This window comes from Perognathus longimembris, chromosome 13, assembly GCF_023159225.1.
Source record: "Perognathus longimembris pacificus isolate PPM17 chromosome 13, ASM2315922v1, whole genome shotgun sequence".
NCBI lineage: Eukaryota > Metazoa > Chordata > Mammalia > Rodentia > Heteromyidae > Perognathus > Perognathus longimembris.
In genome coordinates, this window is record NC_063173.1 from 49,519,410 (window position 1) to 49,571,840 (window position 52,431).

Genomic DNA, 52,431 nt, shown 5'->3' on the forward strand with positions numbered 1-52,431 from the left:
GTTTATGCCATATTAAATATATGCCCCAAGAGCAGGTAAACCTTAAATATATAGTATTCTTTCTTTTGGGACTATTTGAGTACTGCCAAAATGATTGGTGTTTTATCTCTGGATGTATCAATGATTAATTTCTGAACCTAAGTTTATTCTATGAAGTAAAACTATGATAATTATCTAAATAAGGAAAGCAACATTTATCCAAAGTCTTCATGCCATTTGCAGAGTTTCCCTCATTAATATCCTTTATCTTGGTAGAAAATGCTAACCAGGTTGTCATCATCTTGAATGTATATAATGCTTCAATGTTCCTTCATCTTGACATGCACATTTGAAAAGTGAAGGACAACGTTTTTGCAGACTGTTCAAGTCGGATTTCCCGTGTGTCTGTGAATTTGGTAGGAATGCCACTGTACTGAGGTATTGCTGCATGCTTCTCAGGTGTGTGATATCAGGTGCCACATGGCATGGTTTGAGCTCATTCCTCATGAGGTTCACTAGGACAATTATATAAGGGGGACAGAAAGTTACATTTCCCTTCATCCTTATTGACCTTTCACATCAAGGAATGCTGAGATCTGAGGATTGTGGTTCAAACCAGGCAGGGCAGGAAAGGCCATGGAACACATCTCTAATTAACCACCAGAAAACCAGAAGTGGCTATGTGGCTCCTGTGGTAGAGTCCTAGCCTTGAGTTGAGTTGCTCAGGGGCAATGCCTAGACCTCACGACAAACAACAATAAAGGATGGATTTAAAATACATAAATACTATAGATAATAAAACAGTTGGAAACCAGTAATCATACACAGATTTGATATACACTTACAGTATGACTCCTTGAAATAAATGGTTAATGTTTATGACTCTACTGCTTGTGTTCAAATACAATGTTACTTTGGGATCTCAGCATATGCATTTATCTGGTAGTATTTATATCATATTTTTGTAGTTTAGAGAAGATATATATAAGCTCAACATTAAGTTATAATGGATAATCACTGGGTTTCTCCCAGCCTGATAATTCAACTCTAAATGCAAATAATAATATTGTATACCAAAGTACATTTTCTTTTTGTTTGTTTGTTTTTTTAAAAATTTTTATTGTCAAACCTGATGTACAATACTGGTATTAGAATTAGGAAATTGAAAGGGAATACCAAAATTAAGAGAAAAAGGGTAAAATAAGAGAAACAACAACAAAAGCAATACTTGCAAAACTGTTTGGTGTAAGTGAACTGAACACCTCGGGGGGGAAAGGAGGAGGGGGGAGAGAGGTATGAGGGACAAGGTAACAAACAGTACAAGAAATGTATCCAATGCCTAACATATGAAACTGTAACCTCTCTGTACATCAGTTTTATAATAAAAACTAAAAAAAACAAACCCCAAAAACCTGATGTACAGAGATGTTACCTAACGTATGAAACTGTAACCTCTATGTACATCAGTTTTATAATAAAAACTAAAAAAAACCCCCCAAAAAACAAAAAAAAAAACCCTGATGTACAGAGAGGTTACAGTTTCATAGGTTAGGCATTGGATACATTTCTTGTACTGTTTGTTACCTCCTCCCTCATTCCCCCCTCCCCTTCTTCTACATTTTCTTTTTGTTTGTGTCACTCCTGGAGCTTGAACTCAGGGCCTGGGCTGTTGCTAAGCTTCTGTTTTTTTTTTGTTTTGTTTTTTGTTTTGTCAATTATGGGGCTTTAACTCTGGGCCTGGGCACTGTTCCTGAGATCTTCAGCTCAAGGCTTGTGCTCCACCATTAAGCCACAGTGCTACTTGCAGTTTTCTGGTGGAAGAGTCTCACAGACTTTCCTTCCCTGGCTGGTCTTGAACCGCGATCCTCAGACCTCAGTCTTCTGAGCAGCTAAGATTACAGGCGTGAGCCACCAGCACTCACTCCTGAGCTTCTTTTGCTCAAGGCCAGCACTCTACCACTTGAGCCACAGTGCCAGTTCAGGCTTTTTCTGTTTATGCGGTACTCCAAAGAGGAATCCAGGGCTTTCTGCATGCTAGGCAAGCACTCTACCACTAAGCCACATTCTCAACCCCCGGAGTCCAAGTAATCCTGAAGTAGAGAATATTAGTATGAGAAGGAATTTGGAGAATGATCTAGCCTTGCCCTGTTGTTTATGTCTTGTAGAACTGCCAACTATTCTGAAAACCCTTTCTTTTCTTGTCCCTTCAGTCCATATTTCTATGGTAACTTATAGACTAGATGGCAAAGAGCTAGCTCTTTTAATCGGATGGCTTACCTTCCTTCTCTCAGACCATATATGCTAGATATTTAGAATTTCTCAAAGGTCTCTAACAGGATTAATTGAAACACATTTTGGATCTTCCCCCAACTCATGTTTTTGGCCATGGTTTTCACTGGAGAGGAAACTTCAAGGGGAATTTGGGCTCCTGTGGGACACATGGCCCCATTTATTTTAAATGGTTCAAGCATCTCCGTATTGGACAACAATCCTTGCTGTTCTTGTGGGAGGCCTTTCTATACTAGAAAGCCAGAACAACAACAATAACAAAACCTTAATTGGTTACTGTTTCCTGTAGTTATTTTAGCTTGGCCAAGGAGCTGATTTCCAAGATCCTTCCCTTTGTGATTTATCTGCATCACCATAAGCTATTCACCTTATAAAGGATCGCAAGACCCAGGTATTTTTATTGTGTGGAAGGAAGCAAGATTTAACTTATTCCCTGGCAATAAAAGTCTCAAAATTCAAGCCAGTGGTACCTGATCCTAGCGTGGTAAAAATCGCACTGATTGGTGTCTGGGCTTCTTTTTTTTTTTGGCCAGTCCTGGGCCTTGGACTCAGGGCCTAAGCACTGTCCCTGGCTTCTTCCCGCTCAAGGCTAGCACTCTGCCACTTGAGCTACAGCGCTGCTTCTGGCCGTTTTCTGTATATGTGGTGCTGGGGAATCAACCTAGGGCCTCGGGTATACCGAGGCAGGCACTCTTGTCACTAGGCTATATCCCCAGCCCCTGTCTGGGCTTCTTGATAAGCTTCAGAAATAAGTTGTGTGAGTTTGAGAAGTCAAATGAACTCTCAAGTCTTTGGGTGCATCCTCTGTCAGCCAAAGAGGTCAGGTAAGGGGCTATGCGTTCCTTTCTATGCTAACATCTCTTGGATTTCAGCTGGTGCTCTAGCTGAGCAGGAATGCTTTGGTTGTCCAGGTGCTGCCTTTGAGGCAGATGTGGGGGCTCAGCCCTGATTCGCTTCTGTGTGGTGAGCAGAGAAGAACCTCCATGTTGAACTCTGTAAGAGTGTGCATTCTGTAAGAGGGCCCCTTATCTTGGTGATTTCTCAGGTGACTAAGGTTGGTTTAGGGGCTACAAATTGCTCTGTGATCTTGGCTTCTCCCTCCAGTAGCTCAGGTTTTGACTTTGAATAAACGAGAAGCTTGGACAAAGCAAAGCACATTCTATGGTACGTGGAGGCAGGGAGGCCTTTGTGTGGAGCTTGAGCTCTGTCACTCAGTGTTTTGTTCTTGTCAGATGTCTATAAGCATGGGGCTTGTTGTGATAGGCTAACATTGTACACAGCCAGTGTCTATACCATCTTTTATCTTGTAAGGCTTGTACCTGTAATCCAGAGATTACCTTGTAATTCATGGCCCTTGGAAGCTGAGGTGTTTTGTTATCAATGAACTTTCTTTCTCTTAAGGGAGAAAGAGAAAGAAGAGAGAAATGCAAACAGATGTGAGGCAGGTGGAGTTGACTGCACCCCCCCCCCCCCACCTGTAATCCCAGCTGCTCTGGAAGCTGAGGCAAAAGGATGATAACTTTCAAATGACCCTATGTTAAAGTTAGGAAGACCTTATCTCAAAATAAGCCAGACAAAAATCAAAGGGTTGGAGGTGTGGCTCAAGTGGTAAGGCACTAGTCCATCATCCATGAAATTTGTATTTGTGATTCAGATTTTTTTCCCCCTGAAATTACGAAGTCTACACCAATACTGAGTGCTATTTATAGACAGCTTTATATTGTTTAGACAATCTTGTGAGGTGCTTTTTATATCTGACATCACATGTACCCTTCATCTTAGCTAAAGACTGAGAAGCAATCTCTCACATCTAATTTTTGTATCAACTATGTCAAATATATTTTGTTACCATATTAAAAAATCATTGCCTAAGGCTGCATGCCCAAAGAGTGGTAGAACTAAGATGGTGGCCAACTGCAATGATGGCCTTGTGAACCACTTTGAACAAATTCTGACAAAAGGGAAATGTAGCTCACCAGATCCTTGGTTTCTTTAATGCTGTGGAAATCTGTGAACCTGGGACTATTTTATCTAGCTAAAGATAAGACTTATCCTCATAGGAACCATTATCTCTTTCTTCTTGCAGTGGTCCCTTGAAATCATCTAGAGTTTTTGTATTATTTCCCCTAAGTCATTTTCTCAAAGCATCTTTACTCTATGATGGCAACGTTATCAACATGAGCACTGAGAAATAATGTAATATGAGGGTAAGAGGTTTGGTATTCTACATGAGAATTGACAGGGGCTGCAAAATCCTCTGGAGTTATCTCCAGGAGGGATGGAGACATTTGGGGTTGTTGGGTGGACTGCAGGAAGGGTTTGGTCACTGAGATGGAGGAGGCTGAGGTGGAATTTCTAACTTCAGGGTACAGCCCAGATTGGGGGTGAAGAGGGCAGACACCTGGGGACACAGGCAGCAGATTTCCTGCAGTGATTCTTGCACAGGGGCTCACTTGCTGCCTGTGGAGAGCAGCTGCAGGAAGGCAGAGGAAGGAGCAGGGGGAAATGGGTAGGCCATGACATGGTGCAGGTGTGAGTTGCAGAGAAGAGGCAAGAGTTAGGGCTGACTTCAGGGTATCAGGTTGAGGAAGGGAGACAATGGCCTTGTGCTCTGGGCCTGTTGAGGAAAGCCCAGTCAGGGAGCTAATGATCAATTCCACAGCTCTGTTTCCAGCATCTGCACCTGGGATTCCTGTCCACATTTCTGCCAAGGCAGAGAGAGGGGAAGAAGACACTGCGGAGATTCCCATGGGTTTCTTGGTCTCTGAGGATTCTGAGATGGTGGGGCCAGAATATTCCCCATAACTTGGGAATTTTATCTTCTTTTCCCATGATCCACAGACAGGAAATATTGAAATGATTTGCCTTAGCCATGTGTCTGTCTGCCATTTTTCCAAAATAGTGGAGCCATGGTTACTTCCTTTCTCCATTACTCGAGGAGTGGCCACTCCCCTCAGTAAACCCTAGCTAAAGGGACATTCAGCATTGGCTCAAGCCTTGGTTTCTTTGGGAAAGATGGTCCTTCTGTTGGAAGCTCAATTTCCTCATGTGCCAGTTAATAAAGTGTAAGAGATAGGGCATATGAGGTGCTGAGATGACGGTGTTTGCCACAATCTCCCACACAGCCGGACTGAGGGCAGCAGCAACTCTGGTTGTTCCATTCCTGAGGATGCCCATGGTCCCAGTGATTCCATCAAGGAAACATGTTCTGGTTCCTTCATGCAGCAGAGTCTCTTGAGACCTTGGAGTCTGTTGAATGTGGTTCCATTCCCCTGCTCCAGGAAGCCAGCCCCACCCTGCCCCCTCTCCCATTTCCTGAACCTCCTTGTACCCCAAAGCAGTCCCCTGTTCCTTCCTTTGTTTCACCTGGACCTGGACTGAGGATTCCTTAGTAGACCTTCTTTCACTATGAGAGGAACTGGTCCATCTGTTTATAAGATGGGAGCACAAGTGGAAGAAGGAAAAACAAGAAGAACAAGAGATGCCCCCAAGAAATTTGTCTTTGCACTGTTGAGGGTAGAAGGCAAGGCTTGGCACACATAGGCAAGACCTGAGCTGAGCTAAACCCGACCTTATTTCAAAGGCTCCTCCTGACAATAAGGTTTGGTAGTGAGAGGGGTGCAAAGAAAGATGTAAACCAGCAAAGTCTGAAATTAGCCAAGTAATAAAACTCCGTGTATTATATTAATATGTAATCGACTGTTGACTGTTATATTATTTATAGTTAACATAAAATGGGTAATATATATGAAGTATATAATATACTACATAATATATGGCATATATTATATATATAACATACATTATAGTACCATGTAAGAATGTCATGTATAAAAAAATAGGAAATGGTCTCTTAAGCAAGGGTACCAAGTTTAATGAGATTTATTTATCTGGGGGATTGAGACAGGGAAACCATTTTCATGAGAAAAGCCTTTTAAGACAAAGGCTTCATGAGAACACATGGAGAAAGAGAATTATTAGTAGGTCATTAAATGGTTACTAATGAAGAAATGACCATTGTTTTTGGTGTCATTTATTTGAAATGAAGTTTTTTTCCTTTTCCACAATTCAAATTTATTTATTTTAATTGTCAAGATGATGTACAGAGGGGTTACAGTTACATACATTAGGTAGTGAGTACATTTCTTGTCCAACTTGTTAACCCCTCCCTCATTTTTCTCCCACCTTCCCAATACCCATCTTGCTCGTAGTTACTCTCCACATGTATTTTATAGTTATTTTTGTGACCTACTATCCAGTTGACATTTCAAGTTCTTCTGTTCAAGTCTCTTGACCCATTTTTAGAAATGAAGTTTTAAAAACAAGAACCAGTATAAATTCTATAAATGGCTTGGTTCTAATTCTAGGTGGTTGGTTAATTCACAGGTTCTGTGAGCTTTCCTTTCCTCATTTGCACCTCGTTTTCATGAGGTTTCCTGATCATTATCTCCCATGAAATGGGATAGCACACACCAAATAAATAAAATACTTGATATATGAGCCTGTCAATAAACTAATCAGATAACATGCACTAAAGAGTAAATGGTAAATAAAAATGAAGCATTGGTGTTGCCTGTTTGATTTGTCTCAGGGCTGTTCGAGAGACCCATCTTCTGCACATGGAATCCAGAGCCACTGTAAACAACGTCACGGAGTTCATTTTCACTGGCCTCTTCCAGGATCCAGAGGTGCAGAGGGTGTGCTTTGTGTTCTTCCTCTGTGTGTACCTGGCCACAGTGGTGGGCAATGGGCTCATTGTCCTGACGGTCAGCTTCAGCAAGCATCTCTCCTCCCCGATGTACTTCTTCCTCAGCTCCCTGTCCATGGTGGAGATCTGCTACTCCTCTTCTGTTGTCCCTAAATTTATCAGTGACTTCCTTGCCAAGATCAAAACCATCTCGATGAAGGGCTGTCTGGCTCAGATATTCTTCTTCCACTTCTTCGCTGTGGCAGAGATCCTGTTGCTTGTGGTGATGGCCTATGACCGCTATGTGGCCATCTGCAAACCTCTCCATTACATGAACATCATGAGTCGTCACGTGTGCCACACGCTGGTGGCTGGTTCTTTTGTGGGAGGCTTTCTCCACTCTATCATTCAGGTACTGATCACCCTTCCACTGCCCTTCTGTGGTCCCAATGTGATCGACCACTACTTCTGTGACCTTCATCCTTTATTCAAGCTGGCCTGCACTGACACCCATGTGGAGGGAATTGTTATAATGGCTAACAGTGGGTTATTCTGTGTCATTTCCCTCCTCATCCTGGTGTCCTCCTATGTGGTCATCTTGTTCAGCCTGAGGAAGCATTCTGCAGAGGGGAGGCGCAAGGCCCTCTCCACCTGTGCCTCGCACATTACAGTGGTTGCCTTGTTCTTTATGCCTGCTACCTTCACCTACATTAGGCCCGCCTCCACCTTCACTGGGGACAAACTGGTTTCTGTATTCTACACAGTCATCACCCCCTTGCTGAACCCTATCATCTACACACTCAGAAACAAGGAGGTGCTTAATGCTATTGGGAAGTTCTGGTGCAAAATATGATGTCAAAGGAGATCTGACAATTCTGTGTTCTTTGCCCTTTTGTGGGACTTGCAGCAATAATAGAAACAAATGTAAGGACTTGAACACACTATGGCTAAGATCTGAGGGTCATGGTTTGCAGCTAGCATGGGTAGAAATGTCTGTGAGACCTTTATCTACAATTAAACACCAGAAAACTGGAAGTGGCACTGTGGCTCAAGTGGTATGGAGTACTAGCCTTGCGCTGAAGAGTCCAGGGACAGTGCCCAGGCCCAGAGTTCAAGCTTCGCGAGTGAAAAAATTTTTTTTGATAGGTTTCATTGTTCTGTTTTCACATACGTAAATAAAGTCAAGTGTATCTACCTCTCCTCTGCCTGCTGATATCTGTCTCTTCACAGTGCCTGTTTTATTTTCTGTCACTTTTTTTTTTAGCGTCCATTAGTTGTACTAAGGAGTTTCACTGTGGTGTTTTGCATATGTGTATATATTATATCTTAATCAGAATATTGCAATCCATTGCTTTCTCTTTCTTCAACATGACCCTGAAGAGCAGAGAGAGGGAGGTCCAGGGAGAAGATAAATCCTTCCCTCACTATAGCTATGCCTTCTCTCCAACCTGTTCTCCCCTATTACTTTCCATCCTCCCCCCCAATAACGCCACCAAGTTACAGATCCATCATCAGATGAATTCCGGATACATTAGAACTTTTATGATCTAATTATTACTCTATGATCCTGTGTCCAAACTTTTTATACATGAATTTCCTTCAATCTTTCTCTCCTTCTTTCTTTCTCTCCCTCCCTCCCAACCTCCCTCCCTCCCAACCTCCCTCCCAACCTCCCTCCCTCCCTTCCTTCCTTCCTCCCTCCCTCCCTCCCTCTCTCCCTCCCTCCCTCTCTCCCTCCCTCCCTCTCTCCCTCCCTCCTCTCCTTCCCTCCCCCCCCTCTCGCTCCTCCTTTCCTTTATTGCCAGTGCTGGGGCTTTTACTCAGGGCCTGGGCTCTATCCTTGAGCCTCACTGTGCTTAAGACTACTGCTCTACCACTTGAGCCACAGTACCACTTCTGGGCTGGCTTTGAACCATGATCCCCAGATCTCAGCCTACTGAGGAACTAGGATTACAGGTGTGAGCCACTGGCACCCAGCCCTATATATAAATTTTATTTTGGGTGATATTGCAGCATCTAAGCATTAAGATTTGATACTTCATTTTATATATTTTGGTGTTGGCTATTATCTCTATATAACTTATTAAAGTAGTTATTGTTACTATGAATATTATCATTATCATGGAGATAGGATCTCACTATGTAGCTTATATTGGGCTGGAATTGGCCAGCTTCCTGCCTGCCTCAGCCTACTGAGTGCTATGATTAGAGCCATGTTTGTACCACCATGTTCAACATAGTTATTATTTTAAATTATTTTATTTTTAGCTTTCATACTTTAGGCATATATAGCCTATTTTCCATATCTATAATATTTGGACATTCCCAATTTATCTGTGTAATTACTCTCCAGTGAGTTTTATATCTTCCTATGTTTTCTTTTTACCCAGGGCTATCTTCTTCTCTCAGCTTGAGGAACAGCTATTTGTATTTTTTGTGGGACAGGTCTGGTAGGCATATATTGCTTTTCTTGTCTGGTAAAGGGCTTCTATGTAATAGGTTAAAATAAATGAGAATATGTGCCTTATATATGTATTTGATTAAAAAAACTCACAAAGAAACAGGAATCTAATAAAAGTGAAATGAATAAGGAGAAGAAAGGAAGTAGGAAAATAGATTATTCATTTCATTTGTGTATCTTTCCATTTTATTTTTAAACTGGGTATATTATCTATACATACAATTGAAAATTAAAACTTATTTTTCAAAGACATCATGTACTTAACTAGTGGTATAAGGTAATTTAAACACCAAAGCAATGGAATAGACCAATAGAAAAAAAACCATTGTAGAAACATAAAGCTTGAAAACATGAGAGGAATTTATTTGCTTACTGTGGAAGTATGGAATCAAACGAAAAATTTAATCATAACCAAGATTATTAGGAAAGAAAGCACCTTGCTGTGTATCAGTGGCTCACTCCTGAAATCCTAGCCACTCAGGAGGCTGAGATCTGAATTGAGGTTTGAAGCCAGCCCAGGCAGAAAGGCTGTGAGACTTTTTTTTTTTTTTTTTTTTTTGGCCAGTCCTGGGCCTTGGACTCAGGGCCTGAGCACTGTCCCTGGCTTCTTTTTTGCTCAAGGCTAGCACTCTGCCACTTGAGCCACAGCGCCGCTTCTGGCCGTTTTCTGTATATGTGGTGCTGGGGAATCGAACCTAGGGCCTCGTGTATCCGAGGCAGGCACTCTTGCCACTAGGCTATATCCCCAGCCCTACTGGCTGTGAGACTTTTATCTCCAATTAAGCACCAAAAGCCCAGCAGTAGAAGTGTGGCCCAAGTAGTAGAGCACCAGTCTTGGGCAACAAAAGGACAGTGCCCTGGCCCTGAGTTCAATCCCCAGTACTGACACACACATACACAAAAGAAAGCACCTTTCTCCCCCCAAAATTGGCAAAATGATAAAATATCCAACTTGATAGACATTTTAAACTGTTCATTATAAAATACGTTGACTTACAAAATGTTGCACAATGAACAAAGATTACTTACTGTTTCTCTCAATCAAAATTCCCCACGTAAATGTATTTTAAAATTTTTGTTATTGATTTTCTCAGTAAATAGGCCTACAGACAAAAAGATGTCTAGAATTTTTCTCATAATGGATATAGGGAGAAAGGTCAAAGGATGCAAACTTGTAGTGTTACAGCATGACTCAGTCTAAGGATCTAATGTACAGTATGGTAAGTATAGTTAAAATATATTGCATACTGAAAAGTTGCTATGAAAGTGTGTTTTAGGTACTCATTACAAAAATCTAAGCACAGATAAATAGGCTAGTGGTTTCATTATACAAATTTTTAGTTTATGCCATATTAAATATATGCCCCAAGAGCAGGTAAACCTTAAATATATAGTATTCTTTCTTTTGGGACTATTTGAGTACTGCCAAAATGATTGGTGTTTTATCTCTGGATGTATCAATGATTAATTTCTGAACCTAAGTTTATTCTATGAAGTAAAACTATGATAATTATCTAAATAAGGAAAGCAACATTTATCCAAAGTCTTCATGCCATTTGCAGAGTTTCCCTCACTAATATCCTTTATCTTGGTAGAAAATGCTAAGCAGGTTGTCATCATCTTGAATGTATATAATGCTTCAATGTTCCTTCGTCTTGACATGCACATTTGAAAAGTGAAGGACAACGTTTTTGCAGACTGTTCAAGTCGGATTTCCCGTGTGTCTGTGAATTTGGTAGGAATGCCACTGTACTGAGGTATTGCTGCATGCTTCTCAGGTGTGTGATATCAGGTGCCACATGGCATGGTTTGAGCTCATTCCTCATGAGGTTCACTAGGACAATTATATAAGGGGGGATAGAAAGTTACATTTCCTTTCATCCTTATGGACCCTTTCACATTATAGAATGGGGAACTGTCGGCCACAAAATCTGTGCCCGCTTCTCCTATCTGCTTGCCTTGCAGGGAAGAAAATGATCCTGAACATTGGTGAGGGAAAAGCTTGGTGGAGGAAGTTACAATCTAGAGTGAAATTTAAGCTGGCTCCAATTTACTGCATGCTGTAACATGTATTTAACCAGAGTGCTCCCCCATATGTTTTGGTTCAAATGATTTGAATTATTGGAATGTATTTGTGTTTTCAAATATGATAATGAAAAGTTTTAAAACCTAGAAAAAATATTTAATCCCAGCCTTGCATGTCTCACAAGACATGTGAGTCAGTTTTACAGTGTGAGTCAAAGGCCTTGCTCGATGCTGGTAGCTCATGCCTGGTAATCTTTGCTATTTAGGAGGCTTAGATCAAGAGGATTGCAATTCAAGGCCTGCTCAGGAAAACAAAAAAGTTCTTGACATCCTATCTCAACCAATATGCAGGGATGAGGTGAGTGCCTGTCATCTAAGGTGTGGGAGTTTGAGATTAAATTTGTGGTTCCAGGCTAGTGTGGGTAGGAGAATGGGCTGGCTTCCATCTGAGTGGAAAAGTTGAAAATGATGCATGGGGCTGATGACCCCAGATATGGTATGGAAGTGGAAAACAGGAGGATTGGGGTTTTAGGTGCAGATGCTGGCAGAAAGTGAGATGCCGTATCAAAAACAAGGAGTGTAATGAGGGTTTGGAGGTGTGGCTCAGTGGTAAGGTACCTGCCTACCATCCCAGGCCACCCCCCCCAAACATCTCCATAGTGTTTTTGTTCTTTTTTCTGGTCCTGGGGATTGAACTCAGGGCCTGGTCACTGTCCCTGAGCTTTTGCTCAAGAGTAGCGCTCTACCACTTGAGTCACTGTGCCACACGCCTAGTTTATTAGAGATAAGAATCTCCTACGGGGCAGACTGCAAACTACCATTCTCAGAGCAATTTCACGCCCCCCCGCCCTTAAAATTTTTTTTTTATTGGCAAGCTGATGTACAGAGGTGTTACAGTTACATATGTAACGCAGTGAGTATATTTCTTGTCAAACTTTTTACCTCCTCCCTCATTTTTCTCCCACCTTCCCTCCTCTCCAATCCCTATCCCCAAGTTATACAGTTAGTTTACAACATATTGTGTTGTAAGTATTGCTATTGCATTGGTTTGCCTTTAGCCCTTTGTCTCACGAGGAACTCCTCTTGAGTAGCTAGGATTACAGATGTGAGCCACTGGTGCTTGGCTCCTCTCTACTCTTTAGCAAAGTAAATTCACTGCAGTGAATCTGAAAGAACATCAGGAATATAATTGCTTATCACGGGTTATCCCTAGAGTGTTATTTGTAGGAGTGGAAGTTAGAAAGAATTAAAAATGGTTAGGCATATTATAATATATCCAGAAGAAAAAATATTTTACAAGGTTAAAATGACAATTTTGAAAATGGACACTAGGTCAAATAATTCTATAATAATTCCTTCTGCTTCTTCTACTCAGAGTGAACAATATGAAGAAATGGCCAGACTGAGCCTCTAGTTTTCATTTCGTTTTGTTGTGCGGATCCACAGCTTTTTCACCGCCTTCTTCACTTCCGAGTTCCTCAGGGAATAGATGACAGGGTTGAGGAGGGGAGTTATCACCGTGTAGAACACGGCTACCAATTTGTCTATGGGCAGCGTGGCAGAAGGCCTCATATAGATGAAGACACAGGGTGCGAAGAACAGGATAACCACAGTGACGTGGGAGCCACAGGTGGAGAGGGCTTTGCGCCTCCCCTCAGCGCTCTGAGTCCTCAGGTGACACAGAATGACCACATAGGATGCTAAGAGGACCACAAAACTGATCACAGACAGGGTGCCCCCATTGGCAACGATCAGCAGCCCAATGAGGAAGGTGTTTGCACAGGCGAGTTTAAGCAGGGGAAGAATGTCACAGAAATAGTGGTCAATGACATTGGGGCCACAGAAGGGCAGTTGGAAGATGAGAAGGATCTGGGCCAAGGAATGCACGAAGCCTCCCAGCCACGCTACTCCCACGAGGACTGTACACACCTTCCGGTTCATGATGCTGGTGTAGTGCAGGGGCTTGCAGATGGCCACGTAGCGGTCATAGGCCATCACTGTGAGCAGGAACATTTCAATGCCACCAAAGAAGTGGAGGAAGAAAAGCTGTGCCATGCAGCCCCACAGAGCTATGGCTTTCCTTTCAGCCAGCAGGTCTGAGATGAGTTTGGGAGCTGTTGAGGAGGAGTAGCAGATCTCCACGAAAGACAGAGAGCTGAGGAAGAAATACATAGGGGAACCAAGACTCCTGCTGGTGGCCACGGTGAGCACTATGAGGAGATTCCCCAGGATGATCGCTGTGTACAAGAGCAGAAATATCACAAAGCAAACTCGCTCTACCTCCCGGTTAGAAGAAAGTCCCAAAAATAGGAACTCAGTCAAGTTGTGGATGTTAGCCATGTGGTCACCATGAAGAGGCAGCCATTTTGTGGTGATATGATCTGAAATAATACACAACAAAGGGTTCTTCATGGAAGGGGCAGATGAAATCATAGCTGCTGCATCTCTGAGATTCCTGTGAGCTAGCTGTTGAGAGATGAGGAGTCATGTGGACAAGGGAAGAGCACACCAGAAAGCAGAGGGCAGGTGTGAAAGCATCGTCCGTGGTTGGATTAAAGAAGAGACATAAAGCCCTAGCTAGTCTACTACCAGTTCATGAAGGCCTGTTATGGTCTTTGGTGTCTTTCCTGAAATCAATGTGGAATTATCAAGAATGTTTGTCAACTAGAGAGTAAATCACTGTGTGCAGAGGGTATAAGAGTACAAAAAGGCCAAAGGTTGGAGACCATTTTTTTTTACATAGCTATTGGACCTTTTTTTTTTTTTTTTAAATGTGGGGCAGGCAGGATGGTGCAACTGTGTCTGTGGAAGGTATCTTTGTATTTTCTTGAAGGTTATTGTAAGTTTTTCACCTGCATCTATCATGCATTGTCCTTCTTGCCACCACCCCCTTTCTTTTCTTAGTTTGAAGAAAAGGGTGCTCAATTACATCAGCATCTTTAGAGGAGATGTCCCTGGCATTTTGACATTTAACATTCCCTAAGAGGAGTAGAAAGATGACCTCTGGTCTTATTTCTGCTCCTCCTCCTAACTCCTCCTAACTCAACATGGTGAATACATGCCCACTAAGTAGCCCAGTCCATTCAAAACTCTTCACTTTGGGGGCTCTTTCATTTCCTCCAATCATACATTCCATGGACCAACAAAGCTCCTATAGCTACCCACAGTTCCCATTCATGTTCTAACCCATTTTTTCCCCCTGACAGTCTAGCCTGCTAATACTCCTGGATATTATTGAGACTGTTTGTGGACAGATTTTTTTTTTTTTGGCCATTCCTGGGGCTTGGACTCAAGGCCTGAGCACTGTCCCTGGCTTCTTTTTGCTCAAGGCTAGCACTCTGCCACTTGAGCCACAGCGCCACTTCTGGCCATTTTCTATATATGTGGTACTGGGGAATTGAACCCAGGGCTTCATGTATACGAGGCAAGTGCTCTTGCCACTAGGCCATATCCCCAGCCCCTTGTGGACAGATTTTTCAGACCGTCCCCGTCCATCTGCACTTTGTCCAAGGCATGTCATATAATGAGGCTCCTATTGTGACCAAGATGCATAATTTCCATTAATACCACAAATCTCTCTTCCTTCAGTCACCTGACAGGACAAGGTGCTTAGACCACCACTGAGGAACTCACTGAATAACTTAGAATTACAGAAACAGAGGGAGTAGAGATGTTCCTAAGTACTCAGTTACTAGAGAATTCTTCCATTCATGGAAGAAGGCAACATGAACAACCCAGATACTTGTGTTTACACTCAAGTCATAGGTATATGATATCTAAAATGTCTTTGAACTGTATGTAGTTCAGTAACAGTAACACACAGTTTATACGGACCTCACTCTTAAATTCCTGTCTATTCCCAGGATAAGTTACATTCCAGGCCTGTCTTTGGGTGGGTTCTACTCAGAAGTAAAAAGTTGATCTTATCACCCCCCACAGCTCCTTTTCTCTAAGCACAATTTGGAATCACAGAACTTACTGCACTGAATTATAATAGTTACACGTGGTCATCTGGTCCACTAAGAGTGAGCGTGAGATTCCTGAGAGGAGAGATTATTGTGCCAGTTTTCTCCTGAGCACTTCATAAAACAACATCCAGTGAATGTCAGAAGGATAAACGAAGAGTGATGAAATTAACATCGCCAGCCTTCTTACCATGCTATTTGATACAATGTAGGAGCTTACAAAATACCCAAAGACCAAAGGTTCTAAGGTTCTGATATCACACCTCATCTATCGCTGGTGTTTGAGTCATGTGTGTGTACTTTGTGAAATGCCACATGTCTCATGGTACCATCCCTTTGCTTCCAAGTCACTACATGCAGAGGAAGCTCAGAGTAAAAAAACCAAAGCCACATTAGTGTTTCTCTGCTGGTCTTACCATGGTGATCTTTTGTGTTGTGAACTGAACACAAGAGACAGAAACCACCCCTGGTCTCATGTAAGTTTCCTTATTAACCAGTAGAAAAGGATGTGGCCAATCTACAGATCACAGCCTTCAATGGCATGGCAAGATGGAGTACCCATTCCCCTTATTGATGTAGACTTGGAAGTAAGGAGAATGAGACATTTGGGGGTCTCAAATTGGCTTGCTACATGAACAAAAGCAAAGCAGACTTACCTCCCAGATGTTCCACAGAGAACTGAGAACTCAGACAATTCAGCTTTATGTTCATGCTGCTTACATACTAGCAGGAAAGAAGGTCTAATCGGGAGGAGAAGTAGGTCTCTAGGGATCTGCACCTTCACCTATCCTAATCAAGTACAACATCTCATGGGAGTCCTTGTAGGAAACAACTTCAGAAAGTAATGAATGAGGGTGAACAAATTCAAGTCACCAGTGTTCATAGAGAAACTACCTATCTGGAGCAGTACAGAGACTGATCAGATCGCATATGCTCATGATGAACTTCATCTTTTGGCTTTATTTAAAAAAATGACACCTTGCAAAAGGTGGTGCAAGGCTGGGAATATGGCCTAGTGGCAAGAGTGCTTGCCTCTGATACATGAAGCCCTGGGTTCAATTCCCCAACACCACATATATAGAAAATGGCCAGAAGTGGCGCTGTGGCTCAAGTGGCAGAGAGCAAAAGCCAGGGACAGTGCTCAGGCCCAGAGTCCAAGCCCCAGGACTGGCCAAAAAAAAAAAAAAAAAGTGGTGCAAGAATGAGAGATGACACAGGTGTCAGAAATGCAATCAGCACGCTTCCCTGTCTGTGGCATGAAGTACAGATAGATGGTTATCAGTTATGGGTGTTCCCCCCCGGAGAATTTAGTTGATGTCTGGAGGCATTTTCAAGGACAAGGACCACTGACATGAGGAGGTACAAACCAGAGATGCTGTGAAATGTCCCACAGGGGAAAGGAGAGCCTGACATTGCAGTCATCTGATATAGTCTCTAGAGCTGATGTTATGATACCACGGTAAAGATGGGAGGTGATTAACAAGAAAACTATAATGAGACTTTTAGCAGGTGATATGTAATTTATAAAATGGTTGTTTCAATGATCTAACCACCCTATAATGAGACATTAAGATTAAAATGGTTTAACACAATAGCTTTTAAACAGGCAAACACCAAATTAACTATTATCCTTTCATATACAAAAATCTAGATTATTTTTGGAAAAGATATAAAAGTAGAAGCATAGCTACTTAGGGGAGTGGGATGTGTAGAAGCATGAAGGGACATAATAGAGGCTAGTGGGAGATGACTATGATCAGTCATTGTATGTATGTATGAAAATGTTATTACAGCACCCATTTTTTTATTGTCAAACTGATATACAGAGTGGTTACAGTTTCATACTATAGGCACTGGATACATTTCTTGTACTGTTTGTTACCTCATCCCTCATTCCACCCTCCCCCCTCCCCTTTTCCTTTTCCCCCCATGAGTTGTTCAGTAGATTTACACTAACCAGTTTTGCAAGTATTGCTTTTGTAATTGTTTGTCTTTTTTACCCTGTGTCTCTCGATTTTGGTATTCCCTTACAGTTTCCTAGTTCTAATACCTGTATACATGGTTTCCAATGTACTCAGATAAGATACAGAGATAGTGAAGATACGACCACAGGAAGGGCATACAAGAGGATCATCAATAATAGAAGCTACGGTCTCACATCGCATGTTGAAAGTAATTACAACAGTGATATAACAGTTGTTTCCATAACATGGAGTTCATTTCACTTAGCATCATCTTTTGTGTTCATAAGGGTATAGCTATTGGGCTCTTGTGATCCTCTGCTGTGACTGCCTAAACCTGTGCTAATTATTCCGTATGAGGGAGACCATAGAGTCCATGTTTCTTTGGGTCTGTCTCACTTCACTCAGTATAATTTTTTCCAAGTCTTTCCATTTCCTTATGAATGGGGCAATGTCATTCTTTCTGATAGAGGCATAAAATTCCATTGTGTATATGTACCACATTTTCCTGATCCATTTGTCTACTGAGGGGCATCTGGGTTGGATCCAAATTCTAGCTATGACAAATTGTGCTGCGATGAACATTGTTGTGCTGGTAGCTTTAGTGTGCAGTCCCAAAAGTGGGGCTGCTGGTTCATAGGGGAGCTCTATGCTTAGCCTTCTGAGGAATCTCCATACCGCTTGCCAGAGTGGCTGAACCAGTTTACATTCCCACCAACAATGAAGTAGGGTTCCCTTTTGGCCACATCCCCTCCAACATTTGTCATTGTTTTCTTGATATAGGGCATTCTTATTGGGGTGAGATGGAATCTCAATGTTGTTTTGATTTGCATTTCTTTTATGGCCAGTGATGTAGAGCACTTTTTTATATGTCTCTTGGCCATTCTCATTTCCTCATCAGAGAAGTCTCTTTGTAAGTCTTTAGCCCACTTTTTGCAGAACCCATTATTTTGTATTTGAGAGTGAGCATAAAGTATTTGCTTCTGAGTAAGTCTTATTTCACTTAACATGATGATGGTCTCCAATTCCATTCAGTTTCTTGTAGATGACATTATTTCATTTGTCTTTGTAACTAAGTAATACTCACTTCTGTATATATAACACACTGTTTCCATTTTTGTTAACATATGTTACTTGTACAAAGGAGTTTTACTGTGCAATTTCCATATATGCACACTATCTGTCCCTGAGCTAGCTTTGAACCACACTCCTTATATCTGAACCTCCCGAATATGTAAGGTTATAGGCATGAGCCACTGGCTCTGGCTATTTTCCTTTATACACTTATGTGAATGTTTTAACTTTAAACTCTGACATTTGTTTTGTCTGCAGCTCGATCCAGTTTATTGCCGAGGCTTTCAACTTAATTTTTTGATTTGGCTTACTTTTCCTTCCCAGAATTTTAATTTGATTTTTTTTTCAGTTTTTCTCTATCTTTATTGAATTCTTCGTTCAAATGTCTCTCTTATTAAATTCAACCTTTTATTTGTTGTCTTTTGGAATTTACGTAGGTATCTATCCCAATCACTTATCAGATAAAGAAAAACTACCTGGTGTGTTTTGTAGAGGCGTTAGTTCTGCTTCTGCACTGTTGTCATGATTGGAACTTCCCTTCTTTGTATACTGGAAGCCATTGCTGGATTCGGGTCTTTCTTGTTTGTGGACGGAACAGGTTTCCACTTGCTTCATTGGCCCTCTCTCTAATTTATGACCTCTATAGCAGTATGTATCCAACTTTGGGGTGTCACCTGAGAGAGGGCATGACATAAAGTAATACTAGCAGGGAACAAATTGAGGAACTGAAACACTTCCTGTTGGTTTTCAGTGCTCCTAGCCTGCACCCAGAATTTCATCTACTGATGAGTGAAGAAGGCTATGTAAATCATGTGCTACGAAGGGGTTGAGCTCTTCATCCCATCTGGCAGCAAATACACAGTGGGACCTGAAGTGCATTCTGCACTCTCCTCAGCATGGATGTCTCCCCATGCCTGCCCAGCCAAGTCATATCTAGTAATCACTGGTGGTGGTCCTGTGAAGATTTTGACAGGCTTAGAGCACTCCTGCCCTGGCTGTGCCTGCCTCAAGTCACTCAGTTCTAGAAGACTCAGGACTATGTATACTTCCAAGATTAGAGTGGTGTTTAGAGTAGGCCTGTCATGGCAGAGTTGCAGCCGAGACTTCAAGTGTGCAGTAAGTTAAGACACATGTCTATGATTCTTACTCCAAGGTTAAAAGCATCAGAGTTGTGTTTGGTGGCCACAGGTTTGCACTGAGGCAGCATTGGTGTCTCCCCCTTCCATGTCTCAGAAACTGTTGTGGCCCTCCAGAGAGCAGACTTGGATGGCCTTTGGTCTGTGTGGATTTTATGACTGGGAAAAGGTTTGAACATAAGGACCAACTGTGAATTTTAGACTGTACTTGCAAGAAATTGTTACAGGACCAAGCCTTCTAAACTCTTTTTTAAAAAAGTTGTCACCCTGCTTAAACCAGTAGGGCACCAGCCTGCAAAAGCCAGTGTACTCAGAGTAAGTAACCAGGGAATACTGGGAGATTTCAAATGTCTTTAACCAGTCTGTGTAGAAATTTGCAGACAACCCAGCAGGAGGTGAGACAATCCATCCAAGGGACTCTGAGAGATGCCACTACAGCCTTGACCAGATCCAACCCATCTCTCCTGCCTGGCTCCATCACACATGCCTAAGCCTGCTGATTCAGGATGGAAGACACAAGCCACTAACAATCCACTAAAGCTGAGACTTCTACATTGTCCTGACTCTTTGCCTTCTTGACTGTTATTTATTTGTGTTCTCTTCTAACTGCTGATAATGTTAATCCCAACAAGTTAGACAACAAGGGGGTATATAGGCAAAGAAATTATATGATTTGGTTTTTATGACATTTTGTAGTTAGATGCATTTTGGTAAATAGCAAAAAGTTGCCAAGTTTGTATTCTTGGCACAATGCTAGTGGTTATAATTTTTGAATTAAGAAAATGTTCTTTGAGTTCAAAGGTTTTCTGAGAGTTAATTCAGATCACAGAAAATAGCTCAAGGAACTCTAAAGTGCTAATCAGTTGCTGTTTGAAACCTCTTATCATATCTACCGAGTTTTGTCATTGCAGAACTCTGGCAAGTATTTGTTGGTCAATTCTCAACAAGTTACAGGTAAGCTCTATTCCTATTGGTCTCTTTGTTGCTTTAATTGGAAATAAAAAGTGCTTTTATGGCCAAGACACCTTTGATTTCAGTTCAAAGCCAGCCAGGGCAGAAAAATCCCTCTAAAACTCTATCTCCCAACTAACCAGCAAAGAGCCAGACTGCAAGCATGGCTCAAGAGACTCATATCATAGTAACCAGCCAAATGCTGGTAGCGGCACCGTGGCTCAAGTGATTGAGCGCTAGCCTTGAGCAGAAGTGCTCAGGGACAGTGCCCAGGCCTTGAGTTCAAGCCCCATGAATGCCAACTGGGACAAGCTATTCAAGCAATGAGCACATAGACCTTGAGAATGAAGTCAGTCCTGACAATGAGAAACCATGGAGAGGAGTAAAAGGAGATGAAGTCACCTCCTAAATGGAGCCACTTTAAACTTGCCTTTTTAAAATTAATCAGAGCTGGGAATAGTTGCTTGCCCACTAATGTCCATAGTTCTCCACATTTCAACTGGACAGGATCAAGAGGAATACTGTCCATACCTGTCCATTTTCGATCTGGACAGGAACTTGCATTCTTGCCTTTGTTACTTGCTATTTGTGTGTGTGTGTGTGTGTGTGTGTGTGTGTGTGTGTGTGTGTGTGTGCCTCTGACTGGTTACTCCCAACCAGTCCACTACCCGCCCCAAATACCCCTAAACACTCCCTTCCTGCCCCCAGTCCAGTTATTCCTCCTTCCTTGTAATGGGCCACAATTGGGATTATGCTCCAAATGGGACTTTTCTGGCTTGTGGCCAGGGTATGTTCTCCCATGTCGTTCATGTTAACTGGTCCTGAGAACTTGTCAGCCTTTTGCCTGACCTTTTCAGAAGTCTTTTAACAGGATAATATCCCTCACCCAGGACGCCACCTGGGAACTTGTGGTTCAAGGCCATCCTGTTACTACAGGCAACTGGAGGCTTCAATTATACTGCTCTGCCCAGTGCAGATCTGGATCCTGAAGACCCCTGCCCCAGTGACTTCTTGATGTGCCCAAGCTGCAGGAGGTAGCCAGAGGAGACCATGACACCCGTTGGCTCTGATAACTGTTCTCCTGGAAATGATGAGGACTTTTACCAACCAAACTGTCAAGCAAATACTTCTTGGATGGTACCCAGCCAAATGACGAATCAGGGACCCCTGACTACTTCGCCCCTTTATAGAAGGAAGTAGCTCCAGAAGAAACAACCTCCGCCCATACTTCTGTCCTAGTACCCCTCCTCTGTTATTAATATACAACAAATGGGGGAATGTTAGCATTTCCCCTGCCTCAGGCCCTCGGCTCCTCCCATTAGCCCCCAGATCCAAGCATACCTAAACTCCCTGCCTTAGAACTATATTGGGCCACTCCAACTCACAATTAAGACCTACCTACTTCCCCTTTTGCCCTAGAGAAGCTGCCACCTGGATAAGGTGCAGCTGCCATGTTTCTCCCATTCCTGTGGGAGATATGGCCCCACTAATAAACCTCCTTATAAACCTTCTTTTCCTGTCCCTGACTATCTCTGCATGGTCCCCTGGGATGGCTGAGACAGATCCTTTCAGGACCCAGTGTGTGTGTGTGTGTGTGTGTGTGTGTGTGTGTGTGTGTGTGTGTGTGTGTGTGTGTGTAGGCCTGGGAGTGGTCTACCACTTGAGCCACAGCTGCACTTCCAGCTTTTTTTTTTTTTGGTGGTTATTTGGAGATAAGAACTTTCATGGACTTTCCTTCCTGGGCTGGCTTTGAGTCATGATCTTCAGGTCTCAGCCTCTTGAGTAGCTAGCACTACAAGTGTGAGCCACAAGTCAGTCCATAAGGAAATTCTTCCTTAGCTCTTAAAAATATCATGTTTGATCCCAATTTCTTACCAAATGATAAAGACAAATAATGTTGACCTCATTTTGATGTTTTGTTCATATAGTAGCTACTGAGTTCCTGATCTTTGTCACTCATCATACAAGGAAGGTTTTATGGAAAGGGCAGAAGGTAGAAGGATGAGGAATCGAGGCTAAATATTCTGCTCTTTAATTATCTTTCTCTGTCTCATTATGTGTTGAGGGGAATAGGAAGATTTGGCATCCCTGAGTTTATGAGCTTTGATTTTTCATTGCCAAGCCTCTAGCACTTGTAAAAAATATTGACACTGTATAGAACTCAATACGATTCATCAAATGAATGAACAAATTATGATTGACATCTATTTCAAAGAAATGCTTACCATATTCCATGGCAGGACCACTAAAATCACTGAGGAAGATAAAGGCATAGGAGGAAAGAATATATATATATATATATATATATATGATACATAAATGTTGTAGGTACAATGAAGATAACTTAGGTTAACACTGTATTTTATATAGAAGTGAAACAAGTAATAGTGAGAAGTGAGGGTAGTGTAAAGTGAGATAGCCCTAACTGGATAATTAACCAACTACCAAGCCAGAGTTAGAATCATGCTTTTCTTCTCTCTCTTTTCCTGTATTTATTTTCGCTAGGCCAAAATGTTATTTTCCATAACAAAAAAAACCCCAAACAAACAATAAACTGTCTGGGTGCCAGTGGCTCATACCTGTAATCCTAGCTACTGAGGAGACTGAGATCTGAGGATCAAGGTTCAAAGCCAGCCTGGGCAGAAAAGTCCCCGTGAGACTGTTATCTCCAATTAACTACTCCAAAACCAGAAGTGGAGCTGTGGTTCAAGTAGTAGAGCAGTAGCTATCAGCGAAAGAGCCCAGGGACAGTGCCCAGGCCCTGAGTTCAAACCTCACGACTGACAAAACAGCAACAACAAAACAAAAATAAAGAACATTTTTTCTATACAAAAATAGACAAGAATCCAAAATCAACCAAACAACAACAACAACAACAACAACAACCCTTTTTTCACCCCCTACTTTCAATTTTCCTCTTTGATTTCCTTATTATTATTATTATTTTGCCAGTCCTGTGGCTTGAACTCAGGGCCTGAGCACTGTCCCTGGCTTCTTTTTGCTCAAGGCTAGCACTCTGCCACTTGAGCCACAGCACCGCTTCTGGCCTTTTCTATATATGTGGTGCTGAGGAATTGAACCCAGGGCTTCATGTATACAAGGCAAGCACTCTTGCCACTAGGCCATATTCCCAGCCTTGATTTCCTTGTTTTTGTGTAAAAAAAACACTTTATGCAGATGTCGCAAATACAGTTGAAACACATTGTGAACCTTTCATCAACTCATAGTTGAAGTTCACACTGGAGAAAAGAATTCCCAAGGAGCAGTAACTCCCTTGATTATAGTGTATGGCTTAATTTATTATAAATAATTTAGGGTTCTCAGGATTTAATCATAGCCCATGAACTATATGAATGAGTGGGTAGAATTTTCTCATCAAAAGAAAACCTAAATTCTCTGTGTTTGTGGCTTTTTAAATGGCTTGTATTTATTCTTTACATGTTTTAAATCCAACTGTTCCCATTGATACTTCTTTCATTTTCCTTTTATTTTATGATTTACTTTAGATGTCTTTGTTTTTATCAGCTCCCAGGAGTTGATATTTTTGATGATTATTTTTCCCCTTGGGGACAAAGTAAGTTATCTTTGAATTGCAATGGCAATAACAGCTCAGTGTCATCTAAGGCAGTGTAATATTTTTGAAAGAGCACTGATTTCTGAGTGGGTACTTGGTAAATAGCTAGGGTGTGGTTTGGGAAGCTGGTCAACTCCCTTCACCTCTGTCACCTCATCTTTGGAGAGGTGGAGTTAGAATAACAACTCCAGTTCATGTTGGCCATCTAGAATGGCTAAGCTGAGCATGAGGACTTTGACGAGAAAGTTCCTGGGTGGTGATATTCCTCAAAGGACTTCATATGTTCAAAAACCCAGGTTGAAAGGGAGGGATCCCAGGCTCCTTTTCAGCCGAGTTTCCCACAAGCCGGAATAGGCCTCAGAGAGGTCATTTGTTTCAGCGGAGGGGCTAACTTCATGCTGAACGGAGACACGTTAAATTTTTATTTTATTTTTTTGCAGTCCATTAGTTCCAAGGAAGAGCAAAATGACACCAGGACTTCTTTACTAAAGGTAGGTGATTTAACACAAAGTACTCAGGAAACATAAGAGATGGAGCCCTTTAGTTTTTATCTTACAGACACAAGCAGTTATTTGTGCCATAGGTTAGTTGGATTTGACAATTTTGGGGGTTGACAGAGTTAAGTTACATTGAGAGTTTTATTTCAATCAAATGGAAACATCATACAATTTAATGGTTTTTAAAAGACCTTTGCAATTTTGGTTGTCTTCACTTTTTTTTTTTTGTCAATCACTAAGTGGGAGGCTGTGATTGGAAGAGATTGGCATCCCAACTCACCTGAATTTTTCTCTATCTGCTGTCTAGCGAAAGGCCAACAGATTATTTATTAGCTTATATACTGAGTGTTGCGTTTATGGTTATCTTTATCTCCATTCTTCCTTTTCCTTTTCCCTCCCCTCTCTGCCCCTTTCCTCCTTTCCTCACCTCTCCTTTCTTTCTTTCTCTCTCTCTCTCTTTGTTGCCAGTTCCTGGGGCTTGAACTCAGGGCCTGAGCACTGTCCCTGGCTTTTTTTTGCTCAAGGGTAGCACTCTGCCACTTGAGCCACAGCGCCACTTCTGGCCTTTTCTATATATGTGGTGCTGAGGAATCGAACCCAGGGCTTCCTGTATACAAGGCAAGCACTGTTGCCACTAGGCCATATTCCCAGCTCTGCTCCTCTCTTTTCTTTGTGTGTGTGTGTGTGGGTGTGTGTGTGTGTGTGTGTGTGTGTGTGTGTGTGTGTGTGTGTTGGTCCTGGGGCTTGAACTCAGGGTCTTAGCACTGACCTTTAGTTTTCTTGCTCAAGACATGCACTCTGTCATTTGAGCCATACCACTACTCCTAGCGTTTTGGTAGTTGGTTTGAGATTAGTGTCTCATGAGTCGATGAGTCCCCTTCTGGGTGGGCTTTGAACTGTGGACCTCACATTCCAGCCTCCCAAGTAGCTAGAATTACAGGCATAAGCCACTGATGCCTGGCGAACACACCATTGCCTTTTGATTTCTGCACCGATGCTGCTCCTGGGTGTTTGTAGTGTATTTTCAATCCTTTAAGTTATTTTTAAGTAGTTGTACAAAGGGATTTCAATTCAACAAGTCAGTCAGTTTATGAGTACAATGCATCATGATCAATGTTACCTCTTCCATCACTTTCCCCTAGTTTTCCCAATGCACTTTCAATTTATTTTTTTTGTGGGTCATGGGGCTTGAACTCTGGGCCTGGGCACTGTCCCTGAGCTCTTCAGATCAAGGCTAGCACTCTGCCACTTTGAGCCATAGTACCACTTCCGGTTGTCTGGTGGTTAATTGGAAAAGAGAGTCTAACAGACTGCTGTCCAGGTTTTCCTTAGATCTCAGCCTCCTGGGTAGCTAAGATTACAGACATGAGCCACCGGCATCTGCTCATTTTCAATTTTTAAAGAGTGTATTTCAAAAAAAATTATTATGATATCAAATATAAGAGGAAAAACATTAAAGGCAAATTTTGGAGCAAGGAATGAAAGTGTTCACAGTTTTCTTCTGTATTTAATGGATGAATGCATTAGTATTTTTCAACCGGGACAATTTCACCTAGAGACTATGGCACTGAGCTACATGATACTGTTAGTGTGTCATGTGTTGTGTGACCTGCGTGTTGTCTGTGTACACTTGTGGGTGTTCAGATCTGTGAAAGCTTCTCAGTGGGTATTTGTACCAGGGAAGTCACTTGGAGAGAAGTCATCATGTTCTCATATGCTTTGCTACTGACTAAGACGGCACTGGTGGTTCAAGGCACTGCCAGCTGTTTGAATAACTCCTCCAAATCCAGAATTCCTTGTGATAAATTAGAAAGACTCCCTCAACAAATTTAGAAAGACTTTTTCTGCATCTCAAAAATTACCTTTCTTTTTCTGGGTGATTATAGGTGTTTAACCTTTTTTTCTTTGAACATCTTTTTAAATACTGATAAGAATAAATAAATTAGAATAAATAAAGTTATATAGATTGTTAGAGTGCAAACATGTGATGAGGAATCAGCACTAATTGGCTCAATAGATGAATAAGAAATATGGATGGGAAATTGATGTGTACTTTATTTTTAATTTAATTTTTTATTGTAAAGGTGATGTACAGAGGGGTTATAGTTATGTAAGTCAGTTCAATGTGCACTTTCTAAAGTGCTATAATGTGGTGAACTGGTGTAAACCCATCATTTTCATTCTTTCAGGCTTCTCACTCTCTGAGTAAGGTATCCTACATACTTTATTGGACCCATGGCCATTACAAATAATGTGACTGAGTTAATTTTCACTGGCCTCTTCCAGGACCCAGAGGTGCAGAGAGTGTGTTTTGTGTTGTTTCTTCCTGTGTACCTAGCCACAGTGCTGGGCAATGGCCTCATTGTTGTGACGGTCAGTGTCAGTAAGAGTCTGCGTTCCCCCATGTACTTCTTCCTCAGCTCCCTGTCCCTGGTGGAGATCTGCTACTCCTCTACTGTGGTGCCCAAATTCATCACTGATCTACTTGCCAGGATGAAAACCATCTCTCTGAAGGGCTGTCTGGCTCAGATATTCTTCTTCCACTTCTTTGGGGTGGCTGAGATCCTGTTGCTTGTGGTGATGGCCTATGACCGCTATGTGGCCATCTGCAAACCTCTCCACTACATGAACATCATGAGTCGTCATGTGTGCCACATGCTGGTGGCTGGTTCCTGGCTGGGAGGATTTCTTCATTCCGTAATTCAGATGCTCATGACTTTCCAGTTGCCCTTTTGTGGTCCCAATGTGATCGACCACTACTTCTGTGACCTCCAGCCATTATTCAAGCTGGCCTGCACTGACACCTTTGTGGAGGGAATTATTGTAATGGCTAACAGTGGGTTAATCTCTGTCATCTCGCTCCTCATCCTGGTGTCCTCCTATGTGGTCATCCTGGTCAACCTGAGGAAGCATTCTGCAGAGGGGAGGCGCAAGGCCCTCTCCACCTGTGCCTCCCACATCACTGTGGTCGTTTTGTTCTTTGGACCTGCCACCTTCCTGTATATGCGCCCCTCCTCCACTTACACTGAGGACAAACTGGTGGCCGTGTTCTACACGGTCATCACCCCCATGCTGAACCCCATCATCTACACACTCAGAAACGCGGAGGTGAAAAATGCCATGAGGAAGTTGTGGGACAAGAAGAAGTGAGGAGTGGGCTCCAAGGAGAGACAAGGGATGTGGATACAATTCAAAAGAAAGCACAGCCTGATCATTAAAATAGGATTTGCTTTCTGTGTGGGTGTCACAAGTGTATGAACATAGTTTTTCTCCTAGTCTGCATCTTCTTCGTAAACCCTAGTGCCCTGATATCCTGGTGTAACATCTACTAACAGAGTCCAATGTTTTCACTAACTTTGTAGAATTTGACTGGCTCCATAGAGTGTCATGATATCATGGCTTTGGGAAAATGGAAGGCTCAAGCTTAGTGCAAAGAATATGAAGAAATGAACTTCTATTTTTATTAGACACATAGCAAGTGTAAGTAATTAGGGAGTTCCATGTCAGATTTCAATACACGCACACCATGTGTAATTGCTATATGTAATACCTCACCTATTTAGTGTCTCTTTACTCTGTGAAAAATTCACCATCTTAGTTATTTTGAAACATTTAGTTGCTGTCACTCATCGTTATCATGTTATGCTATAAAATATTTAGCACTGTTATTCCTATTAGATTGTACCAATGTACAAAGGAGAGAATTTTGACAAATGTCTTATAGTTTAAAATTGCTAATAGTTTAAAATTATTTCTTCCTTTATCTGTCTTCTTTCCTTCTCCCCTGTTCTCCTTTGGGTAATAACCTATGTTAAAAAAAAAAAGGAAACCAACCTGAAGAAGTGTCAAAGGATATTTGATATTTAATTTCTCAATCTGACTTCTTTTCTAATATGAAAAAATGTGGTTGAAATTATACCCAGGGGATTTTTTTTTCTTTCTGATTGGGTGTTAGATTCTTGTACTGTTGCATCTGATTTTGGCCACCAGAACAGCCAACAGAATAGCTTTGGTTCTTGTGTGACATTTTTGGCATAAAGAGTAATTTTGGGGCCTCTCAATAGCCAATATCCACAACCAAAAATTATATAAATCAAAACATAGATTCTATGTAACAGTAGGGAAATATAAACTTAAATTGCTTTTCAGATAGGTCATCATTTTAAGCTTCATCCAAGTGTAAAAACACAGACGGCTATAAAATGCTCATTGTCCTAATTTGATGAGTGAAACAGCTTTTACATCCTCATTTTGAACATTTTCATGTTGGAGGCTGAGATCTGATGATCCTAGTTTGAAGCCAGCCTGGGCAGACAAATCCTTAAGAGTTTTATCTCCAATTAAATAGCAAAAAGCTAGAACTGGAGATGTGACTCAAGTCATAGAGCACAATCCTTGAGTGATAAAGCCAAGCAAGTGTGTGAGATCTTGAGTTCAAGTCTCACTACTAGCACACACACAAACACACACACAATTAAACTATTAGCAATATACTTTATTTTATTTTTTAAAGTTTTTATTATAAAACTGATGTACAGAGAGGTTACAGTTTCATACGTTAGGCATTGGATACATTTCTTGTACTCTTTGTTACCTTGTCCCTCATACCCCCCTCCCCCCTCCTTCTTACCCTTCCCCCCCCCCCCCCCGAGGTATTCAGATCACTTACACCAAACAGTTTTGCAAGTATTGCTTTTGTAGTTGTTTGTCTTTTTTTACCCTGTGTCTCTCAATTTTGGTATTCCCTTTCAATTTCCTACTTCTAATACCAGTATACACGGTTTCCAATATACTCAGATAAGATTACAGAGATAGTGTAGATACAATCACAGGAAGGTGATACAAGAACATCATCAATAGTAGAAGTTACAGATACACATGGGATGTTGAAAGTAGTTACAACTGTGATATAACAATTTTTTCCATAACATGGAGTTCATTTCACTTAGCATCATCTTATGTGATCATAAGGGTATAGCTATTGGGCTCTTGTGATCCTCTGCTGTGACTTGCCTAAACCTGTGCTAATTATTCCCAATAATGGAGACCATAGAGCCCATGTTTCTTTGGGTCTGGCTCACTTCACTTAGTATAATTTTTTCCAAGACCTTCCATTTCCTTACAAATGGGGCAGTCATTCTTTCTAATAGAGGCATAAAATTCCATTGTGTATATGTACCACATTTTCCTGATCCATTCGTCTACGGAGGGGCATCTGGGTTGGTTCCAGATTCTCGCTATGACAAATTGCGCTACAATGAACATTGTTGTGCTGGTGGCTTTACTGTGATTTTGTTTGTGGTTTTTTGGATAGATACCCAAAAGTGGGGTTGCTGGGTCATAGGGGAGTTCTATATTTAGCCTTCTGAGGAATCTCCATACTGCTTGCCAGAGTGGCTGAACCAGTTTACATTCCCACCAACAATGAAGTAGGGTTCAGCAATATACTTTATTCATAGATATTTATGGGATTCAATGTGCTATCTTCACACATGTATATAGTGTTCATTTTTCATATCGGTTCAACCTGCTTCCATCCTTGTCCTCACAACCCCTCCCACCTCAGCACCATTCTTAGTTCTTAGTAACTAATGTTTTTTTTTTTTGGCCAGTCCTGGGCCTTGGACTCAGGGCCTGAGCACTGTCCCTGGCTTCTTCCCGCTCAAGGCTAGCACTCTGCCACCTGAGCCACAGCGCCCCTTCTGGCCGTTTTCCATATATGTGGTGCTGGGGAATCGAACCTAGGGCCTCGTGTATCCGAGGCAGGCACTCTTGCCACTAGGCTATATCCCCAGCCCCTTAGTAACTAATGTTTTACTTTTAGATTATTTATTTGGTCAGACTTTCCATATATGAGAAAGAATACATTTTGTCTTATATCTTGTTTATTACATGGTATTATTAAAATGCTATTATACAGTTCCATTCATCTTGCTGCACATAGATAGGAGCTTGTTCTTTCTATGGTTGTATAATATTCTATTTTCAACCTTAAATTTTCCCATTCAACTAGTGACAATCAGATATCTTAGCTGTTGTGAATACTTTTGCAATTAACATGGACATGTAGCTATGTCTAATGTATGCTGACTTCATTCCTTTGGTTTCAACTCAGGAGTGGGATAGCTTGGTCACCTGGTAGTTTTATTTATTTTATTCATTTTTTGAGGACTATCCATACTGTGACTCTACTTATTTACAATAGCACTACAACGTGTAAGAGAGCTTTTTTTCTATTAAGGGAAGTATGCCAGACCCAAAGAAAATAGGCTGCATGGTTTCCCTCATTTGTAGTAATTATAATGTGCCTATAAATCCACATGTAAACCCAATAGATAGTAAAAGACAATAATTACACGTTGACATGATTAATTAAATAACACTTGAAACGTTCACACTGTGAGAGAGACCAAAGCAGTGTATTTGTAGGAGAGGATCACAAGGGCTCAATCAGTATGTGCATATGATCCTATAAAATGATGCTTATTGAAATGAACTCCAAGACATGGAAACAAGAGGTTATTTTTGTTGTAGTGTATTCAGTTCTTTTGTCCTTTTCCTTTGATTCATTCCTTTTTGTCACTTTTTGATTTCTGTACCCTTTGTCTTATGTGTAAGTTTATCTTATTTGGGGAGGGGAATTACAGAAATGATGGGACAAAGGGGAACCAATTCAGCATTGATATCCACTAGACACTATGATGGGAATGAACTATAAAACTTAGTGGGGAGAGGAATTGAGAGGAAAAAAACTGGGAGAAAATGGGGGGCACTGCTCAAAAAGAAATGTACTCATTACCTGAGTTATGTAACTGTGACCCTTCTGTACATCTCCTTTACAATAAAAATTGAAAAAGACCAATTTTTTCCCTTCTAAATCCTTAGTAGCATTTATTACTTTTCATTTCTCTTCTTTTATTTGATAGTAGCTATTCTAATCAGGGTGAGATAGAATTACTTTGTTCTTCTGACTTGGATTTCTCTGATGGCTAATGATACTGAGCCCTTTTCATATACTTATTTAGTCATTTGTGAGCATTTTTCCATAAATTTATTGATCATTTGTATTTAATTATTTTAAAACTTTTTTTTTGATTGGTCATAGGGCTTGAAGTCAGGGCCTGGGAGCTGTCCATGAGCTCTGCAGCTCAAGACTAGTGTTCTACCACTTGAGCCACAGCACCACTTGCGGTTATCTGGTGGTTAATTGGAGATAAGAGTCTCACAGACTTTCCTGCTTGGGCTAGCTTTGAACTCTGATCCTCAGATCTAAGCCTCCTGACTAGCTAGGAGTACAGGTGTGAACCTCTGCCACCCAACTCAAAAACATTTTTAATCTTATTTATTTATTTACTTACTTATTTTTGGTGGTGCTAGGGATTGAATCCAGAGACTTGCCCAGTTTAGGAAGTATTTTATCATGAAACTGTGTCCTCAGCCCTTGGTCTTTTGAGACAGGGTCTCACTATGTGGAGAACAAGATAATAAAATCCTAAACTGAATCTCAACTTCACTAACCAGCTCTTCAAATTCACACTCACATGGTCACAGCTCAAAGCCACAAACACCTACACAGATGGTAGAGTGGCTGGAAGGAGCAGGTATTGACAACAGCCAAAGTCCGTGCCCAGTCAGACTCCTTTCTTGGCTTCCTTGTCTCTGTTTAAGGAGTAGACTTCAGAGGCTGTGTGAGTTCTTGTCTCATGATTACCTATGTTATCAGATGATCTTTTGTGAGCACTAAATGCAGCTAACCATCCCCTCACTTCATTTCCAAGATGTTGTTTTCTCTTGGTTCGTTTCCTATTAACCATTTATGGAGTGAATGAATAAAATGATATGTCCTTCAGAGAAAATTCTTGCCATATTCTATGAATTTTTTTGACACCCATCATCGTGAGAGAGACACAGAGTCATGGGGAAACAAAGTGATTTGTGCATGAATGAATATTATACATGAATACATAAATGTTAGAATTGGAACAGGACCTCAACACCAAAAATTATTGAAAGAAGTGAAAAAAAATGGAGAACATGGAGATAATCTAATCTGTAATTTTGTATAGAAGAGAAATGAGAGGCTAAACATGACTATAACATGACTATAGTCAACTAAGCCAGAGATAGTACACAGGGGTCTTCCTTTTTCTTTCTACTTATTGTCAGTAGGCAAGTCTAGATAGAAAGCCCTTTATGTCTCAGTTTCTTTTTTTTTTTTTTTTAGGGCTTTAGCATTTTATTTTTTAAAATTTTTTTCAAATTTTTATTATCATACTGATGTACAGAGAGGTTACAATTTCATACGTTAGGCATTGGATACATTTCTTGTAATATTTGTTACCTTGTCCCTCATACCCCCCTCCCTCCTCCCCCTTTCCCTCCCCCCCCTGAGGTGTTCAGTTCACTTATACCAAACAGTTTTGCAAGTATTGCTTTTGTAGTTGTTTGTCTTTTTTTACCGTGTGTCTCTCAATTTTGGTATTCCCTTTCAATTTCCTACTTCTAATACCAGTATACACATTTTCTAATATACTCAGATAAGTTTACAGAGATAGTGTAGGTACAACCACAGGAAGGTGATACAAGAGCATCATCAATAATAGAAGCTACAGATACAGATGCGACGTTGAAAGTAGTTACAAGTGTGATATAACAATCGTTTCCATAACATGGAGTTCATTTCACTTAGCATCATCTTATGTGTTCATAAGGGTGTAGCTATTGGGCTCTTGTGATGCTCTGCTATGACTTGCCTAAACCTGTACTAATTATTCCCAATAAGGGAGACCATAGAGTCCATGTTTCTTTGGGTCTGGTTCACTTCACTTAGTATAATTTTTTCCAAGTCCTTCCATTTCCTTACAAATGGGGCAATGTCATTCTTTCTGATAGAGGCATAAAATTCCATTGTGTATATGTACCACATTTTCCTGATCCATTCGTCTTCTGAGGGGCATCTGGGTTGGGTCCAGATTCTAGCTATGTATGTCTCAGTTTCAACTCTCAAGTGCTACCTCCTTACTGACTGCAAAATTCTGGAAATGACACTCAAATAGTTGAACCAGATTTGAAATGTCAGCCACAGTTATTTGACCAAATTTCGCTCAAAGAGAAAAATTCCATGGGGGAATTTAGTCCCTTGATTATAGTATGTGGCTTAATTTATTCAAAATAATGGAAGAATCTCAGTATCTAATTGTAACCTTGGCCATTTTGTGGATAGGTAGGATTTTTACAACCAATGGGATTTCATAATCTCGAGGTTGCCATTCTTATGGCTTTTCTTTATTTCTTTTTTCTTTTTTTTTTGGCCAGTCCTGGGTTTGGACTCTGGGCCTGAGCACTGTCCCTGGCTTCTTTTTGCTCAAGGCCAGCACTCTGCCACTTGAGCCACAGCGCCACTTCTGGCCATTTTCTGTATATGTGGTGCTAGGGAATCGAACCCAGAGCCTCATGTATATGAGGCAGGCACTCTTGCCACTAGGCCATATTCCCAGCCCCTTCTTTATTTCTTAAATGTTACAAATCCAACTATTAACCTTCATACAGAGGCCCTGAATTTTCCTTTGTGATTTGCCCCAGACATTGACTTTTTTTCAAAATGTTCCCAGGACCATTGCTGATGTGTCCTTGGGGACCAATCCCATTATTGAGTTGTGGTAGCAACAACCACCTTATGTCATCAAAGACAGTCGAATGTTTTGAAAGAACAATGACTTCTAAAGCTTAAATTATTACAGTACAGTTTTGGGACTGAATTAACATCTCCTAGTCCTTGTCAGCTCATCATAAACACAAAGGATTATAAGGGCATTTCTAAACTCTTTTCAGCTCTGCTCTTAAAGTTGGCTTAGTTGAGTGACTTGGAATACTAGGGCTCTACGAGTTACCTTCTTGGTGGTAATATCTGTCAGTTTGTTCAATGTCCCAGACTTAAATGTAGGAATGCAATGCCCACTTTGGGCTTAGTTTTCACAAGCCCAAACAGGTCTTTGGGTAGTGGTCTATTGTGGGAAGTGGCTGACTTCAGGATAAATTGCAGACATATTGAATGTATTTGAAATCCACCTGGCTTACTTCATTCCAACAGAGTACAGGCATGCAGCTGTTCCTGTGACAAAGGGTAGGTGTTGTGGCCAGAGTAAGATACAAAGAAAGCTTCTCAACAAATGCTATAAGATGGTGAGTACAGGTTTTTCTCTTAAAGGCACAAGAGCCTTTATTTACATAATAAGCTGGTTGGTTTCATTATTTTTTTGGAAAAATGCTGAGTATTAATTATTATTGTATTAAATTTTTTGTATTAAATTATTTATAACATAATACTTGTTGGTGTTGTAAGTCTTTTCTCGCTTTTACACTCTGTGATTTACTGTGTATTGGGATCATTGAATGGGAGGCTATGATTGGGTTCATTGTACCTCTACCTGTAGTATATATGTATTTTTTGCTACTGTTGCCTTTTGTTTATATCCTCTGGCTAGATGTTTACCTGTTGTAGACTGTTACTTGCTCAGATGTTGATGTTTGCCCTTAAATACTTGTTACCTTGTCTTTCCATCTTTCTAGAATAGATAACCTTGTGAGGAGAGAAGTGGTATTTCTCACTGGCTCTGTTATATTGTATCCAATCAACAAGGTAGGACCCTAACCCACCAGTGGGACTCTAACCAACTGGTAGACCAGCAATGTTTTATCCCAAATACAAAGGAGATTCCAAGACGCTCAGTTAATTGGGCTAGGATTTTATTTTTTGCACCATGTCTGTATTCCACCATTCAGGGAGCAGAGTGCAGCCCTGAGCTTCAGTAGGCCTGGGTTATTAAGGGTGAAAACCACACACTCGTGGTCAAGCCAGTTAGGCAAAGCAAGCAAATATACATAATAGTTACAGATGATTACAACTCTGGTAAACAGACAATATTGACCAGAACACATTCCAGGTTTTTGTTCTTTTCTGAGTTTCACTCCTATCCACTGAATTCTACTAACCTGGTATTCAATTCCCCAATTCAGTCCAAGTCTCTGTTTCTGGAGTTTCCCCATCCCAACGGAGCCTTTTGTGGGGAGTCATCATAGTCTGGATGTCACAGCTCAGTGGGATGATAGTGGGAATTAGTGAGTGGGAACAGCAGAGAAAGGAAGAAATACAGGAAAAAACAATGACGACAAGTCAGAGTATTTCTCAAGAGGGATTGCTATCATATATTTTTCCTGTTGGGGATAAAGTTTATTGGGTAAGAATGTGAACTGTTGAAGGGCCTCAGATGATGGAAGACTGTTACAGCTTAGAAAAGAATTGGAGGTTTTCTTTTACAAAATATTACCTCAAAAATAACCCCTAACAATATTCCTTTGTTGCTGATAAAGAGGATGATGATGATAATGGAGATGGTTTAGGCCTGTTATATACATACATTCCCAATATGGCAACATTGGACTACCTCATAGACTTTCCTGTCTCCACCCCACAGAGACATTGTTGCTCATGAGGTCGGCCAGGAAGTGCTCTCTGAAGCATTTCACCTCAAGAAAAGGAAGAGATGGAATCTCCTCCTTCAGTTCTATCCTGGAGTAGTTGGGGCTGAGAGCTCCCTGTCCATGGAGGAATAGGAAAGTGAGGGGCTTGCAGTGACTTCTATGAAGTGGAACACCGCTAGGTTTTCAACAACTGGCTCTCCTTCATTACAAAAAGCTCTGATTTGTAGCATTTGATGATTTATAGTGTGCAGTTATTACCACAAGGGATGGCTTTGTGCTCCTCACTTGAATGTACAATTAGAAAAAGATAAACTTAATGGGAGTTGGAAAATGGCATGTTCAAGCCAGTGTTGTCTTGAAGACAATACTTAACCATTCACTCTTCAGAATATATAATCAGAGGGGAGGCGTATACGTGCACACATTTGTTATAATCATCTGTTTCCTTCTCAAAATCATTGTACTGATATTCATTTCTACAGCAGAATATGAGACTAACTCTTCCTCTTGCCAATTATCTTATTCTCATTAATCTCCAAGTATCAGTCTTTGAATTAGAGTTTACACAAGTATTTATGTTTTGTGGTCATTTATTTAGACATGAACGAGGCTTAATATCTTTTCAAAGTACATTGATTCATTCAGAGGTATTTTTTTTGTGCATCACTTGATTTCATCATGTTAGTTTTCTACTGGAATGTAGGGCTATTTTCTATAGAAGATTTATTTTTTAAACATATGAAGGTACTCACCTAAAGGTTAGAGGCATGGTTCAGTGGTAGACCACTAGCCAATGAGTGAAAATGGCCACAGGTATCCAGTTTCAGTTCCAGTTCTAGTCATGGACCTAGAATAAAAAGAAAGAAAAGAAATAGCCAACCTTTTGCTGGGTACTGGTGGCACACGCCTATAATCCTAGCTACTCAGGAGGCTGAGATCTGAGGGTTTCAGTTCAAAGCCATCCTGGGCAGGTTATCTCCAATTAACCACCAGAAAACTGGAAGTGGCACTGTTGCTCAAAATGGTAGAGCACTAGCCTTGAACAAAAGAGCTCAGGGACAGCACCCAGGCCCTGAGTTTAAGCTTCACAAAAGTCAACACACCAAAACAGCAATACCCCTAGAAGAAGAACTATCAAAACGCACTGAGGCTCATACAAATATAAGATATTCATTTGAACAGCTTTCCAAATTCATGATCCTTGTGCTTTACCAGAAAGATCCATAGGTGAAAAAGTCAGAAAGACTGGCTTTGAGACCTCAAGCTTCCCATTTTCCATGTGATTTTGGGAAAATAAATATTGACCTGAAATTCCATTTTCTGCCATAAAATTTTAAAAAATGAAACAAATTTGTGTTGCTGAGTAAGACTCCTGTGAGCTAGGAATGTAGCTCAGTGGCAGAGTGCTTGTTAGCTCATATGAAGTCCTGGGTTTGATTCCTCAGTACCACATACCCAGAAAAACCCGGATATGGAGCTGTGGCTCAAGTGGTAGAGTGCTAACCTTGAGCAAAAGAAACTCAGGGACATTGACCAGGCCTTGGGTTCAAGCCCCAGGACTGGCAAAATAAAAATAAAATAATGACTACATAGGCTAAAGAAGTAACGGAGCAATAAGCACAATGTTATTTGGTGAGTTCTCTCTAGAGTGCTTTATGTGAAGTAAATTTGAGCTTAAAAATCACTGTTTTCTTGCAGTCGTGTCACTACCAGATGTCCAGTTTATCTGAATGGAACCCATGGCCACTACAAATAACCTGACTGAGTTAATTTTCACTGGCCTCTTCCAGGACCCAGAGGTGCAGAGAGCATGCTTTGCGTTATTTCTTCCTGTGTACCTGGCCACATTGCTGGGCAATGGCCTCATTGTTGTGACGGTCAGTGTCAGTAAGAGTCTGCATTCCCCCATGTACTTCTTCCTCAGCTCCCTGTCCCTGGTTGAGATCTGCTACTCCTCTACTGTGGTACCCAAATTCATCACTGACCTACTTGCCAGGATGAAAACCATCTCTCTGAAGGGTTGTCTGGCTCAGATATTCTTCTTTCACTTCTTTGGGGTGGTTGAGACCCTGTTACTTGTGGTGATGGCCTATGACCGCTATGTGGCCATCTGCAAACCTCTCCACTACATGAACATCATGAGTCGTCACGTGTGCCACATGCTGGTGACTGGTTCTTTTGTTGGAGGCTTCCTCCACTCTATCATTCAGGTGCTGATCACCCTTCCACTGCCCTTCTGTGGTCCCAATGTGATCGACCACTACTTCTGTGACCTCTATCCTTTATTCAAGCTGGCTTGCACTGACACCTTTGTGGAGGGACTTATTGTGTTCGTCAACAGTGGGGTAATCTCTATCATCTCCCTACTCATCCTGGTGTCCTCCTATGTGGTCATCCTGGTCAACCTGAGGAAGCATTCTGCAGAGGGAAGACGCAAGGCCCTCTCTACCTGTGCCTCCCACATCACCATGGTGGTCTTGCTCTTTGGACCTGCCACCTTCCTGTATATGCGCTCCTCCTCCACCTACACTGAGGACAAGTTGGTGGCTGTGTTCTACACGGTCATCACCCCCATGCTTAGCCCCATCATTTACACACTCAGAAACACGGAGGTGAAGAATGCTATGAGGAAGTTGTGGAGCAGAAAGAACTGAGGGATGGGATAATGATGAAAATACAGATTTGGTTATTGTGTGTTCTTGCATTGCATTTTGCTTTCACAGGAATGTTCACCGGTGACAGAAGTATGTAGAAGATTTAATGTTGCTGATTCTGATTTGCCTTAGTAACTAGGATGCCTTGGAATCCAAAAAGTCTTTCTCAATCTTATAGTGTTGGTTGCTTCTATGATATACACCAGGCTATTGATTGAAGTAACTGCTCAAAGCAAAATGCATAGGAGAATATTATGATAAATGTTCTTTTTTCTCCCTCCCTCCCTTTTTGCCTCCCTCCTTCCTCCTTTCCATTTTCTTTCCTTCTTTCCTTCTTTCTTTCCTTCCTTTCTCACTTCCTTCCTCTCTTCCTCCCTCCTTTCCTTCCTTGTAAGTTCTTCTCTGACCTCTTTCTCATTGCGTTGAAGAGAGTGTACTTCCAAGTCATTTTATATTACATGACATCATTGCGCTATCAATTTTATTGTAATTATTTATGTGTGTTTTTCCTTAGATTATAAGATCTCAATGGCAGGATTGTCCACTGACACCTTTTCCTTGAAACTTTAAATATTTTGGGAGAAACTGGCAGGAGGCACTGCTCAAAAAGAAATGTACTCATTACCTGAGTTATGTAACTGTGACCCTTTTGTACATCCCCTTTACAATAAAAATAGAAAAAGACCAATTTTTTCCCTTCTAAATCCTTAGTAGCATTTATTACTTTTCATTTCTCTTCTGTTATTTGATAGTAGCCATTCTAATCAGGGTGAGATAGAATTACTTTGTTCTTCTGACTTGGATTTCTCTGATGGCTAATGATACTGAGCCTTTTTCATATACTTATTTAGCCATTTGTGAGCATTTTTTCCATAAATTTATTGATCATTTATATTTAATTATTTTAAAACTTTTCTTCTTGGTTGGTCATAAGATTTGAAGTCAGGACCTGGGAGCTGTCCATGAGCTCTGCAGCTCAAGACTAGTGTTCTACCACTTGAGCCACAGCACCACTTGCGGTTGTCTGGTGGTTAATTGGAGATGAGTCTCACAGACTTTCCTGCTTGGGCTAGCTTTGAACTCTGATCCTCAGATCTAAGCCTCCTGACTTGCTAGGAGTACAGGTGTGAGCCTCTGCCACCCAACTCAAAAACATTTTTAATCTTATTTATTTATTTACTTACTTATTTTTGGTGGTGCTAGGGATTGAATCCAGAGACTTGCCCAGTTTAGGAAGTATTTTATCATGAAACTGTGTCCTCAGCCCTTGGTCTTTTGAGACAGGGTCTCACTATGTGGAGAACAAGATAATAAAATCCTAAACTGAATCTCAACTTCACTAACCAGCTCTTCAAATTCACACTCACATGGTCACAGCTCAAAGCCACAAACACCTACACGGATGGTAGAGTGGCTGGAAGGAGCAGGTATTGACAACAGCCAAAGTCCGTGCCCAGTCAGACTCCTTTCTTGGCTTCCTTGTTTCTGTTTAAGGAATAGACTTCAGAGGCTGTGTGAGTTCTTGTCTCATGATTACCTATGTTATCAGATGATCTTTTGTGAGCACTAAATGCAGCTAACCATCCCCTCACTTCATTTCCAAGATGTTGTTTTCTCTTGGTTCGTTTCCTATTAACCATTTTTGGAGTGAATGAATGAAATGATATGTCCTTCAGAGAAAATTCTTGCCATATTCTATGAATTTTTTTGACACCCATCATCATGACAGAGACACAGAGTCATGGGGAACAAAGTGATTTGTGCATGAATGAATATTATACATGAATACATAAATGTTAGAATTGAAACAGGACCTCAACACCAAAAATTATTGAAAGAAGTGAAAAAAAATGGAGAACATGGAGATAATCTAATCTGTAATTTTGTATAGAAGAGAAATGAGAGGTGAAACATGACTGTAACATGACTATAGTCAACTAAGCCAGAGATAGTACACAGGGGTCTTCCTTTTTCTTTCTACTTATTGTCAGTAGGCAAGTCTAGATAGAAAGCCCTTTATGTCTCAGTTTCAACTCTCAAGTGCTACCTCCTTACTGACTGCAAAATTCTGGAAATGACACTCAAATAGTTGAACCAGATTTGAAATGTCAGCCACAGTTATTTGACCAAATTTGCTCAAAGAGAAAAATTCCATGGGGGAATTTAGTCCCTTGATTATAGTATGTGGCTTAATTTATTCAAAATAATGGAAGAATCTCAGTATCTAATTGTAACCTTGGCCATTGTTTGGATAGGTAGGATTTTTACAACCAATGGGATTTCATAATCTCGAGGTTGCCATTCTTATGGCTTTTGTTTATTTCTTAAATATTACAAATCCAAATATTATCCTTCATACAGAGCCCCCGAATTTTCCCTTGTGATTTGCTCCAGACATTGACTTTTTTTCAAAATGTTCCCAGGACCATTGCTGATGTGTCCTTGGGGACCAATCCCATTATTGAGTTGTGGTAGCAACAACCACCTTATGTCATCAAAGATAGTCGAATGTTTTGAAAGAACAATGACTTATTACTACAGTACTGTTTTGGGACTCTTATCCCTTGTTAGCTCATCATTAACACAAAGGATTATAAGGGCATCTCTAAACTCTTTTCAGCTCTGCTCTTAAAGGTGGCTCAGTTGAGTGACTTGGGATACTAAGGCTCCATGAGATATCTTCTTGTTGGTAATATCTGTCAATTTGTTAAATGTCCCAGATTTAAAGGTAGGAACGCAATGCCCCTTTTGGGCACAGTTTTCATAGGCCAGAACAGGTCATTGAGTAGTGGTCTATTGTGGAAAATTGGCTGACTTCAACATAAATTGGAGACATATTGAATGTATTTGAAAGTCACCTGGTTTACTTCATTCCAACAGAGTATAGGCATGCAGCTCTTCCTCTGATGAGGGGTAGGTGTAGTGGCCAGAGTATGGTACAAAGAAAGCTTCTCAGCAGTAGCTATAAGATGAGTACACACTTTTTCTCTTAAAGGCACAAGAGCCTTTATTTACATAATAAGCTGGTTGGTTTCATTATTTTCTGGAAAAATTCTAAGAGTATTAATTATTATTGTATTAAATTATTTATAACATAATACTTGTTGGTGTTGTAAGTCTTTTCTCGCTTTTAGACTCTGTGATTTACTGTGTATTGGGATCATTGAATGGGAGGCTACGGTTGGGTTCATTGTACCTCTACCTGTAGTATATTTTTCTTTTGCTACTGTTTGCCTTTTGTTTTTATCCTCTGGCTAGATGTTTACCTGCTGTAGATGTTACTTGCTCAGATGTTGATGTTTGCCCTTAAATACTTGTTACCTTGTTTTTTCATCTTTCTAGAATAGACAGCCTTGTGAGGAGAGAAGTGGTGTTTCTCACTGGCTCTGTTGTGTTGTAGCCAGTCACCAAGGTAGGACTGTAACCCACAGTGGGATGCTAACCCACTGTTGGAACAACGATGTTTTATCCCAAATTTGAAGGAGACTCCAAGACACTCAGTTAATTTGGCTAGGATTTTATTTTCCACACCATGTCTGTACTCCAGCATTTGGGGAGCAGAGTGCAGCCCTGAGCTTCAGTAGGCCTGGGTTTTTAAGGGTGAAAACCCACACACTGGTGGTCAAGCCAGTTAGGCAAAGCAAGCAAATAAACATAATAGTTACATATGATTACAACTCTGGTAAACAAGACAATATTGACCAGAACACATTCCAGGTTTTCCTTCTGGGATCTGAGACCTGACCACATTCCAGGTTTTTGTTCTTTTCTGAGTTTCACTCCTATCCACTGAATTCTACTAACCTGGTATTCAATTCCCCAATTCAGTCCAAGTCTCTATTTCTGGAGTTTCCCTACCTCAACGGAGCCTTTTGTGGGGAGTCATCATAGTCCGGATTTCACAGCTCAGTGGGATGATAGTGGGAATTAGTGAGTGGGAACAGCAGAGAAAGGAAGAAATACAGGAAAAAACAATGATGACAAGTCAAAGTAGTTCTCAAGGAGGATTGCTATCATATATTTTTCCTGTTGGGGATAAAGTTTATTGGGTAAGAATGTGAACTGTTGAAGAGCCTCAGATGATGGAAGACTTTTATAGCTTAGAAAAGAATTGGTGGTTTGCTTTTACAAAGTATTACCTCAAAAATAACCCCTAACAATATTCCTTTGTTGCTGATAAAGAGGATGATGATGATAATGGAGATGGTTTAGGCCTGTTGTATATCTACCATCCCAATATGGTAACATTGCACTACCTCACAGACATCCCTGTCTCCACCCCACGGAGACACTGTTGCTCATGAGGCCGGCCAGGAAGTGCTCTCTGAAGCGTTTCACCTCAAGTAAAGGAAGAGATGGAATATCCTCCTTCAGTTCTATCCTGGAGCAGGTGGGGCTGAGAGCTCCCTGTCCATGGAGGAATAGGGCTTGCAGTGATCTCTATGAAGTGGAACGCAGCTGCTCTGCTCCAAGTTTTAACAACTGCCTCTCCATTACAAAAAGCTCTGATTTGTAGCGCTTGATGATTTATAGTGTGCAGCTCTTACCACAAGGGATGGCTTTAAAGTGCTCCTCTCTTGAATGTACAATTAGAAAAAGTTAAACTTAATGGGAGTTGGAAAATGGTATATTCAAGCCAGTGTGTTGTCTTGAAGACAATACTTAACCATTCACTCTTCAGAATATATAATCAGAGGGGAGGCGTATACGTGCACACATTTGTTATAATCATCTGTTTCCTTCTCAAAATCTTTGTACTGATATTCATTTCTACAGCAGAATATGAGACTAACTCTTCCTCTTGCCAATTATCTTATTCTCATTAATCTCCAAGTATCAGTCTTTGAATTAGAGTTTACACAAGTATTTTTGTTTTGTGGGCATTTATTTAGATGTGAATGAGGCTTAATATCTTTTCAAAGTACATTGATTCATTCAGAGGTATTTATTTTTTTGTGCATCACTTGCTTTCATCAGGTTAGTTTTCTACTGGAATGTAGGGCTATTTTCTATAGAAGATTCATTCTTTAAATATATGAAGGTACTCACCTAAAGGTTAGAGGCATGGTTCAGTGGTAGACCACTAGCCAATGAGTGAAAGTGGCCACAGGTATCCAGTTTCAGTTACAATTCAAGTCATGGACCTAGAAAGAAAAGAAAGAAAAGAAATAACCAACCTTTTGCTGGGTACTGGTGGCACACGCCTATAATCCTAGCTACTCAGGAGGCTGAGATCTGAGGGTTTCAGTTCAAAGCCATCCTGGATAGGTTATCTCCAATTATCCACCAGAAAACTGGAAGTGGCACTGTTGCTCAAAGTGGAAGAGCACTAGCCTTGAACAAAAGAGCTCAGGGACAGCACCCAGGCCCTGAGTTCAAGCCCCACAACAGTCAATACACCAAAACAACAATTCCCTAAGAAGAAGAACTATGATAATGCACGGAGGCTCATACAAATATAAGATAATCATTTGAACAGCTTTCCAAATTCATGATCCCTCTGCATTACCAGAAAGATCCATAGGTGGAAAAGTCAGAAAGACTGGCTTTGAGACCTCAAGCTTCCCATTTTCCATGTGATTTTGGGCAAATAAACATTGACCTGAAATTCCATTTTCTGCCATAAAATTAAAAAAAAATGAAACAAATTTGTGTTGCTGAATAAGACTACAGTCAGCTTTGAATGTGGCTCAGTGACAGAGTGCTTTCTAGCTCATATGAAGTCCTGGGTTTGATTTCTCAGTACCACATACCCAGAAAAACCCGGATATGGAGCTGTGGCTCAAATGGTAGAGTGCTAACCTTGAACAAAAGAAACTCAGGGACAGTGACCAGGCCCTGAGTTCAAGCCCCAGGACTGGCAAAATAAAAATAAAATAATGACTACATAGGCTAAAAGTAATGGAGCAATAAATGCACTGTGAGTTCTCTCTAGAGTGCTTTATGTGAAGTGAATTTGAGCTTAAAAATCACTGTTTTCTTGCAGTCGTGTCACTACCAGATGTCCAGTTTATCTGAATGGAACCCATGGCCACTACCAATAATGTGACTGAGTTAATTTTGACTGGCCTCTTCCAGGACCCAGAGGTGCAGAGAGTGTGCTTTGTGTTGTTTCTTCCTGTGTACCTGGCCACAGTGCTGGGCAATGGCCTCATTGTTGTGACGGTCAGTGTCAGTAAGAGTCTGCGTTCCCCCATGTACTTCTTCCTCAGCTCCCTGTCCCTGGTTGAGATCTGCTACTCCTCTACTGTGGTACCCAAATTCATCACTGACCTACTTGCCAGGATGAAAACCATCTCTCTGAAGGGTTGTCTGGCTCAGATATTCTTCTTTCACTTCTTTGGGGTTGTTGAGACTCTTTTGCTTGTGGTGATGGCCTATGACCGCTATGTGGCCATCTGCAAACCTCTCCACTACATGAATATCATGAGTCGTCACGTTTGCCACACGCTGATGACTGGTTCTTTTGTTGGAGGCTTCCTCCACTCTATCATTCAGGTGCTGATCACCCTTCCACTGCCCTTCTGTGGTCCCAATGTGATCGACCACTACTTCTGTGACCTCTATCCTTTATTCAAGCTGGCTTGCACCGACACCTTTGTAGAGGGACTTATTGTGTTCGTCAACAGTGGAGTAATCTCTATCATCTCGCTCCTCATCCTGGTTTCCTCCTATGTGGTCATCCTGGTCAACCTGAGGAAGCATTCTGCAGAGGGGAGACGCAAGGCCCTCTCTACCTGTGCCTCCCACATCACTGTGGTCGTCTTTTTCTTTGGACCTGCCACCTTCCTGTATATGCGCTCCTCCTCCACCTACACTGAGGACAAGTTGGTGGCTGTGTTCTACACTGTCATCACCCCCATGTTGAGCCCCATCATCTACACACTCAGAAACAAGGAGGTGAAAAATGCTATGAGGAAGTTGTGGAGAAAAAAGAACTGAGGGGTGGTATAGTAATGAAAATACAGATTTGGTTATTGTGTGTTCTTGCATTGCATTTTGCTTTCACAGGAATTTTCACCGGTGACAGAAGTATATAGAAGATTTAATGTTGCTGACTGTGATTTGCCTTAGTAACTAAAATGACTTCGAATCCAAATAGTGTTTCTCAATCTTATAGTGCTTGATTGCTTCTATGATATACACCAGGCCAATGATTGAAGTAACTGCTCCAAGCAAAATGCATACGAGAATATTTTGATAAATATTCTTTTTTCTCCCTCCCTCACTTTTTGCCTCCCTCCTTTCCATTTTCTTTCTTTCCTTCCTTCTTTCTTTCCTTCCTTTCTCACTTCCTTCCCCTCTTCCTCCCTCCCTTCCTTCCTTGTAAGTTCTTCTCTGACCTCTTTCTCATTGCGTTGAGTAATGTTTCCTTCCAAGTCATTTTATATTACATGACATCATTGTGCTATCACTTTTATTGTAATTATTTATATGTGTTTTTCCTTAGATTAATAGATCTCAATGGCAGGATTGTCCACTGATCCCTTTTCCTTGAAACTTTAAATATTTTGGTTATAGTTGAGTGAACAACATGGAGGCCTTTGGACTATCCCTGGTAAATAAACACACAGATACTTCTTCAGCTTTTTCTTGACGGATGTCACATCTCTTTGTGTTAGAATTTAATGAGCTTAGGCTCCTAGATTACTTAAGTCCTGTCAAGCACTAACCCATACCCAAGTTGACTGACTAAAATTTTGCTTAAATTTAATAAAACTAACAACAGCATGAACTTCTAGGATTATTCTGAATATTAATCAGATAATGTGCATATAAGGATTGTGGAAAGAACAACAGGACACTCAATAAATATTAGCCGTTATTGTTATCATCAACAGTGTTGATCCTTAATTTTGTTCTTCATACTGATTGTATCTATGCCATTCGCAGTCCTTCTGTCTTGATGTTCTCAGAATGTCTTAGATTTTCTTTTCTCAGGAAAAGTCTCAATTTCAAGGACTCGTTTTAAGTTCAGTCCTTTTGAGGTTTCTTTGTGACTAACTTTGTGCTCTTGCTTGGCTTTTTCCTCAAGGCTGGTACTCTACCACTTGATCTATGCTTCCACTTCTAGCCTTTTGCTGGTTAACTCTGATAAAATTCTCATGGACTCTTCTGCCATGGCTGGCTTTGATCTCAGGTCTCAGTCTTGTGAGTAACTAGGATTACAGGCATAAGGCATCAATGCAAGGGTGGTTGCTCTCTTATGGGCCATTCTTTTTAATTTATTATTTATTAATATTTTTAAATTTAAATTTTATTGTAAGGTGATGTACAGTGAGTTACAGTTACATAAGTAAACTAATGAGTACATTTCTTTTGGAACATTGATTCCCTCATTTTCTCCTACCTTTCTCCTCCTCTGCAGCTCCCCTTACTGCCTGCAATTGTAAAGTTAATGTAACATACTGTCTCATGTGTACCACTGTAGAATTGGTTCACCCTTTGTCCCATCATTTCTGTTGTTTCCCTTTATTTCCCCAAATCAGATAGACTTATATACAAACAAAAGGGTACAAAAATAAAAAATAGTGACACCAGGGAATAAACCAAAGTAGAAAAAAGAAAGAAAAATATAACTGTGAATGGTACAGAAAAAAATACTTGTTTCCATTTCTTAGTGTTCCTTTCAATAAGCATCATTTTATAGGATCATATGTACACAGCTATTGAACAATTGTGATCCTATCCTCCTTTGTTCTCAATGTGCAAGTGTTCAGAGTGCTATTTAATTAATTATGAGTGGCCATTCTTTCTCAGCTTTATTTTCTCATTTATGTTCTCATTTCCTCAAACTGGAAACATCCAATAATCCATCTGAGAGCTCGATTCTCAATTTATGGTTCTATTTCTCAACTTAGAAGGCATTTTCACTAATAGTCCTATATTGATGATGCATACTCATACTTATAGCTTATACCTTACCCATAAACTTTTACGTATATCTGCAAGTATCTTGTCAACATCTTGGATCTGAGTTTTGCCATGCAACTTTATTTAACATGCCCTAAACTGAACTCCTGAACTCTGCTCCCATATTTGCTATAATTTTTCCCATCTCTTTTAAAAGTATAATTTCAATGTTGTTATTAAGATATTGTTCAGAGAGGTTTCATTTAATAAGTCAGGTAATGAGTACCTTTCTTTTCTGAGACAATGTCACACCTCCTTTAGCTTTCCTTCAGTTTTCCCCTCCCATTCCTGCTCATGAGTTACATAGTTCATTTTCCACATCCTGGTATTCCATTGAATGGCATGATTGCATTTGTTTTAAAGAAAACCTTAGAGAGATCATTGATTTTTCTGAAAACATTAGCAAATCTTGTTAGTTCTACTGGTTGAATGTATACATAATCTGACACCTTCATACATCCCTCATTGATGTACTGTGGTACCCCATGATCATATCTTGACTTCAGAAGATCTTCCTGACATCTCATACAAAGTAAATCTCACATAAAGTAACAGCTCCTATAAAGACATATCAACTAGCATGTCCCATCCTTTTTACCTCTGCTCAACTCTTCTTCATAAGGCTTATAAGTATTGAAGTTACATATGTAGACTTAATTGTTTAGTTTCTCTACATTAGTTTCTAATGGGTTTATGAAAGATATGACTTTATGATATAGTCAGTAGTGACTATATTTTTCCACTGCCTAATCTGTAGCACTTAGCTGCTGGCACTTTGTAGGACTCAATACTCTAGTTGTAGAATGGGTGAGTGAATGGAAAAATGACATGACTTTCAGAGGAAATCTTTGCCATATTTTAAGGTGGTGGCCATTATCATCATTGGCAGAGACATAGAGGCCCAAGAGGTCTAAGCAACTTCCTATATGAATATTGTACACAAACGTATGAATATTGGAATTGAATGTGAAATGAAGAGAATCTAGGATAACTATCATTTTATTTGGAAATAGAAAAGGGAGAATGAGAAGTGGACAGGTGTAATGGCATGGTCATCATCAGAGAGTTGATCCACTTTAAAGCCACCGCTATTTCTTGGAGTCTTTATTATATTTATTTATATTTTTGTGTTTTATTTTTATTCTCAGTAGACAAGTCTATGTTAAAGCCCTCTTTATATCTTTGTTTAAAAATTTTAAATGTGCTTTCTTCTTATTGAATGTAAAAACACAGAAACGACACAGAAGGAATTGAACTGGATTTTGAAACTTCCCTCCAGTCATAGTTTATTTGGCAAAATTTCACTGTTGGGAAAAGAAATTCTGTGGGGAAGTAGGTCCCTGGAAAATTACCGGAAGGCTAATTTACTATGAATAGTTGAAGGATCATAGCTTTTAATCATAACCCTTTCATTCTGTGTAGGTGGATCAGACTTTTGTATCTAAACAGGATATTATTTTTGAATTTGTTGTCTTTATGAATTTTATATCTTTCTCAAAGATTAAAAGTCCCAACACTTACCCTTATATAGATATCTTTCCTATTCCTTTTTGTGATTTTCCCTAGACATTGATTTTGTTTTCTAAGTGTTCCCAGAACCACTAGTGATTTTTTCTTGGGGGTGAATATGACCATTGAATTACAATAATAACCACACATCTATATTGTTAAAGATAGCTGAGTGTTTTGTAAGGAACGCCAGTTTTGGAGTAGAGATCCTGGCAAATAGCTACAGTGTGGTTTGGGAAATCCAATTAATTTCTCTCTGCCGCTGTTGCCTCATTGTGTGAAGAGAGTTCTCAATGATGTCTTTAGATTTTCTTTGGAGCTCTACTGTTAAGAGTGGCTTGCCTGAGAGAGGCCTTGGATGTTGTTCATTGGGGGTCTTCAGTGAGAAATCAGCTGGGGGATATCATTATTTCAGAGTCTTGCTTGCTCAAGGACCCCAGCCCGTTTATACAGGGCGGAACAAGTCCTTTGTAGTGGTTATTCCAGCAGAGTCACTCACTTCATGCTGAATTAGAGACACATAGGATGTATTTGAGATCAACCTGATCATGTTTCAAGGCATAGCAAGAGCAACCACAGCTCTTCTGATCTGAAGGTAGGTGATGGGACTCAGAAGTAAGGTATGAAGCTTCTCAGTAGCCTAAGATATTGGGCAACTGTTTTTTTTTTTTGGCTGATTAAGCAGACTCTTAATGGTGTTTAGGAATCTGCAATTTTTGCAGGCACCCCAAATTATTTAGATGCTTATGGTTCAAGAATCACATTAAAAAACTTCATTTATTTTGACTAGCTATCCATCATTGTTCTAGCCAGTCTTTTCTTTCCTCCCCCATCCTTTACCTCCCATTCTCACTTTACAAATTTCAACATTATCAAATACTTTGTTCTGTAAATGAATGGAAATGTGAATATAAATACATATAATATAAGGAATAACATTGAAAGAACCTTTTTATTGCAGTGCAGGACCTCATAGATGCCAGGCAACCTTCTACTCCTGAGTTACACTCGATTTTTGAGGTCATGATTCAAAAGTCACATGTCTGAGCCTTGTCATTTTGTTAAGTTAGCATGCCAAAAGCTATTCCATCTTGTTCTTCAATCTTTGTGAAGAGGTCTTTGTTTCTGAGGTGTGTATGGTAAGTTGTCTTCTATCCTTGTTTGTCTGCCTTGCTGTTTGCTCTATCCCCCACTTCCTAGATGTCACATAGTAGAAACTTGATGAATATTTGTTGGATAAATAGATGCTTTCTAAAACTATGATGAATATTTCTGATAATTATCTTGTATCCCTTATAAATGACAGACTCCTCTTAGAGTCCCTATTCTGCTAACTGATTTTTTTTAAGAACTGAAAGAGTCCATTAAAAAATTAGGTGGCGGTCTTGTGGTTCTTTTATTGTGATGAGAAAATACAATTATTTATTATTTATATTGTAGAAAAAAGTACAGAGTATAAGATGTGATTTTGCAAGTCTTATAATTTGGAGGTTATGTGGGAATTTATTTAGGAATGAACAAGTTGGGGCCTCGATGACGGCATGAATTCTATTACTTTGGCATATACAGCTCTCTCATGATGGTCTCTATTGGGATAAAGCACAACAGATCACTTGACATATATTTTGTACATGCTGAGTTTGTCTTTTATAAGCTGGTCATGTTTTCTTACCTAGGTAAGAAGTGATTCAGCAGGTAAGTAATGGAGATAGTGGGAAGGGATGATTGGGGTAATAGGGGCGAGAGAAAAAGATATAGACAGACGGACAGACAGGTAGGTAGATAGAGACACAGAGAGAGAGAGAGACAGACAGAGAGAAATGAAATGTTCTCTGCACCATTTCACTTTAATGAAAAAGGAATGAACTATTGACATATATCGTCTTGATGAAATATCTGGAGAATCATACTAAGTGAAGAAAGCAAATTCATATGTTGTGTGATTCTTTTGAACACAGCAGTCATTATAGAAATGGACAACTATACAATTTCATAGTGTTAATCAGCAGTTAAAGAGACAGTGGGTTTTGCATGGCATCATTAGAGATACCAATGACCTAATGACATAAAATGACATAAAAGTCATAGATCTTTTTCTTTCACAAGTACATATGCATTTTCAATTATGTCAAATTAAAAATGTGGTATTGCTAAGTTGAATGAATAAAGAACAAACCTCTAAGGAACAAAGTATATATCTCACTAGAGATGGATGGAATAATGGTGAAAAAATTACACAGAGAAGTATAAATAATTAAAACAAGTAAAATAAATTTTAAACAAAATGGATCATTGAAACAAAAATATTGAAAGAAAAACTAGCAAATGGTAGAACAAACTTGATTTGTCCATAAATGTATGAAACCTATTATATGAATTTCTCTTTCATTCTCTAGGTATAGCTCAAAAACAGGATTTCCATATTTCTTATATAATTTAATAATCCATAAAGAGCAAGGATACCTGTTGTTGGTTGGTCACTTGACTGTGATAGGATGAGACTTTAACTCAAATTTCAAATATTTCTTTTTTTAATTTTTTTTATTATCAAACTGAATTACAGAGAGGTTACAGTTTCATACATTAGGCATTGGATACATTTCTTTTTTTTTTTTTTTTTTTTTTGCCAGTCCTGGGCCTTGGACTCAGGGCCTGAGCACTGTCCCTGGCTTCTTCCCGCTCAAGGCTAGCACTCTGCCACTTGAGCCACAGCGCCGCTTCTGGCCGTTTTCTGTATATGTGGTGCTGGGGAATCGAACCTAGGGTCTCGTGTATCCGAGGCAGGCACTCTTGCCGCTAGGCTATATCCCCAGCCCCTGGATACATTTCTTGTACTGTTTGTTACCTCGTCCCTCATTCCCCCCTCTCCCCTCCCCCTTTCCCTTTCCCACCCCCCCCATGAGTTGTTCAGTTGTTCAGTTCATTTACACCAAACAGTTTTGCAAGTATTGCTTTTGTAGTTGTTTGTCCTTTTTTACCCTGTGTCTCTCGATTTTGGTATTCTCTTCCAATTTCCTAGTTCTAATACCAGTATACCCGGTTTCCAATATACTCAGATAAGATACAGAGATAGTGTAGGTACAAACCACAGGAAGGTGATACAAGAAGATCATCAATAATAGAGGCTACAGTTACATATGGCACGTTGAAAGTAGTTACAACTGTGATATAACAATCGTTTCCATAACATGGAGTTCATTTCACTTATAGTGTTATATTTCAGTGAACAATTCCCAACCCTTGGCATTTTCTACCATCTATTTCTTCCCCAACTA

The 52,431-nt window shown here is 40.5% G+C and overlaps 5 protein-coding genes across 5 annotated transcripts; 4 read left to right on the forward strand and 1 right to left on the reverse strand.

The window, feature by feature from the left end:
- Positions 1–6,887: 6,887 nt before the first annotated feature.
- Positions 6,888–7,808, forward strand: LOC125362480 (olfactory receptor 142-like). Its single transcript, XM_048361316.1, has one exon. It carries the CDS (start codon positions 6,888–6,890, stop codon positions 7,806–7,808), a length of 921 nt encoding a protein of 306 aa, XP_048217273.1.
- A 5,043-nt stretch (positions 7,809–12,851) lies between these two features.
- On the reverse strand, positions 12,852–13,781 carry LOC125362481 (olfactory receptor 4X2-like). Its single transcript, XM_048361318.1, has one exon. It carries the CDS (start codon positions 13,779–13,781, stop codon positions 12,852–12,854), a length of 930 nt encoding a protein of 309 aa, XP_048217275.1.
- A 13,053-nt stretch (positions 13,782–26,834) lies between these two features.
- LOC125361302 (olfactory receptor 4B1) lies at positions 26,835–27,812 on the forward strand. Its single transcript, XM_048359660.1, has one exon. It carries the CDS (start codon positions 26,835–26,837, stop codon positions 27,747–27,749), a length of 915 nt encoding a protein of 304 aa, XP_048215617.1. The 3' UTR covers positions 27,750–27,812.
- A 10,007-nt stretch (positions 27,813–37,819) lies between these two features.
- On the forward strand, positions 37,820–38,734 carry LOC125361676 (olfactory receptor 142-like). Its single transcript, XM_048360252.1, has one exon. It carries the CDS (start codon positions 37,820–37,822, stop codon positions 38,732–38,734), a length of 915 nt encoding a protein of 304 aa, XP_048216209.1.
- A 6,027-nt stretch (positions 38,735–44,761) lies between these two features.
- LOC125361671 (olfactory receptor 142-like) lies at positions 44,762–45,676 on the forward strand. The gene has a single exon (XM_048360249.1). The coding sequence runs from the start codon at positions 44,762–44,764 to the stop codon at positions 45,674–45,676; it is 915 nt and encodes a 304-aa protein (XP_048216206.1).
- The last annotated feature ends 6,755 nt before the right edge of the window (positions 45,677–52,431 follow it).

What these genes read in the sequence shown, in the direction of transcription:
- LOC125361676 (XM_048360252.1), top strand. Translation starts at nt 37,820, where the DNA reads ATGGCCACTACAAATAACCTGACTGAGTTAATTTTCACTGGCCTCTTC.
- LOC125361671 (XM_048360249.1), top strand. Translation starts at nt 44,762, where the DNA reads ATGGCCACTACCAATAATGTGACTGAGTTAATTTTGACTGGCCTCTTC.
- LOC125362481 (XM_048361318.1), bottom strand. Translation starts at nt 13,781, where the DNA reads ATGGCTAACATCCACAACTTGACTGAGTTCCTATTTTTGGGACTTTCT.
- LOC125361302 (XM_048359660.1), top strand. Translation starts at nt 26,835, where the DNA reads ATGGCCATTACAAATAATGTGACTGAGTTAATTTTCACTGGCCTCTTC.
- LOC125362480 (XM_048361316.1), top strand. Translation starts at nt 6,888, where the DNA reads ATGGAATCCAGAGCCACTGTAAACAACGTCACGGAGTTCATTTTCACT.